Source organism: Corvus moneduloides, chromosome 33 (genome assembly GCF_009650955.1).
Source record: "Corvus moneduloides isolate bCorMon1 chromosome 33, bCorMon1.pri, whole genome shotgun sequence".
In the NCBI taxonomy this organism is placed as follows: domain Eukaryota; kingdom Metazoa; phylum Chordata; class Aves; order Passeriformes; family Corvidae; genus Corvus; species Corvus moneduloides.
The window spans coordinates 1-56,615 of record NC_045508.1 but is presented as its reverse complement, the minus strand read 5'-3'; the positions used below and the strand labels follow the sequence as shown (position 1 = coordinate 56,615).

Genomic DNA, 56,615 nt, shown 5'->3' with positions numbered 1-56,615 from the left:
AATGGACAATTCTCTCTCCTTGTCTTCCCAGCCTGGCCTTCCTAAAAACCCACCATCCAGTTGAGATAAACAGAATTGCCCAATCAAAATTTATAAAGAAATAACATTTATTATGTGACCAAAATATCGGTCTCAAAAGCCACAATCGAGAAAAGCAGCACCGAGCCCGGGGTCGGAGCTGGGTGAACACACATAGATCTGATCTCTATCACATCAGAGCTCCCAAGTTCACGGGTGCTGCTTCAGCTGGTTCCTTCTTATACAGTTTTTGGGCAGAGTCCAAATTAATTCTATTCTTCTCGTAATTTTAGCATATTCATGAAGTTTTCTTGTCCCAGAGTTGGGCTGCACAGAGCCTTTCCTGGGTCTGATGAATTGTCTATCTTGGGTGATGAGTGGGCCATTTCTGGTGATGGAAGGGCCATCTCTGGGTCCTGGAACAGTTATTTTTAGTTCCCGGAATGTCTGATTCCTTATCAGATGAGATGTAGATATCAGAGTGTGGTGATCAAGTCGTCATGGTGCAAATGTCCCGGTGATAAAATCCAACCCCACTGAGGTGGAATCCTCGATTATTGTGAGAGAACTTCTTTTAGTGTTGTGAAATTTTTCTCTCAGCCAGGCTGGTGGAGGGATTTTGAAACTCTGTCTCTACATGGTCTGATTACGTTTCAGTTTTATACATAATAGCATGAATTACAGACTTTATTTATAACACAGTCATGGAGCCATTGCACCCCACTGCCCTTAGCCCAACAAGATCAAAGGCCCCACACCACACCCAGGGCTCCGCCTCCTCCTCTTTACTCCCCACAGGCACTGCCCCAGTGGACAGGCCCTTCCCAGACCCCCTCAGCCCAGGGACGGCCCAGAGAGGCCTTGGGGGTTTCTCCCCAGTGCAGCATTGTCGGCACTTGGAGGTGAAAATGCCAGTGCTGGAGGTGACCCTGCTGGAGCCTGACTTGTGTTTCATTTCTGTCCCATCACCCTGTGGCCTTTGCTCGTCAGCCCTGTCTGTCACTCCCTCACAGGATGGCCAGTCCGTCTCTCCTTCCCCCATCATTCCCAGTCTAAAGCCAACTTTGCAGGCTCACCCATCCCATTGGAAGAAGCAGCTGTTCCCTGCTCGGTGAGGGGAGTCCCAGCTGTGCCCAGGGGATGCTGAGCTGCAAACAGCGCCCATTGCTCAGAGAGCCCAAAGCTCCTCTGCTCAAATCAGCATCACAGCCAGTTCTTGACCTGTAATATCAGCCTCCTTCTCCTTGCACCCTGTCCACCTTCCACTGCAGGATTGTGGAGAAAATTGTGACAGCCCCCATGGCCTTGGCTACCACCCACAGAGCTGTGTAGCCACTTGGGCCCATGCCCAGTTTGCCCAGGCAGAATCCCTTGGATCCACCTGCAGAAGAGCTGGGAGTAGCAGTGAGGAGAGGGCAGAGCAGGGTGGGAACAAGGGCCAGGAGGGCTTTGCAGGGAGGAGGCTGCCCCAGAGGGACAGGCACACACGGCTCGTGCTCTGGGCTCGCAGGGTGCGGAAATGAAAGCGGGGGCTCTGCAGGCGCAGCGGCCACAGTGGGGGCTGAGGCAGGGCCCCCGCTGGCCACAGCCACTCGGTGTGGGAAAGGCCCTGCCAGCCCCAGCCCTGCAGCAGGACCAGTCCCAGGCACGCTGCAAGCCCCGGGCCAGGCAGCTCTTGCAGCGCTGGGCAGAGCTCAGCCCACAGCAGACGCTGCAAGGAGAGGCTGTGGCTGCAGTGCCCCAAACAATGCTGGCCCAGGGGGGATGTGCCAGGCTGTCTCCTGCTCGCCCGGCCTTCCTCCTCCTCCTCCTCCTCCTGCTGCTGCTGCTGGGTGAGTTGGGGATGGCTTTGCCTTGGGGCTCAGCACTGCAGGGCTGCTGAGCGGGGCAGGACAGGGCCCGTGCTGGGCCCAGGGCAGGCCCCAGGGGAAAGGGTGTGTGGAGCAGCCGTGCAGCACTGAGGGGCAGAGCTGCTCTGGGGAGGGCAGCAGGACCAGTGCTTCCTCCAGCTCCCATGCACCTCTGAGCCAAGGGGGCAATCTCCAATTCCTCTGAAGTGGTTCTGTTCATAGTGTGAGACATGGGAGACACTAAAATGCTTTAGGGAGCTACCAGCATCCATCTGGAATCAGAAGCCAATCCACAATCGGCTTAAAGTATAAATCTGGGAGATCAAGCAGATGCAGTCCGGAGCCCCATGGGTGGGAAGTTGCTGGCCCAGCAGACTCAGCAGTGGGAACATGGGCAGGGGCACGGGGCTGAGCTGGGCTGCTGCCCATCTGACCAAACCCCTCTGTGCCCCACGGTGCAGGTGCTGCTGTGATGGCCCAGGACATCTGCAGCTCCCCAGGGCATGGTGAGTACAGGGACAGGTCCTGTAAGGGGAGTTGTGTGGGACTGGAGATGGGAAGGGAGAAGGACTTTTTTCCCTATGTGTGAAGCCCTGGAGGGGAAACTCTTCCCCTTCCTGCCCTGACTCCAGCAACACTGTCCCGAGCCATCCCTGTGCCATCTCTCCAGGTGACCTCCCAGCTCCTGCCTTCCATATAACCCCCACTGCTGCACAGGAAGGAGAACAGGTCATATTGCACTGCCAAATTTCCTGGAAATCTCCTGTCACCAGAATCATCTTCTGCAAGGATGGGGTGCAGGTGCACAGCCTGAAAGCCCAACAGGGACAGGGGAACTATGTCACCTTTTTCCCTATGACAAGGGAGAGCGCAGGGACATTCACATGTGGATACCAGCACAAGGACAGCAACAACCGAGTGAGGAACTCTGTCCTCAGTGCTCCCACAAACTTGAGGGTCACAGGTGAGTCGTGGCACTGGAGCACACACAGGAAACACTCCCAGGCCCCCCAGACCCCCGGTGAGGGAGAAGATCCTGTCCTGCCCCATGGCATGTCCCCGGGCAGTTGGAATGCTGGGGGTCAGGGTGCACTTCAGCACAGCCTTGGGCACCAGGGACAATCCTCCCCGTCCCAGCAGAGCATCCTGCTCCTCTCCTGCCCCAGCATCACAGAAAGGGCAGAGTGGTGGTGCCAGATCTAATGCAGAGCCACAGCTGAGCAGGGCATTCATTTATTGATCCCCACAGTTGATAGAGGGTGGATTGGGGGTCCCCGCAGTGTCTCAGTCTGTGCAGGACCTGGGGGAGCTGCAGACTCTCTCCGTGTCCCTTTCTCCTCCCAGGCAGCGGGTCCAGCTCCCAGGCAGGGACATCCACTGCTGGTGAGTGATTCCCTCCCTCACACCCAGTGTCCCTCAGCATCGGGCCAAGGCTGCCCAGTTGTCAACACCAGGACATTGAGAGGTTCATAAGCTGGAAGTTTGTTTTCCTCTAAGGCCATTGGCTGTTCTCTGCTTCCTCTTCTCCAACAGATCATGTTCCCACTGCTCCTCGTCCTGGCCCATCCCACACCTTTCCCACATGCGTGGTGGTGGGAGTGGTGACCATCTTCCTCCTCCTCCTCACAGCTGCAGCCAGCTACTGTGTCCTGAAGATCGGTGAGTGATTTGGGGAAATTGAGGGTAAACCTTGAGGATGAAATTGCCCCCTGTTGCAGGGCTGCTGCTGCCTGACCCACAGTTGTTTCGTATGGCTGCCTCCTAAAGCCCATGTCACAGGAATCTGAGCCTCTCTGGCCCTTCCTTTGCCACCTGGAGAGAGCAAAGTTTCTTGGCTGAGGAAGATTCTACCTCCTGATTGAGCTCTAACCCAAAGAGGGAAGGGAGAGACCAAATGCATCCCTGCCCCAGGCACACATTGACTCCCATCCTCTGGGAACAAGGATTGAGGCTCTGAGCTGCCCTGAGTGCAGCCAGCACAGCTGCTCCACACTCTGGCTGAGCACAGCTGCTGAGAGCTTGGGAGAAGCCAGGCTGGGAAAGGGGATTCAGGGTTGTGAAGGCTGGGACAGAAAAATCCCTCTCCCAGCGAGGTGTGGAGGTTCAGCCCATCATCTTCACTGCTTGGTCCAGAGCAGGGAAAGGCAGGGCTGTGCAGGAACTCTGCCTCCCACCTCTGCCTTTCTTTTCCTTGCAGGGGCCTGCAGAGAGAGATGCCAAAGGTGAGCAGCAATCCCTGGGGGCTGTGGGGCTGGGGCTGATGGAGACGGGGGCATCCTGGACACTCTGGGACTTGTACGTGGGGAATTTCCAGGGCTTGGCTTGGGAGGGCAACACGTCCCCACAAGGCCTGGCCAGGCCAACATGGCCACACCCAGCCCTTCCACCAGGCCCAGCCCTTGCCAGGCCCATCAGAAATGTATTCTGAATGATTTAAACCAAATATATCTCTGTGACTTGCACATGTATTTACAATGTCTGATGGATCAATTAATATAAAATCGATTCCGGATATTGTACATGGGGACGTGAGCACCTGCAGTGAAGCCATCTCCATCCCTCTGTGTCCAGCGGAACACATGTGTCCATCAACCACGGGATCTACCATCATAAAGTCACCCCAAGACATTCCACCCCTTATCCCATATCGTCGGCTCAGTGCCCAAACGAACGTATTCTAACCCTACAGACACACGTTAATACACACACACACACACATATACACACATGCACAGCTGTGCACAAACAGTGACAGTGACCCTCAGCGAGCAGGGGTACACAGGCATTCCACAATCCAGGTGGTTCTCACCCAGCAATCAGATCTCCCTGTGGTACACAACGTGTTGTTCCATCTCTCTGCATCACCCACCACGTGCAACCAGGTCCCTGAGCAAAGACAACCCCACGGATGGGTTTGTCTGTACTCGAGGCAGAATTTATCCACGCAGTCTTTCCTAACAGACCTCTGACATGCACTACTGGGACCTTACCTCCATCTGTTGTATGCAGGGATTCAGATTGGGCTGGACCAGCTCTATTGGTGGAACCTCAGGTGTTAACTAACCAGGTGGCCTTTGCCAGATGCTGCTCCCAATTTTTGAAAGTTCTCCCACCCAGTGCCTTCAAGGTGGTTTTCAACAATCCATGGCACCGTTCCACTTTGCCTGCAGCTGGTGCCTGGTAAGGAATGTGGTACACCCACTCAATGCCATGTTCTCTAGCCCAGGTGTTTATAAGGCTGTTCTTAAAATGAGTCCCATTGTCAGACTCGATTCTCTCAGGGGTGCCATGCCTCCAAAGGACTTGCTTTTCCAGGCCCAGGATGGTGTTCCGGGCAGTAGCGTGAGGCACAGGGTCGGTCTCCAGCCATCCAGTGGTGGCTTCTACCATTGTGAGCACATAGCGCTTGCCTTGGCGGGTTTGAGGCAGTGTGATGTAATCAATCTGCCAGGCCTCCCCGTACTTGTATTTGGACCATCGCCCACCATACCACAGAGGCTTCACCCGCTTGGCCTGCTTGATCGCAGCGCATGTCTCACAGTCATGGATCACCTGGGAGATACTGTCCATGGTTAGATCCACCCCTCGGTCTTGTGCCCACTTATAGGTGGCATCTCTGCCCTGATGGCCTGAGGCATCATGGGCCCATCAAGCTAGGAACAGTTCTCCTTTATGTTGCCAATCCAAGTCTATCTGGGACACCTCTATTTTCGCAGCCTGATCTACCTGTTTGTTGTTACGATGTTCTTCATTAGCCCGGCTCTTGGGAATGTGAGCATCTACATGGTGGACTTTCACTGGTAGCTTCTCTACCCGAGTGGCAATGTCTTTCCACTCCTCAGCAGCCCAGATTGGTTTTCCTCTGCGCTGCCAGTTTGCCTTCTTCCACCTTTCCAGCCACCCCCACAGAGCATTGGCTACCATCCATGAATCGGTGTAGAGGTAGAGCTTTGGCCACTTCTCTCTTTCAGCTATGTCCAGAGCTAATTGGACAGCTTTGAGCTCAGCAAATTGGCTCGATCCACCTTCTCCTTCAGTAGCCTGTGCAACTTGTCGTGTGGGGCTCCATACGACTGCTTTCCACTTTCGTTTCATCGCTATGATGCGACGAGCCGTCGGTGAAAAGAGCGTAGCGTGTGTCTTCTGATGGCAGTTGGTTGTACGGTGGAGCTTCTTCAGGATGTGTCACTGGTTCTTCTTCATCAGCAAGACCAAAGTTTTCACCTTCAGGCCAATTTGTGATTATTTCCAAAATCCCAGGGTGATTCCATTTCCCGATACAGGCGTGCTGTGTGATGAGAGCAATCCATTTGCTCCATGTGGCACTGGTGGCATGGTGGGTAGAGGGAACCTCTGCTTTGAACATCCACCCCAGCACCGGTAGTCGGGGTGCCAGGAGGAGTTGTGCTTCAGTGCCAATTACCTCTGAGGCGGCTTGGATTCCTTCACAGGCTGCCAAGATTTCTCTCTCTGTGGGAGTGTAATTGGCTTCAGACCCTCTGTAACTTCGGCTCCAGAATCCCAGTGGTCGGCCCCGAGTCTCACCAGGCACCTTCTGCCAGAGGCTCCAGGACAGACCATTGTTCCCGGCTGCAGAGTAGAGCACGTTCTTCACCTCTGGTCCTGTCCTGACTGGGCCAAGGGCTATGGCGTGAGCGATTTCCTGCTTGAATTGGGCAAAGGCTGTTTGGGGCCCCAGTGGAAATCATTCTTCTTTCGGGTAACCAGGTAGAGAGGGCTCACGATCTGGCTGTACTCGGGAATGTGCATCCTCCAGAAACCTATAGCACCTAGGAAAGCTTGTGTTTCCTTCTTGTTGGTCGGTGGAGACATTGCTGTGATCTTATTGATGACCTCAGTGGGAATCTGACGTCGTCCATCTTGCCACTTTACTCCCAGGAACTGGATCTCTTGGGCAGGTCCCTTGACTTTGCTCTTCTTGATGGTGAAACCAGCTTGCAGGAGAATTTGGATGATTTTCTCTCCTTTCCAAATACCTCCGATGCTGTGTTCTCCCACACAATGATGTCATCAATGTACTGCAGATGTTCTGGAGCCTCAACCTTTTCTAGTGCAGTCTGGATCAGTCCATGGCAGATGGTGGGACTGTGCTTCCACCCCTGGGGCAGTCGGTTCCAGGTGTACTGCACACTGCTCCAGGTGAAGGCAAACTGAGGCCTGCACTCTGCTGCCAGAGGAATGGAGAAAAATGCATTGGCAATGTCAATAGTGGCGTACCACTTTGCTGCTTTGGACTCCAGCTCATACTGGAGCTCCAACATGTCCGGCACGGCAGCGCTCAATGGTGGAGTCACTTCATTCAGGGCACGATAGTCCACAGTCAATCTCCATTCCCCGTCAGACTTGCGCACAGGCCAGATGGGGCTGTTGAAGGATGAGTGGGTCTTGCTGACCACCCCTTGGCTCTCCAGCTCACGAATCATCTTGTGGATGGGGATCACAGCATCCCAAGTTGTCCGGTACTGTCGGCGGTGCACTGTCGAGGTAGCAATTGGTACTCTTTGTTCTTCCACCTTCAGCAGGCCGACTGCAGACGGGTTCTCTGATAGCCCAGGCAAAGTGTTCAATTGCTTAATGCCCTCTGTCTCCACAGCAGCTATTCCAAAAGCCCACCTGAGTCCCTTTGGGTCTCTGAAATACCCGTTCCGGAGGAAGTCTATGCCCAAAATGCACGGGGCCTCTGGGCCAGTCACAATGGGAGATTTCTTCCACTCATTTCCAGTCAGGCTCACCTCGGCTTCCACCAAGGTCAAATCTTGTGATCCACCTGTTACACCAGCAATAGAAACAGATTCTACCCCCACAAGCTGCGATGGAATTATTGTACACTGAGCACCAGTGTCAACCAAGGCATCATATCTTTGTGGTTCTGATGTACCAGGCCAACGAATCCACACAGTCCAAAAACACGGTTTTCCCTGGCCTCTACCTGGCTAGAGGCAGGGCTCCTCTATGCCTGGCTATCCTTCTTTCCCTGGGCCTGCGTCTTAGAGGTTCCTTCATGGAAATTGGACATGTCATCATCTTTTCCATCATTTCCGGCAGTTTGGCTACAGGCAACTGAGCTAATTCCTTTTTGGTAGATCCTCCTTTCTGAAACTTGCGCTCCTTCAATTCACGCGCTCGTGCTGCCAGAGCAGACGTGGGTTGTCCTTCCCATCTCCACATGTTTTCCCCACTGTCACACAGGAATTTCCACAGCTCACTTCGTGAGATGTTCCTTCTCTCTGGGGAACGTCTGCATTTGGTAACAGAATCTCTGGTCTGTGCTGCTGAGATTTGGAGAAGGCCCTCTTTAATCTCCTTCTTGAGGTCCTGGTGATTCTTCTGTATCTTATCTTCCACTTTCTGCAGATGTGTTTCCACCGCTGTGCTTCTTGCATGTGTTGGGCCATGCACAGAGTCTGCATATGCTCGGAGCTTCACTGCCATATCCCGCACGGTCTCATTCACATCGTAGTCCGGTTTCATTATTGCTAAAGCAGAAGCGTATTCTTGTGGCCCAAGTCGTACGAGTTTTTGTCACATCACTGGTGTTCATCTTACCCTGTCTGGACTCCTCAATCCTGGGTCATTCGTGTAGACAATCTCTACCACCGCCAGTTCTCTCAAGCATTGGATCCCTTGTTCTATGCTCTTCCACGGGGTTTGTTGCACACAGAAATCGTCTGGGCACAGGTATCTTTCCCTCACACTTCTCAAGAGCCGTGTCCAAAGACTGAGAGGGTCAGGCCACCTTACCATCCCTTGGTCGATAGCTGGATCGTGTGACAGGGATCCCAAATGCCGCACTTCAGCACTGTCCAGAATCGTATCATCACCTGCAGCATCCCAAATACGGACCATCCAACTTAGTACGGATTCATCAGACTGTCGGGTGTAATCCTTTCTTAGGCTGTGAAGGTCCTTCATGGACATGGACTCAGTAATGGTTTCTGGTTCTGAGTCAGTTGGTGGCTGTGAGGATCCTTCACCCCCATCATCCTCATCTTTCGCTGGGCGATCAGTTTTGGTTGTGTGCTTTTTCCTCGTGACAGGAGCCACTGTCAATGGCTTAGACTCTCCATCTGGTTTGGGCTCGCTGTCTGGTTTGGCTGCAGCCTGAGTGACTGCAGGGGTGTCTGCAGGCTTTGCTGATTGATCTTCCTGCCCCTCTGCCTTTATCTGCTGCTCTACAGTACCTAGCAGTGTGTGATAGGCATAGGCCAAAGCCCAGCATATTGCAATGAGCTCTTTCTCATTAGAATTGTCACTGTATTTCTCTTTCAGATATTTCCCCACCTCAGCTGGGTTCTGAATTTGTTCAGGGGGGAAATCCCAAACAATCAGGTCAGAGAATTTCTTCAGGGTTTGGCCAATATCCTCCCATTCCCCACACCAATCAGGATTTTCCACCTCTGGGTCAGGTGTCTCATCAGCCCCTCTGGACATCTCAGCCCAGATTCTAAACAAGCTGCAGATCATAGAGAGGAAGCCTACCAGATAAAATACCAGGAGGGTGGTCTCTTTAACATCCAGGGGAAACGGAACATTCTCAAAAGATAACCTATCCAATTTAAAGGGAAGGGAGATGAAAGGCTGGGAAACCCCATCCCCTCCTCCTCTAACAAACCGGGTGCAATTACTAATAAACCCCCAAAACAGGCTACTGAAACTAGGGCTGGGGTTAGGACAGAGAAACCACAAATCATACACACTTTGAACAGCTGCCTGTACCTCTGTTAACTTTTTATAAATCATTATCACTGAGCCCAGCAGAATAAAAATCCGGATTGGTGCCCCTGCTCGGTGAAAGTTCCGTACCAGGGACAAAACCAGAGCAATCCATGGGTAGGCAAACAGGCCTAGGGACCAGAAAGGCATTGGTACCTCGAACCAGAGAGACATTATGAACTCAACCAACATGGTGGCTACTGTACCCCAATACAAAGTAATTAAAACCAAAATGTCATTATCACACTTCTTCACTTTCCTTCGGGCCATGCGCTGGGAGCCTAGAATTATTTGTCCCGGTTTGAGACAAATTCGGAGGAACGTCCAAAATGAAGGTCCTCTGATAGAAGGCAGGTTACAGCCACCCTCCCCCACCAGCTTCGGAAAGAATTTTCCTCAGAGGAAAGTGGAAAAAAAAGTTCTTTATTTAACAAGCAGAGCGCAGACAGGCACAGAAAAAAGAATAATGCTAAGGAATATAAAACCTCTCGCTGTGGAGAGAACGTGGTAAAATTCAAAGCCCTTGTGGACGTGGCTCTCTCCTCTCCGGAGCTGGGGTTCGCATGGGCCCCTCGGGGTGAAGGTGTAGGGCCTCCCGGTGATGTTCTGGTGGTGCTGAACAGTCCAGAAGAGAAGAAGCCAAAGTCCCAGGGAGAGAAAACTTTCTTGCCTCAGCTCGCAGACTAGCTGAAAAGCAAAGGAGTTGAACTCTCTGTCTCTCTCCTGAGAAAAGGAACCGAGCGCTGGGAAAAGCAGGAAGGTGCTTTCCTCCACTGTGTAGCAGCCAGGAACGCAGGGGAGTGTGTGTCTGTGTCCTTGAGCACAAACCGCTCGGCTTTTTTTATTCTGCCTTTCTCTCGGACCCAGCTTAGAGACACAGAAAGGCACAGGATTCATGTCTGGCACAGGGCAGACGATGGGGGATGCAGTATCACACAGTCACCCCAGGACAGCCGCAAAGGAAGCTCCTTCTCCATCCCTTCCGCCGGCTGCACCCGCCGTTGTCCACGTGGAGAAAAGACGGCGGGACCCGCGCCACAGCGCCCCCTGCAGCCATGGAGGAATCACCGCACCCGCCCTGCCCGGCCGGGAGCCACCAGCGCCCCTGCCGGCTGCGACCGGAACTGCGCCACAGGGGAAAGTGCTTAAAGAGTGAGAAGAAACTGTTTATTGGGCTGTCTGCTCTTGTTTGTTTTGCTGCCACTGTTGTTGTGTGCTTGCCTTGCTATCTATAGACACACTAGTGAAGAACTGTTACTCGTTTTCCCGTATCTTTGCCTGAAAGCCCCTTCATTTCAAAGTTTTAACAATTTGGAGGGGATGGGGTCATATTTCCCATTCCTAGGGAGGGTCCTGCCTTCCTTGGCAGACGCCTGTCTTTCAAACCAAGACAGAAAGCTGGTGGTGCAGTAAATCTAGAGGGTCCCCCATACCTACGGGTGATAATGGCCAAATTGGGTGTAAAGGAACCAGACAGCCGAGAACTGGGCTGGCCCTTTCCGTGCAGGAAGTCCCGCTTCAGAAGGTCACTAGTGGCTCTGTGGTAATTTTGCTTACCAAGGGCTACCCAAGAACTCAGCTGGGATGTGCTGTGTTGGGGTTGTCCGCCCGTTGTTGTTTCTCCTCCTTGGGGAGGAGGGAAATCAACCAGGCCTAAGGGTGTATGATGATTTGGAGTGCCAGAAACGGTCAACAGATGCATCAATAACTGGGAATAGCGCTCAAAAGTGCCAAGGTGATGAGTGGGCCCCCCAGTGCATTCTACAAAAACATGGCCCAGCCACATGAAATCCCACTGGGGTCTTTGATGGAGCCAGAGAACCAATTTACAGTTGCAATCCTATCATTCCCCTGCAAGCCGTTCAGGAAATTATCACCAACGAGACGGCCGTGCCCTGGATCTGCTGCAGGCCGGGCCACAGCGATGTGCACGGCCATATTCCAGCACAGAGTGGCTCTGGACCGTTGCTGGTCTGAGGAAGGCGGAGTTTGTGGGAAATGAAAGGACTCGAACTGTTGCCTTAAGACAGACGGTACTGGGGAGATAGGGAAGGAAATTCCCAAAGGGAATTTCATGTCCCAGTCCAGACCTGGGATTCCTGGGACTGAGACCTTTTCTCTGGCTGCCTGGGGGACCCCGAGTGAGACATATTTTGTTCTTCCTGTTCTGCAGTTTGAGCGCGTTGATAATTTTGGGCTGCGTTGTTCCGTGCTTGGTTCAGTTCACTCAGGCTGTTGCTGGAAAATGGGTGCTGTGGTGGAAACTTCCAGAGATGATGTAAAATATGTGAGAATTGTATCCCTGTCAGCAAATCAACCGACTGAAATTCCAATTGTTTAGATGTTCTCACCTTTTCTTCCCTTTTCTGAACTTTCCCCTTACCGCTACAGGAACCGTGTTGAGTCACGGGGCGCTGTGTGGGACTGATTGAATTTAGAATAAGAAAGCCCAATCCTGCCCACAACCACCGCTGTCCCGATCCTGCCCACAGCCCTGGCTCCCTGCCACCTTTCCTGGCACTGCCGCGTACCGCGTGTTTTGCCATGCGTTGGCCACAGATCCCCGCTGTTCGCTGACTGTGGGAGTCACGCCCTGCGCCAACTCACCCGGCTCACAGCGCCCTCACCCCACTGCTGACCAAACATCGATGGTGCGCCCTGAGCGCCATGGAGGGAACGCTCTGGCTCTGGCTCTTTTCTCTGCCTTTTCTCTTCCCCTCTTACGTCCATGTCTTTTCTTTAATCAAGAAACGCTTCACAGGTTTAATATTGACCTCGTTTGCTTCTAATTTCACCCTAGGAATCCTTGGAATTCCCTCGATCTCACTCTGGGATGGGACACCCCCCACGCCACCCACGATGCCAGGAAAAAAGGTCATCTAGACCCAATTTTGGACCAAAATCCCTCTTTTAACTCCTTCTCCTGCCACAAATTCTTCAAGATGAAGTCTAAAAGAAAAGTTCTCAAAACAGCAATTTTTTAATCCTTCAAAACACTTTTAATGAATTTCTTAATACAAAAAGAATACGTAAAAAACCCAGGAGAATTCCACCTGCCCAAATCTCAGGATGAGATTCAGCCCAACAGAAAGAGGAAACACGGAGCCCAGGGTATGCACCCCAGAGTGGGAGGAAGGAAAAGCTTCAAAACCATTTAAATGCAGACACTGGTGAAGATTGTGGCCTGGAATGGTAACAGAGTGTCCTGGGTTGCAGTGTATTCTATTACCATCCTCATGAGCCGTTGAAATCAGGTGGGGCAGTGTTTCCTTGCCTCATCCCCCCAGACTATCTTTCTGTTAATGGCCCATCATTGTCCTGCCACATGACTCAGAGATAACTCCCTCTGGACTATCTTCTGTTAATGAGCCTAATCAACACTTGGCCTCATGACTCATTACCCCATTGTGAGATGCTCCACCCAGAGGGAGGAACCAAGCATCCCAGCGTGGATATAATCTGGGACTCTGAACACCAGAGACAACCCTTCCCACTGGATTTCCAGAGGACAGGAGCTACACAGCCACTATTGGACTTTCTGAGGAAGAGCAGACCCCTTTACTACACGATCACTGCTTCAGAAGACTGCAGCCACCATTTCTACCAGACTGCTACCACCACCCTGCCTAACAGGGACTCAGGTTGTATTTTGACTCTGTCAGTTTGAACCAGTGTTTTCTTTTACATTTTTTTCCTTTTCTTTAATTTCCATAAAATTGTTATTCTGACTTGGTGCCTCCCACTGGTTTGTTTTCAAACTAGCACAGTTGAGTTTAATTACAATTAACCATTTTTATTTGGTGGTTTAAATGTGTTAAATTTTCTGGCATAAATTTAAAAATGGTTTTGATGGGTTCGATCCAAATTCAGGGCATTTTTTCCAAGGTCAGGGACACCAAGCAAGGACTTTTCCTTGTCCGAGGAGGTTTTATGGCAAACCTCTTGGAAAGCAAAACCTGGGAATGAGGAGAAAATTCCCCCCTGCCAGATGGAACAATCGGGCTCAGCTCAACACTGGCTTTAGTTCATAGAGGTTTGTGTGATACAGAATAGAATAATGGATATAATATAATAATATAAAAATAGTGTCTATTATATTGTATATAAACTATAATTGAATGCAATACATTATATACAGTTATGTAACAATAAAATTATGAATTAATATATAATATATAATGTGTAATATTGATACAAAACATTTTCTTACCACGGCGTTTCCTTTTCTTAAGCAATGCTGTGAAAAAAACCAAACTTCCATGAGTGAAATGAAAACTCGAGGAGCCGATGAGGGGCTGAGACCCCAAGGAAGAAATTCCAGCGCTGCACAAACGCTGGAATCATTTTCTCCTTTAAAATTTTCCATGTATAAGATGTGGTGGCTTAAATTTCTAACAGCCAATGCTGGGATAAAATGCTGGAATTGGGTCAGAAGGGATTTTAAGAATCACTCAGCTCTCGAGGCTGATCCCAGAGAAAAGGGGTTCCATCCCTTGGATCATCTCCAAGGCCTCCTCTGGAATTGCTCCAAAAGCTCCACATCCTTCCCAGGGACAGAATTCCCCCTCAGCTGCTGCTGGGGATGAGCCCTGGACCTGGGGATTCCTGGGATGGGCTATGTCCATTTTCTCCTTCCAAATCCCTCTCCCAGGGGATTCCCGGGATGGGCCGTGTCTATTCGCTCCTCCCAAATCCCTCTCCCAGGGGATTCCCGGGATGGGCTATGTTCCATCCTCTCGTCTCCAAATCCCCCTCCCTGGGGATTCCCGGGATGGGCTGTGTCCATCCTCTCCTCTCCAAATCCCTCTCCCAGGGGATTCCCGGGATGGGCCGTGTCTATTCGCTCCTCCCAAATCCCTCTCCCAGGGGATTCCCGGGATGGGCTATGTTCCATCCTCTCGTCTCCAAATCCCCCTCCCTGGGGATTCCCGGGATGGGCTGTGTCCATCCTCTCCTCTCCAAATCCCTCTCCCTGGGGATTCCCGGGATGGGCTGTGTCCATTCTCTCCTCTCCAAATCCCTCTCCCAAGGGATTCCTGGGATGGGCTGTGTCCATTCTCTCCTCTCCAAATCCCTCTCCCAAGGGATTCCTGGGATGGGCTGTGTCCATCCTCTCCTCTCCAAATCCCTCTCCCTGGGCCTCTCCTGATCCGTTCTTTCCCACCCTGGAGTGATCCCCAGCACTTTGCCTCATTCAGCCTCATGAGATTCCCAAGGGCCACTGGTCCTGCTTTTCAGGAATTCAGGAGAGCGACTCATCAAAAGGGTTTGCCCTCCTTGGAGGAGTCAAGTCTTCTCCGGGTGGGGATCCTGAGGGATCAGGGGCAGCAGGACATGGCATTTTCCTTACTTTCCATGGAATTAATGCTCAGGATTTCCCTGGACATGTAGTTTCATCCCACATATTTTTTGGAGTTGTGACCCAGTTGGAATAATTTTCCCGTGAAAAAAGCCATGAGCAGCAAATCTGGGGTTCGAGGAATCTCCATCAGCAAAACTCCAGGCAGAGAATTCCCAGAGGAGCAGGAAATGATCCCAAATTTCTCAGAACTGGACCCAATCACAGCCATGTTTCTTAGAGTAATTGAAATAAAATAGAAATCAATAAACTGGAATAAAGGGAAAATACCGGAGTTTATTTTCTGCTCTTTCACTGGCTTGTGGGAGCTGCTTAATAATGAATAATAATTGTACAATAATAATAATTGTATTTAATACTAATATAATTAACATAAATTGGAGAAATGGATTTACCTGCTTCGTTTTTCTCTCTCTGAGCTTCTGAGTCGACCAACAAATGCAAGGAAAAAGTGAAAAAAATCAATAAATAATTGGGGGATTTTAGTTTAGAAGTAAAATTTATGAGTAAAATTAATGAATTAATAAATTAATTTAATTAAATTTAGTTCAGAAGTAACATCTAGGAGCAAAATTAATTAAATTCAATTTAGGAGTAAAATGTAGCAGCAAAGTGAATTAAATGTAATTCAGGAGCAAAATAGAATTTATTTAAATTCATTGAAAAAATTGATTTTTTCATGTTAGGAGTAAAAAATGATGAGATGGGGTTTTAATCTATTTCATTGTCCTCAATTCCTGAAGCATCAACAAGGAGCTTTATCGGAAATTGGAAAATGAATCTCTTGGAAAATGAACCCATTGGAAAATGAATCCAATGGAGATAAATCAATTTGAATTCATAATCAAACGTGCAATTATGTCACAAGAGCCTTTGTTAAAGGGAGACTTATTCGTAAATACATAAGAAAGATCCCCATCCTTTTTTTGGGATGTGCACTGTGGAAGAATGCAAGGAGCAGGAAAATTGGTCTTACTCAGCAGTGCCTTCACACTCCCTTCATCTGAAAGAAATGAGACACGAATTAATGAATTTCACAGCTAAAATCTTCAATTATGGTGTTTTCTTGACCACGTTGGAATTCATCTTTCTTCAATAAACTTAAAGAAGGGTTTGAAAAGAATTCAATAATGATGTAAGAGAATGTAGTAAATGAAGATTAATTCCATAAAAAAAGATGAAATCAATTCTAGTTGGAATAATTGAGCTGTCAATGCTGTTCCCATTATTTCATGGGAAATTGAGGCTGATGACCAAAAAAATTGGCAGAACTTTAGCAGGATATGGGTCAGGGAATCATTGGAAGGTTAAAACACAATCAAATATTATCAAATTATTGGTATTGTTTTTTAATATTTAATAATTTTGCAATGTAATGATAATAAGCTATATATTATATATCTTTTCAATGATATAATAAAGCTCTATTGAATTATGTATTACATGTAATATTAATAATTATGTATTTTGTTCTATTCGATATTAATTATATTAAGTAATTAATTTATAATACATACCTTTGATATCTTAATTAACTAAAAATAATTAATTACATATTATAATAATTACGCATTATTAGATCACTCAATATCCTATAAGTCTATGCATTAAATACTCTCATATGTAATAATTATAACAATATTCTGATGTTATTAATTTACTCTTTCTACTTTTATAATAGTGTCAATAATATTTAGAATGTCATGGTTTCATAGTAAATTATTTAATGAATGGATATTTAGTATCTTTAATATTGATAAAATTAATGGCCCCTCAAGATCTGCTCGGATTGGGGCACACTGGAGGGGTCAATAAATACAACCTGTGACCAAAGGTCATCGAATCCCACCAGGATTCACATCCCAGAAATCAAAATCCTTTGGTTTCTTGGAGCCTTTACCTTTCTTCGCCTTCTTCCTCAACCTGGCTGGAATCAAAGAGATCCAAAAGTTAATTATTGATCCCAGCAAATCAGGGACAATCAATGACACCCAGCAAAGGGTTTGGAATGCTCCTTGGGAGTTGACCCCAGGAGTTCTGCGGAAAATGGCTGCATTTATTTCATTTTATAGGTTTCTGTACTTGTATTTCTATACTTCTATTTCTATTTCTATTTCTATATTTATCTATTCCTATCTAATTTTGGCAGAAGATTTTTTTCAATGTGGGAAGACGAAGGAAAACCCTGAAGAATAAAGATCTCCTGGAAGACCAACCAGTGACTGAAAAATGATAGTGTCTAATACTAGAGATGTTAACTGAATTATTGTCACACTATAGGCTGCTTTCACGCCAAAGATATCTATGTTTTCATAGATTTCTATGTTTGTATATATTTATATTTTATAGAAAACTTAAATTATAGTAAATACTATGTACATGTATTCTATACATATATAAAGATGTCTGTATTATAAAATAGGATTGATGATATTTGTGTATGGTACAATAGAATTGTGTGACGTGTAAATAATTGTATAATATAATTGTATAGTATAATTTAATAGTGGTGTTTTATATGATAAATGTACATATATACACATATGTATTAATAGACATAGATTACAATATATTTATTTTATTATTTATTTATAAAAATTATTTCTTTATATTTATTTATAAATATATCTATGTTATATAACCATTTATTTATAAATATATCTATATTATATAAATATTTATATTGTATATATTCAGGTTATATAATATTTATATTATTATTTCTAAAATATTTATTCTAGCTCATATATTTATTTTATTATATCAAATATCAGCTTCCTATTTCTATTTTGGGTTTCTCTTGAGCTTTTTCACTCCACACCACTGCTTTCCTGGTTTGTGCAAAAGTACCTAGAAAAACAAAATTTTGAGTTGTCTCAGTTGATAATGTGAATTATATTAAAAAATCCATGATGCCAGGAGGTAAATGACTATTCTGCAAGTATGTCGTAGTCCCTGTATCCCGACTCCTCATTTTCATTATGAATGTGTTAATTTTATCTCTCTCCCTCTGTATTTCTGAATTGGATGTTTAAAATTTTAACTCCATTACATTTTTTATTGCTACTACTACTACCGTTATTGTTATTATTATTATTATTTAACACCACAGTCTTAATTCATAATTCATAATTTTTTTAAATATTAAAATAAAAAGTAATTTACAATGTAAAAATTATAACTGAAACAGTAGGGAAAATGATACAGAATAAAATTAATTTATATTAGTTTATTTTATTCACAGCGTATATTTGAGTTTTGGGTTGTGGTGAATTGAAAGTTCCCCGTCATCTGTGGAAATACTCACATGTACACATTCACTTACCAATAATAGCCCCGATAATTCCCAAATCCAGACTTAAAACTATGAGGGAAACAATCATCCAAGTGGAAGGGGAAGGGGAAGGGAAGAAGAAATCTGGAAAATAGAAATGGAATTACGAAATGAAAGTGTTTCCAGTAGAATTGCAGTCGGAACAAAACCCCCCAAGGATCTCCCTCTGTCAGAACTTTCCGGACTGGGAATCAGCCCCAAGGTGAGAGAGAAGGGATGGGAACGGATATTCCTCATTGCCCATCAGCACATTGTGGGAATCATGGATTATCCTGAAGGGAATATCCCTGGGAGGACCCCCAGGGATCATCAATTCCCACTGGGGCTGCCCAGGGAAGGACAGAGTCGCCATCCCTGGAAGTGTCCAAGGAATGACTGGACATGGCACTCGGAGCTCTGGTGAGCACCAGCCAATGGTTGGACCAGATGTCCTTGGAGGCCTTTCCCAGTGCTGATAATCCCGGGATTCTGTGACCTCCTGGCCCTGCACAGCCCCAAAATCCCCCCACCCTGTGCCTGGGAGCATTGTCCGAATGATCCATGGGCTTGGGAAGCGTCAGAGCCGTGACCACTTCCCTGGGAGCCTTTCTGAGCGCCCAACCACCCTCCATGTGTCCAGGTCCTTGTAGGGAAATGTCCATTGGAATGTCCCAATCCCTCCCTCCCTCCACGTCCAGGTCACTGCAGGGTCTGTGTTCTCCCACTGGAATGTCCCAGTCCTTCCCTCTCCAAGCTAAAATGGATCTCGGATGCACCAGAACACAACAAGGGATTTGTTCCCACATTATTCATCTTCCCACAGGTCACTGGCCTGGGACTGGGGCTCTGGGATCTCTCCAAGGGCAATGGACAGCAGCCACCGCCCGATCCCGGCTGATCCCTCAGGGGTCACTCACCTGCAATCCGGACTCGGGATTCCCGCGTGGCGTTGAGCACCTCGTTGACCACCCTGCAGGACACTTCCCGGTCCGATCCCAGCTCCAGGCTCATGGAACTCACGACATCAAAGATGCCGGAGGAAGGGCCCGGAGTGCTCCGAGTGGTCACTTCCTCCGGCCGCGTCTGGCCTTGGCTGTCCAGCCAAACCACGGAGGGCGCCGGGAACCATCCCTGGGATCTGCAGGAGAGGCTGATGCCGTTCCCAGCGTGTCCATCCAGGAAAACCGAGGGCTCGGCACCCTGAGCTGCACAGCGGGAAAAATCCAGCTCCAACAAAGGGCACACAAGGAATTCCCTCAGCAAACGGGATATTGGGAAGAAATTCTTTACTGGGAGGGCGGAGAGGGGCTGGAATGGAATTCCCAGAGAAGCTGTGGCTGCCCCATCTCTGGAAGTGTCCAAGGCCAGCTTGGACAGGGCTTGGAACATCCTGGAATAGCGGGAAGTGCCTCTGCCCATGGAAGGGGATGGAACAGGATGAGCCAAAGGTCCTTCCCACCCAACCCACCCTGGGATTCTCAGGTTCCTGGTGGGAAGGTTTCCTGTGGATTTCTCCATGATAATGTGCAAATTAATCCGATTTCTAACTCTAATTCCCATTAAATTGCTGGGAAATGGCTCTTCCTCTCCATCCTGGTTCCCGCTGGGATGGAGTTAATTTCTCTGAGGAATTAATTAATTAATTAAGTTAATTAATTACTTAATTAAGTCAATTTCTCTGAGCTGCCTCAGATTTGGGAATGATGCCAACCATCCATTGTTTTTCATGGCTTTTCTTTCTCTCTCTTTGTGTCATTTTCCTTTTCCTCCCAGTTTTTCCTGTTTTGATTTGGGTTGATTTCAGTTATTAAACTGTTCTTATCCCAACCCAGGAAACATCCTACTTTTACCCTTGGAATTTCCTCCGGGCAACTCCCAGGGAATTGAACTTCCTAAACCCAATTGTGATCAGGACAAAATCAGGATATACCTGAGACCCAACAAGTCAACTCCAGGAAAACAAGGATGGGAACAGTCGCAATGTGGACCTGCATCGTTCCACAGCTTGGTAAGACATCAATAATCCAAATATCTCCGTCACGGAGATCCCTCTGATTTCATGGGAAAATGTAGGAACCCAGAGGGCCGAGAATATTTCTCTGCCTGTTTTGAAGGGTTTTTACCCCCAAACAACACTGTTTTGACCTCCAACCTTGGAAAAAACTGCCTACGATCAGACAAGAACTAGAAAATACAGTGGTGTGAATTAAGTGATAGATTACTATGTGAGATTGTCACAGGGTAAAAACTTAGAGGTTTTGGGCTTCTCTTTGTAGTAAATAGGTAAGAGCAAAAAACATCAAAATGGAGGATTGTTGTTGTTCTCCAAACCTTCTTCTCCTTCTTCTACCACTCCATATTCTGCAGTAAAAGTAATTTGAGATGATTGGACAAAAAATTCCGCAGTTCCTGGCCATGTTACTGAATAATTGAGAGGAAAGTGAAAATAATATATGTTTTTAGTAACCATTGGTTAAATTATCTTTAAAAGGCCGTGTCAATTTGATAATTAGACTTTTCTCCTGCATTCTCTGCTCTGTGTTATGCCTGGGTCACACTAGTGACTCTCTTTCTCTGATAAGACTTAATAAACAACTATCTGGCAGCAGTGAAACTCCAGGAAAAGTCTCCATTTGTCTCTCGTGCTAACTCCTGGGAAGAATTTTAAAACGCTCTCCCATCAGGAGAGATTTGATTTACGGCATGGTTCAGTGTCAGGAAAAAGCAGGAATTCCTTCCCTGGCACCCACCTGCCACATCCAGTTCCACCACAACCTCATTGTACCAGTTGTCTAGGAAGACGACACAGGTGTATTTCCCTTGTCTGAGGGAGGGATGTTCTTCAGGAGAAGGGAGAGACTTCCCCGGTGGAATTCCGATGGGAAAAACTCCATCCTGCCCCAATAGCCCGCGAACTCCAGAAATGGATTTTGAGGATTTTTCCCATCAAAAGTGGCCACTGCATTTTCTGTGGAGCTCCCAGAGAAGATCCACTGGATGGAAAGTTTCTCTGGGATTATTCTGCCTTGTAACTGGCAGGGCAGGACGGCTCCATCCCCGACGACTCCAAGGACGGGGCTGTCAGGAGGAATTATGCTGTACTGGCCTGCGAGGAGAGAGAGGTGGGAAAATTGCCCATGCTGGGATCATCCAGCCCTGGAATGGTTTGGGTTGGAAGGGACCTTGAACGGTGTTGGGAGTTGGTGCTTATCAAAGTTCCCATCAGCGCTTCCTGTGGGAAACTGGGATGTGGGAATGCCAGGAAAACGAGCTGGGAGAACAAACAGATTTAGGCTGGGAATGAATTCCCTTCCTAAATAAAATTGGGATTGGGACAGAACCAGGGATTACCTGTGACCCCGGGAATGATCTGCAGGAAAACAAGGATGGGAAGAGTCACTGCCGGCCGGAATCTGGATCCCATTGTTCTGCAGCTCGGGAAGACATCAAAAACCCAAATATCCAGGGAAAATCTCACCAGGCTCCTGCCAAGCACAGACACACAGTGGGAAGAGGGAATCGAACCAGAGCCATTGGTTTCTCTGCATTTATGGGGAAATCCTCCGAGGTGTTTCAGCCCCTTTGAGGGAAATCAGGAAAAGGGCAGGAGCAGCTGTTTGTAATGAAATTCCGGCAGTTGAGTTGTGATTCCCAGACTAAATCCAAGCCCAGGCAGATGTGGATAACCTCGGGCAGGGGAGAAACGGAGGCAGAATTCCTAAGGAACAGGAGTTTGCTTTCAAATGGTCATTCCAGGCCCGTCCATTTGGGATTGTTGAGGTTGGAAAAGGCCTCCAAGGCCACCGAGTCCAACCTGTGCCTGATCCCACCCTGTCACCAGCCCAGAGCTCCAAGTGCCACGTCCAGTCCTTCCTTGGACACCTCCAGGGGTGGGGACTCCACCATTCCCTGGGCAGCCCCTTCCAAGCCTTTCCAGGAAGAAATTCCTCCTGAAGTCCAGCTGGACCCTCCCCTGGCACAGCCTGAGGCCGTTTCCTCTCATCCCAACCCTTGTTCCCTGGGAGCTGATCCCAACCTGCCCCTGGCTGCCCCCCCGTCAGGGAGTTGTGGGGAGCCTGAAGGTCCCCGCAGAGCCTCCTTTTCTCTGGGATGAGCCCGCTCAGCTCCCTCAGGAGTTCTCCAGACCCTTCCCAATCTTTGCTCCTGGCTCTGAACACACTCCAGCTCCTCCAAGTCCATCCTGTAACTGGAGAGCCCAGAACAGAGCCCAGAATTGCAGCTGGAGAGTGCCCAGTGACGAGCAGAGTGGGACAATCCCCGTCCTGCTCCTGCTGCCGCACTGTTCCCCATCCCAGCCAGGTGCCCACCTGGACACACCTGAGCTCATCCAGCTGCTGCCAAAAAAACCCAGAAAACACTCTCCGAAGAAAAAGGCTAAGAATTAATTTAAATAGAGTAAACCAAAATAAATTCCATAGAAACAATAATCAGTATTTCCATGGCTCAATCCCAAATCCCAGTTACAGGCTTGTTTTAGGCATGAGCAGATTGTTTGATTCATTCAATTAAGGCAGCAAAGAAATTAAAATGAAATGATCTTTAAGAACTTCCCTTAAAACCACCCACAGATAACAGGAATTCCCACCAAGGCAAAAAGAAATTCCAAGCTGGAATCATTCCCTGGGGGACATCAGGAACAAACCACCAGCTCGGTGTTCTCCAAAAAACCCCTCAGCCTGGACATTTCTATTCCAGCCAGGCTTTCCTGAACAGCCAGATCCCGAATATCCATGTTAAATTCCATGTGGATTATGGAACTGTGGAATTTTTGTACTCCCTTGACACGGATCTTTTCCACATCCGTGAGGGGACAGACTCCACAAGTTCCCGCACTCGAACCTGCAAGTCTTGAAAAGGGACTTTGACCACGAAAGGCTTTTTCTCCCTCAGATGCAACATTCCAGCCAATCCCAACAGGTTCCATTTGGGACACACCTTGATCCAAAGGGCAGCAGGAAAAGGTTTCAAACCCTCGGCTCCTGGGCAGGGCAGCTCCTTTTCCAACCTGGTTTTCCAACATCTGGAAAACAGCAGGAATGGGAAGTGGAGAATCCCAACTTGGGGGTGGATGTTCCCAGCAGGAGGACTCAGCGCTAAAATCGGGAATACATAACACAGAGCCCAGGGGGGAATCCACGGATATGGAAAAATTGTGGGATGTCGAGCTTTAACGTTCCAAGATTTTCCAGGTTTGTTTATTCCCACACCAGTTTTATTTCTGGATTAGGGAGAGGGGAGGAATCAGGATTCGCAGGGAGCTGGAAAATGATTGGATTTACGAGATTCCCACCCTTCAGGACTGATTAGCAAGGCCAAATTTGGGGATTTCTGGTGATTCCAGGAGGAATCAAACACAGTCAGGACACAAAACCTCAACTTTCTACAAGGTTTCCAGGGAATCCGGGACTGGGTTTCCTCGGATAAATGTCATGGTTTTATCACCTCCTGGATGCATCTCTTGGAATTCTCCCAATCCAAGGAAATCAGGGCTGGCATCACCGGAAGATTTTCCCTCTCCACACCGAGGACCATCCTGTCAATCCACGGGGTTCATGGAATGCTGAGTCCTGGCTCCAGGTGGGAGATCAGAACCAGCTGCTTTCTGATCATTTGTGGGGCTTTTCCTCAAAACTATTCCAAACATATTCCAAAAACATATTCCAAGTCAGCCACAGCTTTTCTGGGAAAGATGTGCCAGGGCCTCCCCACCCTCACAGGGAGGACTTTTTTTCCAGGTGTGGAACCTTTTCCCTCTTCTTTCCTACCTCCCTTTTTTTTTTTTTTTTTGAGATAAATCAATGAATTTTTATTAATTTTCATTATTTTTATTTCATTGCGTTGTATTTTTATTACTTTTTAAAAATTGATATAATGATTTAATTAATCAATAAATTCCCATCAGTACATTTTCCATGGCAAAAGAAGATGGAAAAACACCAGGAAAAACTTTGCCCCTCTCCCCCCTCCAAAAACTCCCCCACCCCCCCAAAAAAAAGGAATAACCCCAAACCAACCTTGGAATTTCCATGACAGAAAGGAAGAAAACCAGGATAATACCCAACACCATTCCCAGGGAAAAAGAAATCCCAAACCGAGCATGGTCTCATCCCACCGCTCATAAAAACTCTGGGATTTCCCTTTTTTCCCAGAATTTTTGGTCCACGGAACTCTTTTCCCCTCCCTGTTCCCACTAAACCCTGGCAGAGCAGGGAATGGTTTCCCACGAGAGGATGAGGAGGAACATTCCAACCTCTCGCAGCTCCGGGGCGAGGACTCAGGAAGCAGAAAGGGATTTTCCGGACCTTTTCCCGAGCTGCTCCGTCCAATCCCCTCCGGCTCCACCGGAAAACGCCGATCTCAGCTTCCAGTGGCCATAAAACCCGAGGACAAAGGTTGATCCCAGCCACATCCCCGAGGAGCTGCCAGGTCCCTCCTGCTCAGGTAAGGAATTCCACATTGGAAAAAAACCCTGAACTAATTGGGATTAATTAATTGAACTGGAATAAATTCATTTAATGGAAATAAGTTAATTGTTTTCACGGATAGGGAGGAATCTGGGGCGTTGTCGCCCTTTTCCCATGGGAATTCCTCTCCCTGGCACTGCTTGGATTTATCCGTGATTTGAGACATGGAGGAAAACACAGGAAATCCCAGGAAATTGGGATTAAATCCCAATTGAATCCCAGCTCACGGCTCAGTTTGATTATTTATCTTCACCCGGAGCGGGATTGGCAAGGAAATCCTTGGAGCCACATCCATGAAATCACAGAATTCCATTTAAAACAGCGGGATCAAGGTCCTGCTGCTCCTGAGAATTGCTCCAGGAGGTTTCGGGAATGGTTTTGCCAATAAAATGATTGGATTCGGTGATTGGAAAGGTCTTTTCCAAGTTGGGCAATTCCATGATTCTACAGAAAGGTGGGATAATATAAAATTATAATATCAAAATATGATATTGAAATATAAATGATTGTAATAATTATAATAAAATCATTATAGATAGAATTATATTTAAATGATATATAGAATTATAGTTATAACATTCTATATTATATATAGAATTATGTAGAAGTATAATCATTATACTGTGTGTTATTGCACTATAAATCATCTGTAATTATTGTTAAATTATTAATTAGAATTATTATAGCATATATTATTTATTACATAAATAAATATTATATATAAATATATATTATTTTCTTATATAATAAATATAATAATTCTAATAAAATAATATCTATTTATTTATTTTAAATATAGAATATATTAAAATAATAAAATACAATCACAAAATAGAATGTTAAATTATAATATCAAAATAGAATCCCTGAATATACCAAAATATATCAAAATAAAGTTTAAAAATACAATATCAAAATATAATCCCAAAATATAGTGTGAGAATATAATCCCAAAATATAGTGTGAGAATATGTTATTAAATATGATATAAAAATCGAATATTAAATGTAATATTGAAATAGAATGTTAAAATAGAGTATTTAAAATATATAAGAATATTGTAATAATATATAAGGTTAAAGAATGATATCAAAATAACATCCAAATAAAATCTCAAAGTAATATAAAAAGCTAAGATTAAAATATAAAAATACCAAAAAAAAATTTTTTTAAATATATAAAATATAAAATCTAATAGCAAAATCTGATTACTAAAGATAATATTAAAATGTATCAAAATGTAGTATTAAAATGTAGAATAGAATATCAAAATACAGTAATAAAATATTAAATTAATATAATATTAATTACAGAATACCATGTTAACGTATAATATGGAATATGGCATCAACACAGAGTATCAAAATACGATCTTAAAATTGAATATTAAAATATCACCCCAAAATCCGGTATTAAATTCTGATATCAGGATTCCAAAAATCAAAATAATACCAAAACCCCACCAAAATCTGATAACAAAATAACATCCGAAGATCCCACAAAACGCTTGGAATTTCTCAGTGAAAGGGAAAAAATGGGAATGGAACGTCCGGAAAACCGAGGGAGGATTTACTGGGTGGATTTAAATTGCACAGGGAGCTGAGGAAAGGAGAACTCCTGGAATCCCGTTTTCCATCATCCTTCATGGATCATTTTCCCTGTTTTTTCCCCTCTCCATTCTCTCCTTGTTTCCCATTGGGAAGCGACCGAAGGAATCCTGCGGGACACCCCCCGGCAGTGCCGGTTCCGGAGGGGAGGAGGAGCAGGGAGCTGGGATATCCATGGATTCCCGGCTCTGGTGGCTGGCGGTGCTCCCAGTCCTGGCATTCCGGCGCGGATCCCACCTGGCTGCAGGTGAGGGCAGTTCCATTTGGGATCTATTCCCATAAAACAGGCGATTTCTGCTCCAAAACGTGAATTAAAACCTAATGAGGACACAGAATTTAACTTGGAAAAGGCTCCTTTTCCAGAGGGTGGTCATGGCCGGAGCAGCTCCACAGGGAATTGGCAGCGGCTCCGAACATTCTGGTGCTTGCGGAGCACTGGGACAACGCTCCCAGGGATTGTTGGGATTGTCCTGTGCGGGGCCAAGAGTTGGACTCTGATCCTCTTCCAGCTCAGGGCATTCCATGATTTTATCACCTGGGTCCCGATCCCGTGCTGGGAGAACCTCTGGGAATCAGGGCAGGATGTCCAAGGAACACCTCACGTATCCTTGGGAATCTGAGAGCTCCCACATCTCCCAGCACCGTAAGGATGAATTCCAGGCCCTGGGACATTCCAAACCTTCCTGGGAATCGGTGTTGGGGCAGTCAATTCCCACCTGGAATTTTCTGGAGGTAAATCCTGGGTGTGAACTTTTATTTTGGATGGAATTTGCCATTTCCATCCATTTTCCAGGGTTCTCCAAGACTTGAATGGCCAAGAAATTGAGTTATCGTTCAAAACACTGAAGGATAAATCCATGAGCACCACATCCCCATTTCTTTGGTTTTCCTCTGGGTTCCTCTCTTGTTGAGGGTGGAATTGGTCCCATTGGTCACCTGATGAAGTTCCATGGAAAACCCAACCTGGAAAACCCGAACCAATCCCCCTTTTACCCTAAAACAGGCGGATTCCTGAGCGCTCCCAAAACTTCCGTCCTTGGAATCATCGGGGACAGGGTGCTCCTGCCCTGCCAGGTGGGATCCGTTCCCATTCCCGAGGATTTCTCCATCCGGTGGACATTCCACGGCCAATCCCAGCGGATCCCCGTGAGCAGCTATGATGGGAAGGATCGAAGGGAGGAGCCGGATGAGCGATATCAGGGCCGGGCGGAATTTTTCCACAGGGACTTCCGAGCTGGGAACGTGTCCCTGCTCCTGAGGAACGTCCAGAGCTCCGACCAGGGATCCTACAGCTGCGAGGTCTCATTCCAGGATGTGTCCCGGGAAGTGCTGGTGGAGCTGGAAGTGGCAGGTCGGTGCCATTCCCTCTCGTTTCCTTCACTGCACAAAACTGGGCAGATATTTGAAATATTGTTATAAATTCTAGTATTTTTTATATTTTAAAATGTCTAATTTTATATAATTTTTTTGTTAATTTGTTTCAGTTTTATTTTAATTGTTATTATAATTTTTATTCTTATTTTTATTTTTATTACAATTTTTATTTTATTTTTATTATAATTTTTATTATAATTTTATTATAATTTTTATTTGTATTTGCATTTGTATTATAATTTTTTAATTATTTTTATTTTTATTTTTATATATTTTTAATATCTATTTTTTATATTCGACATTTTATATGTCGTGTAATACAAATATTATTTTATAAGAATACATAAATGCATTATTATACAAACATCTATTATATGGACATATTAATTATACAACACAAATATTCTCATCTATAATATTATAAACATATATTCATTTATAATATTAATAATAATAATTTCTATAATTTCTATATTAATTTATAATATAGAAATAAAGATATACGTATTGTATATTCTATTCTATTTAGTGTATTTATACGTTATAAATACAATTATATTATAAATACAATTATAAATATATTACAACATATGCTATAAAATATACTATATAATATATATCATATATATGAAAATATAAATAGTATTTATATACTGTATTTTGCAAATATAAAATTATATACTAGAAGTAGTATATTATTTTATGTTTATACTTATATTCATATTTATACGTTTATAATTCTATATTATGTAGTTTATGTCTATATTTTTATCTTTAATGGTTTTACATTTTATATATTTTCTATATTTATTTAATATATTTGATATATTTGATATATTTAAATCTTTTATACGTTTTATACATTTTATGTATTTTGTACATTTTATATATTTTATATATTTGCTTCTACAATTTTTGCATTTCCTAAATTCTACAAAATCCCGGGAAATTCCACTCCCAAATCCATCCCAGGACCACCCCCATCCTTCCATCCACTTCCGAATTCTCCATTAAATCCCCTCATTCCCAAGGACATTCTCAGAGCCAATGACCACTGAGAACCTCCCGCCCCCCTGGATCAAATCCCGGAAAATCCTCCAAGACTTTCCAACTCCTTGGTGAAAAGCCGAGCTCTAGAAAACCCCAATTTAATGGGATTGAAATGGAAATTCCTCTGCTTTTCCACATCCATTGGGGAGGCTCCATCCATGATTCTCCAGAAAACAGGACCTGGGCAACTTCTCAGTGGGAGGAATCGTTGAGTTCCAGAAAACTCAAATTTAACGGGATCGAAATGGAAAATTTGTCCATTTTTCCACAACTGTGGAGAGAATCCATCCATGATCCGGTGGAGCCCCCAGAAACAAACAGAACTGTTGACTTCCAGGAAACTTCTATTTAATGGGATTGAAATGGAAAATTCCTCTGGTTTTCCTCTGCTGTCAGAGAGGCTCCATCCATGATCCCACAGCGGCAGCTCCTCAATGAACGGAACCGTTGAGTTCCAGGAAACTTCTATTTAATGGGATTGAAATGGAAAATTCCTGTTTTTCCTCCGCTGTCAGAGAGGCTCCATCCGTGATCCTGCGGTGGCAACTCCTCAATGAACGGAACCACTGAGTTCCAGAAAACCCAAATTTAACGGGATTGAAATGGAAAATTCCTCTGTTTTTCCTCCGCTGTCAGAGAGGCTCCATCCGTGATCCCACGGCAGCAACTCCTCAATGAGCGGAACCGTTGAGTTCCAGAAAACCTGAATTTAATGGGATTGAAATGGAAAATTCCTCTGTTTTTCCTCCACTGTCAGAGAGGCTCCATCCGTGATCCCGCGGCGGCAGCTCCTCAATGAACGGAACCGTTGAGTTCCAGAAAACCCAAATTTAACGGGATTGAAATGGAAAATTCCTCTGCTTTTCCACAGCTGTGGAGAGGCTCCGTCCGTGATCCTGCGGAGTCCCGAAAAACAGGACCTCAGAAACTTCTCCATGGAAGGAATCACTGAGTTCCAGAAAACCCAAATTTAACGGGATTGAAATGGAAAATTCCTCTGTTTTTCCTCTGCTGACAGAGAGGCTCCATCTGTGATCCCATGGCGACAGCTCCTCAATGAACGGAACCGTTGAGTTCCAGAAAACCCGAATTTAACGGGATTGAAATGGAAAATTCCTCTGTTTTTCCACAGCCATTGGAGAAGCTCCGTCCGTGATCCTGCGGAGCCCCGAGAAGCAGGACCTGGGCCTCTCCTGCCGCGCCTCCGGGTGGTTCCCGCGGCCGGAGCTGCTCTGGCTGGACAGACACGGAAAAGTCCGGAGGGAGTCAATGACCACGACGGCCACGGTGACCCCCGGGGGCCTCTTCAGCGTCGAGGCTTCCCTGAGGATCCAACCGGGATCCGACCTGGAAATCTCCTGCCGGATCCTCAACCGCCGGCTCAGTGCCTCCCGCGAGTCCCGGATCCGCATCCATGGTGGGCGCCGGGAAAAAATTCCCAGAAGAAATTCCCGGGGCAGCTATTCCGTTCCTGGTTTAATTTGATTTTTCCTAATTAGTTGAGTCCAAAGGGTTGGAATTCTTTAATTTTATTGATTATCATTTGTTAATTGATGTATTTAATTTAATTTTTGCTAATGAGCAGCTTCAGTTTAACCCAAATGATTTTGGAGTCACAAATTTTGTTGATTATCATTGATTGATGTTTTAAATTTCATTTGATTTTTGCTGATTAGCAATTCTTTTCAAAGTCTTTAATTTTATTGATTATCATTGATTGATTGATTGAATTTGGTTTTTGCTAATTGGCAGCTCCAGCTGGACCCAAAGCATTGGAAATCTTTAATTTTATTTATTATTATTTATTCATTAGTTGATTTTATTCTATTTTATCTTTGCAAATTAGCAGGACTTGTTGAAGTCCTTAATTTGATTTAATTTTAATTGAATATTTTTCTATTCATATTTTATTTTCTATGCTTATTTTTATTTTTACTTTCTAATTTTATATATATTTTACCTTCTTTTATTTTAAAATTTTATTTATTAGCATAATTTATTGATTGATTTAATTAGAAATAAAACTTCCCCATCTCCCACCTCCACCTGTGTTTTGTCTCCTAATTTACCACTGCCTTTGTGATTTATTCATTAATAGAAGGCTTAATCATTAATAAAATATCTAATAATAAATGGAATAGCCAATCTTTAAATCATTAATGGAACAGCCAATACTTAATTGAATATTTGAGCCTTAATCAAATACTTAATCCTGAAATCATTATTAGAATATTTAATAATTATTGGCCATTTTAAGAATTAATTAATTAATTAATGACTATTTATTAATTAATACAATCTTTAATCCTTAACTGACTATTTAATCCTTAAATCATTAATATAATATTTAATAGCTGTTGGAGAATTGAATCTTTAAATAATTAGCAAAGGATTTAATCCTTAACAGAATGTTCAATCATTAAATCGTTAATAGAATATTTAACAGTTAATGGGAAATTCAAACCTTAAATAACCAATCCAATATTTAATCCTTAATAGAGTATTTCATCTTAAACCGTTAATCTTATATTTAATAATTAATGAAAAATTAAAGCCTTAAATAATTAACAAAATATTGAATAATTATTTGAATATTTCGGCCTTAATTCATTAACAGAATATTCAGTAATTAATAGGATATTTAATCTTCCAACAATTGACGGAATCTCGTTGATTTTCCCTCGTTTTCCCAGACGTTTTCCTCCCCTCCATCTCCCAGTGGCTGCGGATTTTCCTGGCGGTTTTGTTCCTCAACATGGCCCTGATTTCCGTCGTTTTCTGCCAGATCCGGGGTGAGTTCCGGCTTCGGATCCCATTGGAAAATCCCACCAGAATCTGAGGAAAATCACCGGTGGTTAAGGGCGAAATCCGGGAAAAGGAGCCCAATTTCCCTACAAAAACATGGAATAAAAGGGAAATTTTTGTTCTTTTCTTTACCCAGGGAGCAACAAGAGAACCACGGGTGCAGGTGAGGTTGTTAATTATTAATTAATGATCACCAACGGTATAATTGCAATTTATTTTTATGTTCCTGCTATAATTATAGCAACGTAAAATGAAAATTATTAATGATTTGATTTCATATTTAATATTTATTATTTATTTTAAATATTTGTTTTAAATATATTTAATATATTTAATATTTATTATTTACGTCAAAACGGGAAATAGTAAATATATTACCCATATTAATGGAAATATTAAATACCAAATAACAAACACACGATTTTATTACATATTATTAAAATAGAAAACGTAGAAATATAAAATACCGTAAAATCTTGAAAATATGAAATATAAAATAAGCAATACCAGGTTTTATTAAATGTTATTAAAATATAAATGTCTGGAAATATAAAAGACTCTAAAATCTTGGAAATATTCAATATATTAATACGTTTATTAGAGAGATCCATTGAATATGTAAGTTAAGATATCAAACAGTAGTTTAAAAATCTTTCGGAATTAAATAATTTAAAATTTTGTCGATTTTCAAGGAAAAGCAAAGCTGGAAATGGAAGAAGGTAAAAATCCTCTGCGTTCGAAATGAGGGAGCGATGGAAATTCTGGGAATTCTCTCTGTATTTAACACAAAGTTTAAAACCAGGCGTGAATTTCAGTTTTCTTTTCGCTGTAGTTCCTAATTTTTTACAATTTCAAAGTTGACAATTTAAAAATTGGAAAATTTCCTCATTTTTAAAAATCATGTTTTTGCTCAAGTCGCTAATTTTTTTTTTAATTTGAAAATTCACCGATTGAAAACTTCCACTTTAAAAATGACCCAATTTTAAAATGTTCAAATTACCAATATTTACAATTTTAGTTTTGCTCTAACTTCTGTTTTCTTACAGTTGAAAAGTAATAAAATCAGCCTATTTTTTTGCAAATGTCTTTTTGCTCAAATTAGAATGAAAAAATAATTTAAAAAATATTATGTTAAAAATATAAAATATTATTAATCAATATATTAATTATTGAATCTGATAAATCCCATCTATTAAATAAAATGAAGTTCAAAAAGCTTGATACTTCCACGGATTAAATAATTAATTCCAAATAATCAAAAAATGCCCTTTCAATATGATCAGGGTTCCTGATTTGGGATTTTTTGGGTGCCAAAATCCTGCATTTTCTGTTCCAGAGAAAAAGAAAGTGAAGTCGGTGCTGGGTGAGTCCTTCCCTTCCCTTTTTTCCCCCTTTTTCCCCCTTTTTCCCATTTTTTCCCCCCTTTTCCCCTCTTTTATCCCCCTTTTTTCTCCCTTCCCCCCTTCTTCTCCTTTTTCCCCCCTTTTTCCCCTTTTTCCCCCTTTTCCCCGCTTTTTCCCCTTTTTTCCTCCTTCCCCCCCTTTTCCCTTTTCCCACTTTTTATCCCCTTTTTATCCCCTTTTTATCCTCTTTTTTCCCCTTTTCCCCCCTTTTCCCCCTTTTCCCCCTTTTTTTCCATTTTTTCCCTTTTTTCCCATTTTTTTTCCCTTTTTTCCCCCTTTTATCACCTTCCCCCCCCTTTTCTCCCTTTTTCCCCCTTTCCCCCCCCCCCCTTTTTACCCCTTCCCTTTGGACAGGAACCGACAAACAATATTAATAATAAATATTAACGAGCACTATTAATAACAATTAATAACCATTATTAAATTAGTATTTCTCCCTGTTATTCCTTTGATTCCCCGATCCGGAATCCCCAGACGGAGAGAAAGCCAAGAAACGAGCGGGTAAATCCCATTTGCTTAAAATATTCCTTGGGAATGGGCGAGGTGCTCAGGGAAAACCATCCCCTGCTTAATCAGTTTAATTTTAATTAAAATTTTGATTAATTAGAGGGCCCAATCCCACCTCTCCAAGCTCTCTGCTCTCCCTTGGGGTTCCATGGAATTTCGGTTGGAAAAATACCCCAAAATCACGGAATCCAACCCCAAATCTCCTTCCACCCCCACATCCCTCAGCATGTCCCACCTGGAATTCCACAGGAACAAAACTCCCTTCCCTTTCCTCCCATTTTTGGGGAAAAAATCCATAATTCCTTAAATCCTGACATTCGACGGTGGAAATTTCCCACCTCCATTCCCAAAAGGAATAACCGCTCTAATTCCAACGCCTTCCTCGCTGATATTTTCATTTTTCCGTGGAGTTTTCCCATCACTCATTCCCTGCTTTTCCTTTCCAGCAAAAATCCAATTCAAGAAACGCTTCGGTAAGAAAAAACAATTTCCATAAATTTGCATTTTGCCCCAAGTTTATTAAAAATAAGATCGGAATCCACGTTATCCCTGGATTTAGAGCTAATTAATCCAGGGAAATACCCGCCCATGGAGAGGAATTTCCTGTTACTCCCCACTTGGGGGTTGTTCTGATGGGAAAAACTGGGGAAAAAAGTGGGAAAATCCAACAAAATTAATGGGAATATCTTTTCCTTTCAGGTCAGATGAAAGCTGAGCTGGGTAAGTGCTGAAACCCACGAGAATATGCAAATTCCTGGGATTTGGGGGGGATGAAATCAGAATCTTGGGGGGCCAAAATACTTCCGGTCCAGGAAGTATCGAATTCCCCTATAAAAACCGGAATTCCGTTCTTCTTCTCGTAGATTTCTGGGAAGCCCGGAGCCACGCGGGTGAGCTGGAAAGGCGGGAATGTGCCGTGGATAACAGGGATCGAGACTGGGATGTGGGATAAGGGGTTGCTGGAAGGTGTCCAAGTCTGGGGTGGGACTGGGACACGATTCCAGGTGGGATGGATGGAAGGAAAAAGAGGGAATTGTGTCCGGAGGAAGGATCCAGCTGGGAGAGCTCTGGGAGACCCCTCTGGGATCCCTTCCAACCTCACCCACTCTGGGATTCTGGGGTTTGGAGATTCAGGGATTCGGGAATTGAGGGATTCAGGGATTCGGGAATTCGGGGATTCAGGGGTTCAGGAATTTTGGGATTCAGGGATTCAGGAATTCGGGGATTCAGGGGTTCGGGAATTCGGGGATTCAGGGGTTCAGGAATTCAGGGATTCAGGAATTTGGGGATTCAGGGGTTCAGGAATTCGGGGATTCAGGGGTTCGGGAATTCAGGGATTCAGGGATTCGGGAATTCGGGGATTCAGGGGTTCAGGAATTCGGGGATTCAGGGATTCGGGAATTTGGGAATTCAGGGATTCGGGAATTTCAGGATTCAGGGATTCAGGAATTCGGGGATTCAGGGGTTCGGGAATTCGGGGATTCAGGGGTTCAGGGATTCAGGGGTTCAGGAATTCTGGGATTCAGGGATTTGGGAATTGGGGGATTCAGGGATTCGCGAATTTGGGAATTCAGGGATTCGGGAATTTCAGGATTCAGGGATTCAGGAATTCGGGGATTCAGGGGTTTGGGAATTCAGGGATTCAGGGGTTCTGTGGCCCCTCAGTCCCTCAGTGGCTGCATCCTTGCTCAGTGGAATGTCAAAATTCCTTAGTGAACCACACCAAGACCTCACCCAGTCTGGGATTCTGGAATTCTGGGATTGAGGGATTTGGGGGTTCAGGGATTCTGGGATTCGGGAATTCTGGGATTGAGGGATTTGGGGGTTCAGGGATTCTGGGATTCGGGAATTCTGAGCCCCCCTCAGATTGTCAGTCGCTGCATCCCGGGTTCTCGGGAATGTTCAAATTCCTGGCTGAACACAGCAGGACCTCACCCCCTCTGGGATCCGGGGATTCCGAGGTTATGGGATTTGGGCATTTGGGGGTTCTGGGACTCAGGGATTCAGGGATTTTGGGATTTGGGGATTCCAGGATTCTATGGCCATCTTCTGTTCCAGTGAATGTTCAAATTCCCTGTTGAACCATCCCAGGACCTCACCCACTGTGGGATTTAAACATTCTGGGATTTAGGAATTTGGGATTCCGAGATTCTGGGATTTGGGGATTCAGGGATTCCGTGGCCCCTCGGTTCCTCAGTGGCCGCATCCCCTCCAATCCCCGGGAATGTCCCAATCCCTCGCGGAAGCCGCCGGGAGCTCCCGGGGCCGCTCCGCTCATGGGATCCTTCCCGTTCCCCGCAGTTCCCGTGGCGCTGGATCCCGAGGCGCGGCCCCTGGATCTCGGGGATGCGCAGGATCCGCTCCAGGTGCCGGTGCTGGTGGCGAGGGACGCGCTGGGAGCCGGGAAGTGCTACTGGGAGGTGGAGCTGGGCCGGGAGCGGGACTGGGCGCTGGGAGTGCTGCGGGACGGACCGAGCCTTGCCGGGCCGCATTCCTGGGATTCCCGGCATTCCCGGCATTGCTGGGCTCTGCGCGCATCCCAGGGACAGCTTTTCTCCAGCGGCAGCGGCAGCCGCCTGCTCAGGGAGCAGAGCCGGGGTCTCTCCGCGCTCGGGGTGTTCCTGGACTCGGAGGAAGAGCGGCTGGAATTTTATGACGTGGAGCAGAGGGATCTGGTGGCGGGGATGTCGCTGGGGGCCGGGGAGGATCCCTCGGGAAAGTTCTTCCCGTTTGTGTCCCAAGGGGAAGAGGGGACGCTCCGGATCCGCTCGGTGCCGATGCCGGTGCCGCTTTAAATCCGGATGGGATGAGGGAAGGGCTCCGTGGGAAGGAGGGAAGAGGCAAATGCTGGATGTCAGGGATGGAAAATTGAATCTGGGGAAAGTCGTCATGGTGGAAGGTAAAACAAAGGTGAGAAAGGCAAAATAAAAGGGAGGGAATGGAAAAATTTAGGGAGAAAAGGAGGAAAAGGCAAAAAAAAAGGGGGGGAAGAGGAAAACTTAAGAAAAAAAAAGGGAACATGAAAAACAAGAGGTGGGAAAACAGGGAAAAGGGCAGAAGAAAAAAGGGGGACGGGGGAAGGAAAAAAACTAAGGTGGGAAAAGAGGGGAAAGGTAAAAAGGTGGAAAAGGCAAAACAAAAAGGAAAAAGGGGGAAAGCAGAAAAGAAGGAAAATGGGAAAAGGTAGAAAAAAAGGAGGGATAAGTAAAAAGGAAGGAAAGAGGTGGAAAAAAGGGGAAAGTCGTAAAAAGGGGAGGAAAGGTAAAAAAGGGTACAGGGAGGAAAAGGTAAAGAAAAGAAGGAAAGAGGGGAAAACGTTGAGAAAATGCAGGAAAAGTTAAAAAAAGGCTGATGGGGAAATGTGGAGAAAACGGGGAAAAGGTAAAGAAAGGTGGGAAAGGGGGGAAGGAAAAAAGGTGGGAAAGGTGAAAGCAAGGGGGAAAGGGGAGAAAGGAAAACAAGAGTGGAAAGGAAATGGGGAAGGGAACGGGTTGTGGAATGAAAGGGAAAAGGTGGTGGAGCCAAAGTTCTGTGGCGAGAGTTGGGAGCTGAGAGGAGCAGAGGCTGGAATGGCTTGGAATGCCAGGAATTGTGAAATAAAGGGGAGAAGAAAGCGGGACCATCTGGGAGAAGGTGGCGCTGAGTCCAAGGCTGGGCCCGGTGATCCCAGTTTCCCAACTTGAGTGGTTCTGGGATTCCGTGCAATGCTGAGTGTCCGTGACGCCGGGGTGCAGACAACACCCCCATGTCCAGTAGTTGCCACTCCAAGGAGAGATGATCCATCATTCCCGGTGCAGTTCAAACAGGAATTCCGGCCCCTCCTCTCAGCTCCCGGATTGCCGCGTTTCTCTGGACATTCCAGCCCCGTTTTATGGGTGTGCTCTGTTCTCCGAGCCCCTGGAACTGCAATATCCCTTTCCAAGCGCAGGCTAATCCCGAGGGTTCTGTTGGATTGCTCCCAACCTGGAATTCGATCCCTTTTTCCTCCCTAGAGAAGACTCCAAACTGGTCCTAAAAGGCCCGGGAAGTGCTTCACTTCGGGCTCCTGCTGTTTCCCTCACCAGCCACAGCTGCTTTAGAGCCCCGATCCACGGAAATGAGGGAATTCAGGTGTCAGGGGGCAAAAATAGGCCATGGAAAATGGAGGAAAAGCATGGAAACGTTACACGGAATATTTGTAATAAATCGGCTGTAAAATGATCCCAAAGCTGCTCTTTCTTCCCATTTTATTCCCTTTTTTCACCCCTGCCTTGGATCAATTTTGGCCTTTCAGTCTCTGAAGGATTTGTTGGGAAAAATATTTGGAGCTGTCTGTGGCAAAATGGCCAAATTCCAGTCGGGAATTGCATCGGGATTTTAGTTTAATTGCTGCCTTAAGGTAATGAATGAAACAATCTTGTTCTGGCTAAATGTGACCTATAATTGGGATTTGGGACGTTTGTTAATGGAATCAGTCATGGAAACATTGATTGTTATTTCCACGGAGTTGATTTTGTCTTTCATTTTTTAGATTAATTTTTAGCCTTTTTTGGAGAGGTTTTATCTTTATTTGAAGGAGCACAAAAGAGAAATTAATCAAAAGCGGGATGGAAACAGGTCTGGAGCTTTGGGCTTTGGGTCCTGGCAGTGTTTGATCCCACCTGGGATCACAATAAATTCCCAAATTTTACATCCAGGTATGGCCTCCGACAGTTTTGGACACAGAAATTGAATTGAACAGGAATCGAGCCCCATTTGGACGTTAATCAGTCCTGAAGGGTGAGAGTCTCGTAAATCCAATCATTTTCCATCTCCCTGCCAGTTCTGACTCCTCCCCTCTCCCTAATCCAGAAATAAAACTGGTGCAGGAATAACCAAACCTGGAAAATCTTGGAACTTTAAAGCTCTAAATTCCACAGATTTTTCCATATCCGTGGATTCCCCCTGGGCTCTGTGTTGTGTATTCCCGATTTTAGCTCCGAGTCCTCCTGCTGGGACCATCCACCCCCAAGTTGGGATTCTCCAGCTCCCATTCCTGCTGTTTTCCAGATGTTGGAAAACCAGGTTGGAAAAGGAGCTGCCGTGTTGGAAATGAGGCAACTTTTAAGAAGTTGAAATCACCCCAGTGCTGGGTTTGCTCCCCTTTGCCAAGGACGGGTGGAAACCGAGGTTCCTCCTTCAAAGACTCCGTTCACCGAGGGTTTGGGGTTCGCTGGGTGAGGCCTGATGGGCTCCAGCCAGCAAAGAGAAGATTCCCAGACTCCGAGAGTTCCGCGTGGACAGGTCGGGAGCGGCCAGGAGATCCAGAGGAGATGAATGGACATGAACGGACGTCAGCCCCGGTGCCACTGGAGATCCCCGGGCTGGGAAAAGACCGATAAGAAACCAGAGAAGGAAATCAGCCTTGAAGGCGAAGGGATCAATAACCAATAGGAGATGGAATACCGAGAATTGTGCCATTCAGAACCAGAGAAGGAGAATTTCTTTGAGTGTTTTTAATGGATAAATCTGGGAAAAGTCTGGGCGAGATCCGGGTGTGAGGGAACGATTTCCGCGGCACGTCCTGGCAGGATAAAGCAAAGCCCGAATCTCAAACACTGCAAAGATGCTGCTGGGGAGGTTCTGGTTTTCCTGCAGCTTTGGGGACAGATTTGAAGCGTTTTCCTGCTGCCCTTTGGATGGAGATGTTGTCGGCAAACAGAGCCTTTGGAATGTCCGGCTCCGGCCGTCAGGATTGGCTGGAACGCTGCACCCGAGGACAAAAAAGTCTTTTGTGGTCAAAGTCCCTTTTCAAAACTCACAGGATCGAATGCGGGAACTTGTGGAGTCTGTCCCCCCACAGATGTGGAAAAGATCCGTGTCCAGGGAATACAGAAATTCCACAATTCCATAATCCACGTGGAATTTAACATGGATATTCGGGATCTGGCTGTTCAGGAAAGCCTGGCTGGAATAGAAATGTCCACGCTGAGGGGTTTTTTGGAGAACACTGAGCTGGTGGTTTGTTCTTGATATCCCCCCGGGAGTGATTCCAGGTTGGAATTTCTTTTTGCCTCGGTGGGAATTCCTGTTATCTGTGGGTGGTTTTAAGGGAAGTTGTTAAAGATCATTTCATTTTAATTTCTTTGCTGCCTTAATTGAATGAATCAAACAATCTGCTCATGCCTAAAACAAGCCTGTAACTGGGATTTGGGACCTTTTTTAACAGAATGAGCCATGGAAATGTTGGTTGTGATTTCCATGGAGTTTATTTTGATTTTCCCTTTTTAAAATTAATTTTTTAGCCTTTTTTTGTTTTGGTATTTTTTTTTTTTTGAGAGGTTTTATTTGAAGGAGCATAAAACAGAAATGAATCAAAAACCAGAGAGAAATGGCTCTGGAACTTTGCATCCTTTCTATTCTTCCTTCGTTCATCCAAATTCTCGGAAAAGGGAATTTGCACTGGGGTTAATCATTCAACACAAACATCAGGGCGGGAGGTCTGGCATCCCACAGTCCCAATCCCTACTTTCATTTTTGGCTCTCTGCTGCCCCATGCTTGGCCTTTAGAAGATTCCATGCTCTGCTTTCCTCAGGAATGCGGGGCTGGACGTGGATCAGCCCCCACAGGGATGGGAGCAGGAGTGGGAAAAGCTCCTGCAGGACAACCAAGGCTCCAGCGTGGGGGAGAGGGGCTGGAAATCTGGGAAAGGTCCCTTCCAACTCGGGGTATTCCATGATTTTATCACCCAGGTTGCATTTGCCAATCCCATGCCGGGAGGAACTCAGGGAATCAAAGCGGGATGTCCAAGGAGCTCTGTCCTGCCCAGGGAAGGGACTGGGACAGGAGGTGGGAAGAGGGGCTGGGAAGCTGGGAAAGGCCCTGGATGAGCCCAGGTGTGTCCAGGTGGGACCCGGCTGGGATTGGGAATGGCAGCAGGAGCAGGACAGGGATTGTCCCGCTGTGCCCCACCTGGAATTCTGGGCTCCATTCTGGGATCTCCAGGTCCAGCATGGACGCGGAGGGGCTCGAGCCTATCCAGAGCTGGGAGCAGAGCTGGGGATTCTTTGGCTTCTGGGAATTCTGAGGGTCCGTTCCGGAGGTTCCGGCTTCTTCCTCCACCTGGCACCAGAACTTTCCATGAGGCCAACAGGAGTCAGGGAATCCACATGCAGAGTTTCAGGGCACAGTGGATGTTTGGGAGCAGGATTGGGAAGTGAAGGAGCTTTTTAAGGAATTCTGGCTCCGTTTCTCCCCTGCCCGAGGTTATCCACATCTGCCTGGGCTTGGATTTAGTCTGGGAATCACAACTCAACTGCCGGAATTTCATTACAAACAGCTGCTCCTGCCCTTTTCCTGATTTCCCTCAAAGGGGCTGAAACACCTCGGAGGATTTCCCCATAAATGCAGAGAAACCAACGGCTCTGGTTCGATTCCCTCTTCCCGCTGTGTGTCTGTGCTTGGCAGGAGCCTGGTGAGATTTTCCCTGGATATTTGGGTTTTTGATGTCTTCCCGAGCTGCAGAACAATGGGATCCAGATTCCGGCCGGCAGTGACTCTTCCCATCCTTGTTTTCCTGCAGATCATTCCCGGGGTCACAGGTAATCCCTGGTTCTGTCCCAATCCCAATTTTATTTAGGAAGGGAATTCATTCCCAGCCTAAATCTGTTTGTTCTCCCAGCTCGTTTTCCTGGCATTCCCACATCCCAGTTTCCCACAGGAAGCGCTGATGGGAACTTTGATAAGCACCAACTCCCAAGGCCGTTCAAGGTCCCTTCCAACCCAAACCATTCCAGGGCTGGATGATCCCACCATGGGCAATTTTCCCACCTCTCTCTCCTCGCAGGCCAGTACAGCATAATTCCTCCTGACAGCCCCGTCCTTGGAGTCGTCGGGGATGGAGCCGTCCTGCCCTGCCAGTTACAAGGCAGAATAATCCCAGAGAAACTTTCCATCCAGTGGATCTTCTCTGGGAGCTCCACAGAAAGTGAAGTGGCCATTTTTTATGGGAAAAACCATCAAAATCCATTTCTGGAGTTCAAGGGCTATCAGAGCAGGACGGAGTTTTTCCCATCAGAATTCCACCGGGGAAATCTGTCCCTTCTCCTGAAGAACGTCCGTCCCTCAGACAAAGGGGAATACACCTGCAGTGTCTTCTTAGAGAACTGGTATGACCAGGTCATGGTGGAACTGGATGTGGCAGGTGGGTGCCAGGGAAGGAATTCCTGCATTTTCCCATGAAGTCAGAGGCATCCCCGGGAATTTCCCCAGAATATTTGGGTTATGGATTTCTTACCAAGCTGTGGAACAATGCGGGTCCACATTCCGACTGTTCCCATCCTTGTTTTCCTAGAAGTGATTTGTTGAGTCTCAGGTAAATCTGGGGTCTGTCCCGGCCACAATTTGGCTCAGGAAGTTCAGTTTTGGATTCCAGGATTCAGGAAAGACAGGGATCGACTGGAGAGGGTGTGCAAGGATGAGGAGGGGTCTGGATGAGGAGAGACTGGGGGAGCTGGGCCTGGTAATCTGGAGAAGGGAAGGTTGGGAAGGGATCGCATCAATCCATATAGATATCCCATCAATCCATACAAATATCAATCCATACAGATTTCCCATCAATCCATACAAATATCAATCCATACAGATATCCCATCAATCCATAGAAATATCAATCCATACAGATATCTCATCAATCCATACAGATATCCCATCAATCCATATGAATATCCCATCAATCCATAGAAATATCAATCCATACAGATATCTCATCAATCCATACAGATATCCCATCAATCCATATGAATATCCCATCAATCCATAGAAATATCAATCCATACAGATATCCCATCAATCCATATGAATATCCCATCAATCCATAGAAATATCAATCCATACAGATATCCCATCAATCCATACAGATATCCTATCAATCCACAGAAATATCAATCCATACAGATATCCCATCAATCCATACAAGTATCCAATCAATCCATACGGATATCCCATCGATCCATAGAAATATCTCATCAATCCATACAGATATCTCATGGATCCATACAAATATCCCATCAATCTGTATAAATATCCCACTAATCCATACAGGTATCCAATCAATCCATAAAAATATCCTATCAGTCCATACAAATATCTCCAAGGGGAAGAATTTCTGTCCAGGAAGGGAAAGAGCTGGAAAATTCTGCCCCATTTTCCACCCAGTATCCCAATTGTCACCTGCTCACGGTGTCATCCCACTTTATTGCAGCAACAAATTTCCCATCAGGGCGATCCTACCTGAGCTAAATTCCAGCTTTTTTGTGGAGAGAACAAAGTCCTTCCAAAGTTGTCTTTGGATTGATGGGAAAGTTACACAAATGGAACAGGAAATGGTGTCAAAATCCCTGATTTTAATGGTTTCACCCCAATTGGCAGCTGAGCCCCTCCCGGCCCCTCACTCCCCTTCCCTTGGGGGAGCAGGGAGGAATTCCAAGGAAGATTCCTGAGTTGGGATAAGAACAGTTTAGTAACGGAAATCAACCCAAATCAAAACAGGAAAAACTGGGAGGAGAAAGAAAACGACACAAAGAGAGAGAAAGAAAAGCCATGAAAAACAATGGATGGTTGGCATCATTCCCAAATCTGAGGCAGCTCCTCAGAGAAATTAACTCCATCCCAGCGGGAACCAGGATGGAGAGGAAGAGCCATTTCCAGCAATTTAATGGGAATTAGAGTTGGAATCTGATTAATCTGCAAATTATCATGGAGAAATCCATGGAGACTTCCTGCCATGAGCCAGAGAATCCCGGGATGAGTTGGGTGGGAAGGACCTTCAATCTCATCCTGTTCCATCCCCTTCCATGGGCAGAGGCACTTCCCGCTATTCCAGGATGTTCCAAGCCCTGTCCAAGCTGGCCTTGGACACTTCCAGAGATGGGGCAGCCACAGCTCCTCTGGGAATTCCATTCCAGCCCCTCTCCACCCTCCCAGTAAAGAATTTCTTCCCAATATCCAGTTTGCTGAGGGAATTCCTTGTGTGCCCTTTGTTGGAGCTGGATTTTTCCCGTTGTGCAGCTCAGGGTGCCGAGCCCTCGGTTTTCCTGGATGGACACGCTGGGAACGGCATCAGCCTCTCCTGCAGATCCCAGGGATGGTTCCCGGCGCCCTCCGTGGTTTGGCTGGACAGCCAAGGCCAGACGCGGCCGGAGGAAGTGACCACTCGGAGCACTACGGGCCCTTCCTCTGGCATCTTTGATGTCGTGAGTTCCATGAGCCTGGAGCTGGGATCGGACCGGGAAGTGTCCTGCAGGGTGGTCAACGAGGTGCTCAACGCCACGCGGGAATCCCGAGTCCGGATTGCAGGTGAGTGACCCCTGAGGGATCAGCCGGGATCGGGTGGTGGCTGCTGTCCCTTGTGTCTCCATTGACCACGGAACGATCCTGGGCCTCGGGATCAGCCGGGATCGGGCGGTGGCTGCTGTCCCTTGTGTCTCCATTGACCATGGAACGATCCTGGGCCTCGGGATCAGCCGGGATCGGGCGGTGGCTGCTGTCCCTTGTGTCTCCATTGACCATGGAACGATCCTGGGCCTCGGGATCAGCCGGGATCGGGCGGTGGCTGCTGTCCCTTGTGTCTCCATTGACCATGGAACGATCCTGGGCCTCGGGATCAGCCGGGATCGGGCGGTGGCTGCTGTCCCTTGTGTCTCCATTGACCACGGAACGATCCTGGGCCTCGGGATCAGCCGGGATCGGGCGGTGGCTGCTGTCCATTGCCCTTGGAGAGATCCCAGAGCCCCAGTCCCAGGCCGGTGACCTGTGGGAAGATGAATAATGTGGGAACAAATCCCTCGTTGTGTCCTGGTGCATCCGAGATCCATTTTAGCTTGGAGAGGGAAGGACTGGGACATTCCAGTGGGAGAACACAGACCCTGCAGTGGCCTGGACACGAGGAGGGAGGGAGGGATTGGGACATTCCCATGGACATTCCCAGGATCCTGCAGTGACCTGGAGATCCCTGTTTTCCCTCATCTCACAATTCCATTTCTGTTCTCCAGATTCCTTCTTCCCTTCCACATCCCCCTGGATGATCGCTTCCCTCATCATTTTAAGTGTGGATTTGGGAATTCTCGGGGCCACGGTTTATAAAATGAAACGTGAGTATTCCCACTTCTAATTCACCACAAGCCCAAATCCAAATGAAATCTTTAAATTAAAAATAAATGTATTTAAAATAAATTACACTTAATTTTATTTATTTATATTTATATATTTCTTTTATTTTAATGTTTTAAATTTGATTTGATTTTTAATTATTTAATTTTTTCCTATTTTAAATATTTTATTTCACTTCTAATTATTAATTTTAACAGTAGTTATGTTTTTATTATCTATATTAGTTTTATTATTATTTATTATTGTAAAAAGTATTATTATTATTTATGACCTTAAAAGAAACAGTTCCACATCAGATTCAGAAATGTGGGATTGAGAGGGAGGCGGAAAAACTTAATGGGTGGAGAATTAAATTCAGGATTCAGGACACCGGGATGATGGGATATTTACAGAATATTAATGAAGTTCCTGGGATTGTGGATTTTGAATACATTTTTCATTATAAAATGAGAGAATTTGGAATCATATTTGAAAGATGGTTTTTGTTAAAAAATAATGGGGATTGTTTGTTTTTCCCGGCAGTTTAATGGAAACCGGGAAAGCAGGTGAGGAGGGAAAAACGCCATAAAACCCCTAAATAGAAACGGAAATGAGATATTTAATATGAGACAATAAATATGAAAGAGAGAGAAAAACTGTATTATACATATAGTAAATATATTGCAATGTATTTCTATTATTTTAACTATAGACTTATGATATATAAATGTAGATACTAATTATTTCATAATACAATTATAAGACATTATTATAATCTATTATATTAAATAATACCATTATAATATGCTGTTATTATGGCTATTATTATGTTATTATATTATAAAAATTATATATATTATGCTTTTAATATATATTATATTGTAATATAACAATTATATATATTATAGATATTATTTTATATATAATTATAATAATATATAATATAGAATAAGTTTCTATATAGTATATATAATATACTATATATTATATTATATTATTATAATTATAGTATCTATTATATATAAATTTGTTTCAAAACTAATACAATTATTTTATACAATGTGCAAATATAGAGCAAATAATATTGTTAAAAGCATGTCTGGATTTATATATATTTATTGTAGAAGTCTATTTTATATGAAATGGAAATTTATAAAATGAAATAGAAATAGATAATATATCGTATATAAAATATATAAAAATAATGTATAAAAATGGAGTGTGTATAAAATATAATTTACAAAATATATCGAGATAAACTGTATAGAAATATTTTATTCATATTTCACTAATAAATGTATAATACACAATATGAAATAGACCATAATAGAACTTCCAATACACAAATCGATTATATAAATATCTATTGCCTGAGATACGAATATAAATTATATAAAATAGAAACCCACGTCAAAGATGAAAATAAATAAAAGATTCAAAAATGTGAAATCAGTAGGAATACAGAAATGTTTGCCGTGATCAATAATTTACTCCTGGATCTCTCTGATTGCAGAGCGCTCGAGGAAGGAGGCGGGGACAGGTGAAGATTCCCGGGAATCAGAGACGATTCATCCCAGGGGTTCTGGCTGCTGGGATGGGAATCCCAGCGGGATTTGGGCGCCGTTGGTCGCAGCTTTGATTTGCTGAGCCCTCAACGGCGCCCGAATTCGGGCAGATCTCGCAGGGCCATTCATTGCAGCCACCCTAAAGATAATGGACATCAAATAATTGAATAAAATATTAAAAGTGTTGGGACGCTCCAAGGGACGGGATGGCGGAATAGTAAAAATGATAAATTAATAGAATTAACAACGGCGTTATGATTGTAACACATCGTAGTTAAAATAACATATTAACAGATTTCTAGATGATGTTCAATATATAATATATAACGAATGCTATCGATGATGCATTAATATGTATGTTAATATATAATTAATCGATCGTGTATTTATTATATATTAATTACTTCATATAATTAATCTAGAATAGAATGCCATAGAGTAGACTATAATATAGTGTATTATAATATATAATTACGTATTAATTAATATAAAATAAGAGCTATAATTTCATAAAATATAAACGTACACAACTGTATTCTATAATATGCTATATATTATAACATACAATTACCTTACAAAATTATTAAATATTGCATAAGTAAAATATTGAACATCAATATGTTAATTATTAATATTTTATTATGTTTCAACCTTCCCATGATTCCCCGACCCATTTCCTGCTAAATTTCACCCCAAATTTTTGGCTCTTCAGCCTCAATTCCCCATAGAATTGTGGGAACAGCAACAAGGCACTGCTGGGAGCTCAATGATTTCAACTGGAATTTATTCCCTCTTTAATTCATTCATGTTTATTTCCTCCTTAATGAATTATTTGAAATTTATTTCCACGCTAATTTATGGAAGTCTTTAAATGACACAAGTCTGGGGCTCTTCCTGAGGGGCCTGAGGGATATTCCAAAATCCAGCTGGTGAGAAAGGGATTTTTGGAAAGTGGATTTGGGAGGTGGAGAATTAATTTACTTTAATTAATCTCTGTGTAATTCCTTTTCATTTAACTTATCTTTACTTACTAACTTTTATTTAATTAATCCTTATGCATGAATTTTCATTTCATTTTGATTTACTGATTTTTATTTATTTTTTAAAATATTATTGAAGTTTATTGAAAAAAGAGGGACTAAAAAGTGGTCAAAACCACGTCATAATTAAAGTTTTTAACAGAAATTTATCAATTAATGTCTCAATTATTTCAGAAAAAGACCGTTTGAAGGCACAGCTGGGTAAGGACAATTCTCCTGCTCCTTTCATTCTTCCCGGGTGCTGTTTTATCCCAAAAAGAGATGCGGATCGTTATATGAGGATAAAATCAAATGGATTTCTTTCCAATGGATTTCTTTTCTAATCGTTTGATTTTCCAGTTGATTCATTTCCTATTTTCCGGTAGAACTCCTTATCAGAGCTTTAATAATTGAGGACAAAGAAATACTTTAAATTCCCATCATTTTTTCACCTAAATTAAATTAAATTAAATTAATTTTGCTCTTAAATGAAATATAATTAGTTTTACTCCTACGTTTTACTGAATTAGATTTAATTATTTTGTATTCTAAGCTTTGGTCCTAAATTAAATTTGTTCAATTATATATTTAATTATTTAATTAATTATTTAATTTCACTCCTGAATTTTCGATAAATAGTAATACATTATATATAACTGTATATTTATATATATTACATATTATTGTGCGTATTTTAATAATATTGTCGGTATATATATTATAATACATGTATTATGGTATATATATTTTAGAGACATAATATATTAATATATCACAATATAAATTCTAAAAATAGAATTTTTATATTTCTATTATATAGCTATCATACATTATGCATATTACACAATTCTTAAAATGTTCATATTAAAAATGTTATATAATCTGAAAATAAATTATAATAAATAAAATATAAATATATTTTATGTGTATTATCTATATAATATATATAAAAATAATGATATACAGTATATAAAATCATTATACTATATAACAATATAATATAATATAATACAATAATTATATTAATCTATTATACTGCATTATATTGTTATATTACATTAAATGTGTGATATAATATATATTATAATATAATGCATTATCATTTTATATATCGTTATATTATATACGGTATACAATAATATATTATATATATTACCTTATACGTAATATGTAAAATAGATATATATTATATATCATAGTAGTGAGGTGTTATATACCCCATACATTATATTTACTGTACTGCATATAAATGATATAGTTGCATAATCTATATGATAGAATGTTGTTATTATATAATACTCTATTTTTTATTACTATATTTGGCTATATATTATTAGATCCCATCTATTATATGAGATATAATTATACAGAACCCCACAAATAAAAACCCGGATAATTTCATTGAAACCCACAAATATAAACCCCGCTTATTTTAATTAAACCCCACTAATTCTTTATGCTGAAATGGAATTCAAAAATTCAAATACCAACCCCTGGTGTGGCGGGATTTTCCATGGATTGGGGTTGTCTGACCTGGAAAACTCCCAGTGAAGAAGTGCCAATAACTGGAATTTCTCTCCTTTCCAGAGCGACTCCGAGCCGAGCTGGGTAAGTGGGATAAAAATTCCATTTTATTGCCCCATTTCAGTCCAATCGATTCCTTTCATTCATTGCAATCATTGAAATTGCTGCCCAACAGATCCATGAAATTCCCCTTTCCGTTTCCTTCCCGCAGATTTCTGGGAAGCCCGGAGCCACGCGGGTGAGCAGGGAATGGCGGGACACAGGGAGCGGCTTCCCGCGGGGAAACGGGAGATGTGGGGGGGATCTGGGGAAGAGATCCCTGCCTGTGAGGGCGGGGATGGATTGGAATGGAATTGCCAGGGAAGCTGTGGATTCCCCATCCCTGGAAGCGCCCAAGGCCGCGTTGGGAGGGGATTGGAGCAGCCCGGAACAGTGGAAGGTGTCCCTGCCCATGGAATTGGATGGGATTGGATGGGATTTCGGCTCCTTCCAACCCAACCCATTCCATGGTTCCATGAAAATGTGGTGACCAAGCAGCCCTGGAACGGCACTTCTGGCCGTCCCGAAATTCCACAGGGTCAGAGACATCCTGGCCAATTTGGAATCCAGGCGTGAGCCTGAGTTGGGAATGGGACACAATTCCAGGGAGGATGGATGGAAAGAGAATGAGGGAATTGTGCTTGAGGAAGGACCTGGCCAGGAGAGCTCTGGGGTGTCCACAGGGCCAAGGAGACCCCTCTGGGATCCCTTCCAATCTCACCCACTCTGGGATTTGGGGACTCACGAATTCATGGATTCAGGGATTGTGGAATTCAGGGATTTGGGAATGCCATGACCCCTCGGATCCTCAGTGGCTGCATTCTCTGTTCTGGGGAATGTTCAAATTCCTTGTTGAACCACCCCAGGGCCTCACCCACTGTGGGATTTGGAGATTGTAGGATTCTAGGATTCAGGGATTAATGGGCCTCAGTTCCTCATTAGCCACATTCCCTGCTCTGGGAAATGTTACCATTCCCTGCTGGCCAACACCAGGATCTCACCCACTCAGCCTTTCGGGGATTCAGAGAGTCTTGAATTCTGGGGTTTGGGGATTCTGGGATTCAGGGATTTGAGGATTCAGGGGGTTTGGGTTTCCAGGATTCAGGAATTCTGTGGCCCCTCAGTTCCTCAGTGGCCACATCCCATATTCTGGGGAATGTTCAAATTCCTTACAGAACCATCCCAGAACCTCACCAACTGTGGGATTTGGGGATTTCAGGATTTGGTGATTGTGGGACTCAGGGACTCACTGATTCCTTGGCCCCTCGGTTCCTCAGTGGCCGCATCCCCTCCAATCCCCGGGAATGTCCCAATCCCTCGCGGAAGCCGCCGGGAGCTCCCGGGACCACTCTGCTGATTCCATCCTTCCCGTTCCCCGCAGTTCCCGTGGCGCTGGATCCCGAGGCGCGGCCCCTGGATCCGTGGGATCTGCCCTCTCCATTCCAGGGCTGGGTGCTGGTGGCGAGGGACGCGCTGGGAGCCGGGAAGTGCTACTGGGAAGTGGAGCTGGGCCGGGAGCGGGACTGGGCGCTGGGAGTGCTGCGGGACGGACCGAGCCTTGCCGGGCCGCATTCCCGGGATTCCCGGCATTCCCGGCATTGCTGGGCTCTGTGCGCATCCCAGGGACAGCTTTTCTCCAGCGGCAGCGGCAGCCGCCTGCTCAGGGAGCAGAGCCGGGGTCTCTCCGCGCTCGGGGTGTTCCTGGACTCGGAGGAAGAGCGGCTGGAATTTTATGACGTGGAGCAGAGGGATCTGGTGGCGGGGATGTCGCTGGGCTCTGGAGACAATCCCGTGGGAGGGTTCTTCCCGTTTATATCTAGAATGCAAACGGGGACACTCTGGATCCGCCCGGTGCCAATCCCAGTCCCACTGAAGAAACACCGTGGGGTCTGAGGGAGCAGGGGAAGGGCCCGTGGGAAGAAGGAAAGAAGTAAAATGTTGATGTCAGAAATGGAAAATTAACAATGGATAAATTTGAGCCTGTGGAGTAAAACAGAGATGGGAAGGATGGAAAAAGAGAGGAGAGGAGAGGAGAGGAGAGGAGAGGAGAGGAGAGGAGAGGAGAGGAGAGGAGAGGAGAGGAGAGGAGAGGAGAGGAGAGGAGAGGAGAGGAGAGGAGAGGAGAGGAGAGGAGAGGAGAGGAGAGGAGAGGAGAGGAGAGGAGAGGAGAGGAGAGGAGAGGAGAGTAGAGGATAGGAGATGAGAGGAGAGGAGAGGAGAGGAGAGGAGAGTAGAGGAGATGAGAGGAGAGGAGAGGAGAGGAGAGCGAGAGGAGAGAGAGGAGAGGAGAGGAGAGGAGAGGAGAGGAGAGGAGAGGAGAGGAGAGGAGGAAGGAAGGAATTCGGAAGGAAGGAAGGGAGGAAGGGAGGAAGGGGGGAAGGGGGGAAAGGGGGAAGGGGGGAAGGAAGGAAGGAAGGAATCGGAATTGAAGGAATTCGGAAGGAAGGAAGGAATTCGGAAGGAATTCGGAAGGAATTCGGAAGGAATTCAGAAGGAATTCGGAAGGAATTCGGAAGGAAGGAATTCGGAAGGAAGGAAGGAAGGAAGGAATTCGGAAGGAAGGAAGGAATTCGGAAGGAAGGAATTCGGAAGGAAGGAAGGAATTCGGAAGGAAGGAAGGAATTCGGAAGGACGGAATTCGGAAGGAAGGAATTCGGAAGGACGGAATTCGGAAGGAATTCGGAAGGAATTCGGAAGGAATTCGGAAGGAATTCGGAAGGAAGGAAGGAAGGAAGGGAGGAAGGAAGGGAGGGAGGAAGGAAGGAAGGAAGGGAGGAAGGAAGGAATTCGGAAGGAAGGAATTCGGAAGGAAGGAAGGAAGGAATTCTGAAGGAAGGAATTCGGAAGGAAGGAAGGGAATTCGGAAGGAATTCGGAATGGAAGGAAGGAATCGGAAGGATAGGAAGGAATTCGGAAGGAATTCGGAAGGAATTCGGAAGGAATTAAGGAAGGAAGGAAGGAAGGAAGGAAGGGAGGAAGGAAGGAAGGAAGGAAGGAAGGGAGGGAGGGAGGAAGGGAGGGAGGAAGGAAGGAAGGGAGGGAGGGAGGAAGGAAGGGAGGGAGGAAGGAAGGAAGGAAGGAAGGGAGGGAGGAAGGAAGGAAGGGAGGAAGGAAGGAAGGGAGGAAGAGGGAGAAAGAGAGAGAGAGAGAAAGAAAGAAAGAAAGAAAGAAAAAAGAAAAGAAAGAAGAAGAAAAGAAAGAAAGAAAGAAAGAAAAGAAAGAAAGAAAGAAAGAAAGAAAGAGAAAGAAAGAAAGAAAGAAAAAAGAAAGAAAGAAAGAAAGAAAGAAAGAAAGAGAATCAACAGGTTGAAAGAAAATTGGGATCTGATCCAGAAAACCCTTGGAGAAGTCTCTGTTACCATTCCAGGCCACAATCTTCACCAGTGTCTGCATTTAAATGGTTTTGAAGCTTTTCCTTCCTCCCACTCTGGGGTGCATACCCTGGGCTCCGTGTTTCCTCTTTCTGTTGTGCTGAATCCCATCCTGAGATTTGGGCAGGTGGAATTCTCCTGGGTTTTTTACGTATTCTTTTTGTATTAAGAAATTCATTAAAAGTGTTTTGAAGGATTAAAAAATTGCTGTTTTGAGAACTTTTCTTTTAGACTTCATCTTGAAGAATTTGTGGCAGGAGAAGGAGTTAAAAGAGGGATTTTGGTCCAAAATTGGGTCTAGATGACCTTTTTTCCTGGCATCGTGGGTGGCGTGGGGGGTGTCCCATCCCAGAGTGAGATCGAGGGAATTCCAAGGATTCCTAGGGTGAAATTAGAAGCAAACGAGGTCAATATTAAACCTGTGAAGCGTTTATTGATTAAAGAAAAGACATGGACGTAAGAGGGGAAGAGAAAAGGCAGAGAAAAGAGCCAGAGCCAGAGCCAGAGCGTTCCCTCCATGGCGCTCAGGGCGCACCATCGATGTTTGGTCAGCAGTGGGGTGAGGGCGCTGTGAGCCGGGTGAGTTGGCGCAGGGCGTGACTCCCACAGTCAGCGAACAGCGGGGATCTGTGGCCAACGCATGGCAAAACACGCGGTACGCGGCAGTGCCAGGAAAGGTGGCAGGGAGCCAGGGCTGTGGGCAGGATCGGGACAGCGGTGGTTGTGGGCAGGATTGGGCTTTCTTATTCTAAATTCAATCAGTCCCACACAGCGCCCCGTGACTCAACACGGTTCCTGTAGCGGTAAGGGGAAAGTTCAGAAAAGGGAAGAAAAGGTGAGAACATCTAAACAATTGGAATTTCAGTCGGTTGATTTGCTGACAGGGATACAATTCTCACATATTTTACATCATCTCTGGAAGTTTCCACCACAGCACCCATTTTCCAGCAACAGCCTGAGTGAACTGAACCAAGCACGGAACAACGCAGCCCAAAATTATCAACGCGCTCAAACTGCAGAACACGAAGAACAAAATATGTCTCACTCGGGGTCCCCCAGGCAGCCAGAGAAAAGGTCCCAGTCCCAGGAATCCCAGGTCTGGACTGGGACATGAAATTCCCTTTGGGAATTTCCTTCCCTATCTCCCCAGTACCGTCCGTCTTAAGGCAACAGTTCGAGTCCTTTCATTTCCCACAAACTCCGCCTTCCTCAGACCAGCAACGGTCCAGAGCCACTCTGTGCTGGAATATGGCCGTGCACATCGCTGTGGCCCGGCCTGCAGCAGATCCAGGGCACGGCCGTCTCGTTGGTGATAATTTCCTGAACGGCTTGCAGGGGAATGATAGGATTGCAACTGTAAATTGGTTCTCTGGCTCCATCAAAGACCCCAGTGGGATTTCATGTGGCTGGGCCATGTTTTTGTAGAATGCACTGGGGGGCCCACTCATCACCTTGGCACTTTTGAGCGCTATTCCCAGTTATTGATGCATCTGTTGACCGTTTCTGGCACTCCAAATCATCATACACCCTTAGGCCTGGTTGATTTCCCTCCTCCCCAAGGAGGAGAAACAACAACGGGCGGACAACCCCAACACAGCACATCCCAGCTGAGTTCTTGGGTAGCCCTTGGTAAGCAAAATTACCACAGAGCCACTAGTGACCTTCTGAAGCGGGACTTCCTGCACGGAAAGGGCCAGCCCAGTTCTCGGCTGTCTGGTTCCTTTACACCCAATTTGGCCATTATCACCCGTAGGTATGGGGGACCCTCTAGATTTACTGCACCACCAGCTTTCTGTCTTGGTTTGAAAGACAGGCGTCTGCCAAGGAAGGCAGGACCCTCCCTAGGAATGGGAAATATGACCCCATCCCCTCCAAATTGTTAAAACTTTGAAATGAAGGGGCTTTCAGGCAAAGATAAGGGAAAAGGAGTAACAGTTCTTCACTAGTGTGTCTATAGATAGCAAGGCAAGCACACAACAACAGTGGCAGCAAAACAAACAAGAGCAGACAGCCCAATAAACAGTTTCTTCTCACTCTTTAAGCACTTTCCCCTGTGGCGCAGTTCCGGTCGCAGCCGGCAGGGGCGCTGGTGGCTCCCGGCCGGGCAGGGCGGGTGCGGTGATTCCTCCATGGCTGCAGGGGGCGCTGTGGCGCGGGTCCCGCCGTCTTTTCTCCACGTGGACAACGGCGGGTGCAGCCGGCGGAAGGGATGGAGAAGGAGCTTCCTTTGCGGCTGTCCTGGGGTGACTGTGTGATACTGCATCCCCCATCGTCTGCCCTGTGCCAGACATGAATCCTGTGCCTTTCTGTGTCTCTAAGCTGGGTCCGAGAGAAAGGCAGAATAAAAAAGCCGAGCGGTTTGTGCTCAAGGACACAGACACACACTCCCCTGCGTTCCTGGCTGCTACACAGTGGAGGAAAGCACCTTCCTGCTTTTCCCAGCGCTCGGTTCCTTTTCTCAGGAGAGAGACAGAGAGTTCAACTCCTTTGCTTTTCAGCTAGTCTGCGAGCTGAGGCAAGAAAGTTTTCTCTCCCTGGGACTTTGGCTTCTTCTCTTCTGGACTGTTCAGCACCACCAGAACATCACCGGGAGGCCCTACACCTTCACCCCGAGGGGCCCATGCGAACCCCAGCTCCGGAGAGGAGAGAGCCACGTCCACAAGGGCTTTGAATTTTACCACGTTCTCTCCACAGCGAGAGGTTTTATATTCCTTAGCATTATTCTTTTTTCTGTGCCTGTCTGCGCTCTGCTTGTTAAATAAAGAACTTTTTTTTCCACTTTCCTCTGAGGAAAATTCTTTCCGAAGCTGGTGGGGGAGGGTGGCTGTAACCTGCCTTCTATCAGAGGACCTTCATTTTGGACGTTCCTCCGAATTTGTCTCAAACCGGGACAAATAATTCTTGGCTCCCAGCGCATGGCCCGAGGAAAGTGAAGAAGTGTGATAATGACATTTTGGTTTTAATTACTTTGTATTGGGGTACAGTAGCCACCATGTTGGTTGAGTTCATAATGTCTCTCTGATTCGAGGTACCAATGCCTTTCTGGTCCCTAGGCCTGTTTGCCTACCCATGGATTGCTCTGGTTTTGTCCCTGGTACGGAACTTTCACCGAGCAGGGGCACCAATCCGGATTTTTATTCTGCTGGGCTCAGTGATAATGATTTATAAAAAGTTAACAGAGGTACAGGCAGCTGTTCAAAGTGTGTATGATTTGTGGTTTCTCCGTCCTAACCCCAGCCCTAGTTTCAGTAGCCTGTTTTGGGGGTTTATTAGTAATTGCACCCGGTTTGTTAGAGGAGGAGGGGATGGGGTTTCCCAGCCTTTCATCTCCCTTCCCTTTAAATTTGATACATTATCTTTTGAGAATGTTCCGTTTCCCCTGGATGTTAAAGAGACCACCCTCCTGGTATTTTATCTGGTAGGCTTCCTCTCTATGATCTGCAGCTTGTTTAGAATCTGGGCTGAGATGTCCAGAGGGGCTGATGAGACACCTGACCCAGAGGTGGAAAATCCTGATTGGTGTGGGGAATGGGAGGATATTGGCCAAACCCTGAAGAAATTCTCTGACCCGATTGTTTGGGATTTCCCCCCTGAACAAATTCAGAACCCAGCTGAGGTGGGGAAATATCTGAAAGAGAAATACAGTGACAATTCTAACGAGAAAGAGCTCATTGCAATATGCTGGGCTTTGGCCTATGCCTATCACACACTGCTAGGTACTGTAGAGCAGCAGATAAAGGCAGAGGGGCAGGAAGATCAATCAGCAAAGCCTGCAGACACCCCAGTCACTCAGGCTGCAGCCAAACCAGACAGCGAGCCCAAACCAGATGGAGAGTCTAAGCCATTGACAGTGGCTCCTGTCACGAGGAAAAAGCACACAACCAAAACTGATCGCCCAGCGAAAGATGAGGATGATGGGGGTGAAGGATCCTCACAGCCACCAACTGACTCAGAACCAGAAACCATTACTGAGTCCATGTCCATGAAGGACCTTCACAGCCTAAGAAAGGATTACACCCGACAGTCTGATGAATCCGCACTAAGTTGGATGGTCCGTATTTGGGATGCTGCAGGTGATGATACGATTCTGGACGGTGCTGAAGCGCAGCATTTGGGATCCCTGTCACATGATCCAGCTATCGACCAAGGGATGGTAAGGTGGCCTGACCCTCTCAGTCTGGACACGGCTCTTGAGAAGTGTGAGGGAAAGATACCTGTGCCCAGATGATTTCTGTGTGCAACAAACCCCGTGGAAGAGCATAGAACAAGGGATCCAATGCTTGAGAGAACTGGCGGTGGTAGAGATTGTCTACACGAATGACCCAGGATTGAGGAGTCCAGACAGGGTAAGATGAACACCAGTGATGTGACAAAAACTCGTACGACTTGGGCCACAAGAATACGCTTCTGCTTTAGCAATGATGAAACCGGACTACGGTGCGAATGAGACCGTGCGGGATATGGCAGTGAAGCTCCGAGCATATG

At 45.3% G+C, this 56,615-nt stretch overlaps 3 protein-coding genes across 6 annotated transcripts; 2 read left to right on the top strand and 1 right to left on the bottom strand.

The window, feature by feature from the left end:
- Window positions 1-15,544: 15,544 nt before the first annotated feature.
- On the bottom strand, window positions 15,545-23,066 carry LOC116437195 (butyrophilin subfamily 3 member A2-like). Its single transcript, XM_032094792.1, is given in 8 exon segments — window positions 15,545-15,964; window positions 16,862-16,888; window positions 18,287-18,379; window positions 19,192-19,479; window positions 21,025-21,100; window positions 21,103-21,380; window positions 21,626-21,759; window positions 22,881-23,066. Coding segments are annotated over 7 exon segments (1,011 nt in total). The 5' UTR covers window positions 21,699-21,759; window positions 22,881-23,066; the 3' UTR covers window positions 15,545-15,788.
- A 3,474-nt stretch (window positions 23,067-26,540) lies between these two features.
- LOC116437129 (butyrophilin-like protein 8) lies at window positions 26,541-36,447 on the top strand. Its single transcript, XM_032094688.1, has 8 exons — window positions 26,541-26,613; window positions 27,370-27,717; window positions 29,923-30,207; window positions 31,484-31,582; window positions 33,952-33,978; window positions 34,205-34,225; window positions 34,369-34,395; window positions 35,807-36,447. The coding sequence occupies exons 1-8, from the start codon at window positions 26,541-26,543 to the stop codon at window positions 36,298-36,300; spliced, it is 1,374 nt and encodes a 457-aa protein (XP_031950579.1). The 3' UTR covers window positions 36,301-36,447.
- Window positions 36,448-39,256: 2,809 nt separating this feature from the next.
- On the top strand, window positions 39,257-50,711 carry LOC116437192 (butyrophilin subfamily 3 member A2-like). Of its 4 annotated transcripts, none has more exons than XM_032094787.1 (10): window positions 39,257-39,519; window positions 40,932-41,065; window positions 41,311-41,667; window positions 43,533-43,820; window positions 44,516-44,614; window positions 46,126-46,152; window positions 47,392-47,418; window positions 48,784-48,804; window positions 48,932-48,958; window positions 50,141-50,711. In XM_032094787.1, the coding sequence occupies exons 2-10, from the start codon at window positions 40,993-40,995 to the stop codon at window positions 50,650-50,652; spliced, it is 1,431 nt and encodes a 476-aa protein (XP_031950678.1). In that variant the 5' UTR covers window positions 39,257-39,519; window positions 40,932-40,992; the 3' UTR covers window positions 50,653-50,711. The 4 variants fall into 4 exon arrangements, with proteins under 4 accessions (XP_031950678.1, XP_031950679.1, XP_031950681.1 ...); XM_032094788.1 differs by having other exon boundaries at window positions 39,257-39,541; XM_032094790.1 differs by having other exon boundaries at window positions 48,687-48,804; window positions 50,141-50,582.
- The last annotated feature ends 5,904 nt before the right edge of the window (window positions 50,712-56,615 follow it).

What these genes read in the sequence shown, in the direction of transcription:
- LOC116437129 (XM_032094688.1), top strand. Translation starts at nt 26,541, where the DNA reads ATGGATTCCCGGCTCTGGTGGCTGGCGGTGCTCCCAGTCCTGGCATTC. An exon ending in CGGATCCCACCTGGCTGCAG is followed by an intron (nt 26,614 to 27,369) that starts GTGAGGGCAGTT and finishes ACCCTAAAACAG; the next exon opens with GCGGATTCCTGAGCGCTCCC. An exon ending in GGTGGAGCTGGAAGTGGCAG is followed by an intron (nt 27,718 to 29,922) that starts GTCGGTGCCATT and finishes GTTTTTCCACAG; the next exon opens with CCATTGGAGAAGCTCCGTCC.
- LOC116437192 (XM_032094787.1), top strand. Translation starts at nt 40,993, where the DNA reads ATGGGATCCAGATTCCGGCCGGCAGTGACTCTTCCCATCCTTGTTTTC. An exon ending in GCGACTCCGAGCCGAGCTGG is followed by an intron (nt 48,805 to 48,931) that starts GTAAGTGGGATA and finishes TCCTTCCCGCAG; the next exon opens with ATTTCTGGGAAGCCCGGAGC. An exon ending in GGAAGCCCGGAGCCACGCGG is followed by an intron (nt 48,959 to 50,140) that starts GTGAGCAGGGAA and finishes CGTTCCCCGCAG; the next exon opens with TTCCCGTGGCGCTGGATCCC.